The sequence below is a fragment of the Trachemys scripta genome, chromosome 8, assembly GCF_013100865.1.
Source record: "Trachemys scripta elegans isolate TJP31775 chromosome 8, CAS_Tse_1.0, whole genome shotgun sequence".
Taxonomy (NCBI): Eukaryota; Metazoa; Chordata; order Testudines; family Emydidae; genus Trachemys; species Trachemys scripta.
In genome coordinates, this window is record NC_048305.1 from 80,253,399 (window position 1) to 80,325,487 (window position 72,089).

General features: G+C 44.6%; 1 protein-coding gene across 2 annotated transcripts; it reads left to right on the plus strand.

Moving 5' to 3' along the window:
- Positions 1–1,198: 1,198 nt before the first annotated feature.
- LPAR3 (lysophosphatidic acid receptor 3) lies at positions 1,199–39,469 on the plus strand. 2 transcript variants are annotated; one of them, XM_034780036.1, is made up of 3 exons: positions 1,199–1,365; positions 18,636–19,392; positions 37,731–39,469. In XM_034780036.1, exons 2-3 carry the CDS (start codon positions 18,657–18,659, stop codon positions 38,060–38,062), a joined length of 1,068 nt encoding a protein of 355 aa, XP_034635927.1. In that variant the 5' UTR covers positions 1,199–1,365; positions 18,636–18,656; the 3' UTR covers positions 38,063–39,469. The 2 variants fall into 2 exon arrangements, with proteins under 2 accessions (XP_034635927.1, XP_034635928.1); XM_034780037.1 differs by lacking the exon at positions 1,199–1,365 and adding an exon at positions 1,766–1,827.
- Positions 39,470–72,089: the final 32,620 nt, after the last annotated feature.

A 72,089-nucleotide genomic window follows, 5' to 3' on the forward strand; every position in this document is an offset into this window, starting at 1 on the left:
AATGAAGGGAACAATCCTATAGGAGCTGGGGGGCAATGGACTTTTTCATCTCTGCCCTATGTTCTCTGGGTCAGGGCTAAGGCTTACAAATTAGCAGATCACTTTGGAAAACACAGGCTTTTATCCCATTTGTAAAATTAGTTGCTGCTAGGTACCCACCTTAAAGATCTACACAGGACTGTTCTGGAGTGGAAAGTATCTTCTTCCCTCCTCCTAGGTCCGTAGATGGAGACCCATTGTTCAGTATTTCAATGAGAAGTCTTAGGCTGCCTCTACACACTGGAGAGACAAGGTGGGTGAGTATCAGAGGGGTAGCCGTGTTAGTCTGAATCTGTAAAAAGCAACAGAGGGTCCTGTGGCACCTTTGAGACTAATAGAAGTACTGGGAGCATAAGCTTTCGTGGGTAAGAACCTCACTTCTTCAGATGCAAGGTGGGTGAGGTAACGTCTTTTATTGAACCAACTTCTGTTGGCGAAAGAGACAAGCTGTGGTGTTTACACAGGTCTCTTTCTTTACATGCCATTCCTTTGTGGTTCATCTCCCTGCAGTGGGAGACCTCCTTCACTACAGGCTCTTGCTGTCTTGTATTTTCGCAAAAAGTAAATTTCCTCTCATCCTAACTCTGGAGAATAGTGATGGCTTTGAGTTTATGGAGCCCCCCCCCCCCGACCTTACACCTCACAGAGGACAGTGCTAGGAGCTCTGGGTAGGAGAGAGCTAGACCTGTTCCACTTTCCTGCTCTGCTCGATCTGACTCCAGCTGCCCCTGGCAAAGCCTGATGTCCCTCACTACCTTCACCACCCCCCTGCAAGGAAGGCTGGGCTTTGGATACTTGGGCAGGGACTGAAAAGCATCCCAGAAGGTGGCTGTGGGGGTGTCAGGGAACCTGCTGCCGCGGGAGGCCCATTTAACCTAGGGGCGCCAGGCTTGGCTTGGAACACCCTGGTGAGGGGGCATCTGCCCCGTGCAATGCCCTTGGCCACTAGAGAAGGTGCAGCGTTTCCCGCCCTCTCCGAGCTGGGTAGAACGCCCCGCGCTTCCACGGGCCAGGCAGCCCCAGCTCCCTGAGCGCCCCCAGAGAGCCGGCGTGGGCAGCGCCGCGAGGGTTAACTCCCCCGCCTGGGCAGTCAGCCCCGCCGGCGGGGCCGGGCTGCGAGGGGTGAGCGCAGCCAGCTCACGCCCCCGGCCGGAGCCGGGCGCTGCTGCCAAACGCGCCTGGCTCTGCAAAGGCAGGCGGCCCCCGCCCGTCCTGCCCCCGCCCCCTTCGCGGGATGCCCGGGCCGGCAAGGGGCGGGCAGATGCCGGGCTCCCACCAGCGGGGCACGCGGGACGGCGACTGAACCCAGCAGGTGGCCGGCCGGCGGTGAGTAGCGGCGGTGGCAGGAGGTGCCGGGGCCGGGCCGGGCTGTAGGATCCGCTAGCACAGCTGCGGAAAGCCCCCCTGGGCAGGGGCCGCGCGGCGTCCAGCTGGGGCGTTGCCTGGCCGGCGGGCGCTGCTCCGCGGGGACTTGCCGTGGGCAGGCGGGCGGGGGCTGCTCGGGGAGTGGGATGTGCTGTGCACCTCTCCGGGGCAAGTCACAGCGCGCCGTGGAGAAGGGTGTAGGGGGGGGGGGGGAGTCGTGCCCCCAGTGAAGTCACTGGCAAAACACCCATTGGCGTCAGTGGGGCCCCAAATCCCCTGTCACTGGCTGAAACTTTCAAATCCAGGCATGGGGGCTAACCCTCCTCCGGTATTACATTGGGACGGAGCTGTGAACCTAGATCCCCCCGGCACTGCTTTGAAAAGCCCAACCTTCGCCTATTGTGCCTTGGCTGTCAAACACAGGTAGTGGCTGATCTGTCCGCGGAAAATTGACCACCAAAATCTCTCCTGCTGCAAAATGCAGTTTGTTATTAGTTATTGTAGTCAGTTGTGATACCACAGTGATGGGTGCAGTATAAGAACCTGGATAGCTAGAACAAATAGCTCAAGCAATGCAATGGGTAATCAATACCTGCTCTCAGATAGCTTTAATATCTGTGCTCTGATATCTAATCACCTGTAATTCTAGACACATTGTTCTGCAGTGTTTTGCCTATTGTCAAGTTAGATAAGCATTATCTCACTAGGAGGAGCAAGTATTTTGCACCTTACTTCAAACCTATCTTTCTGAAAAGCCTGTCCTGATACTGGCAGCAGGGGTGGCACATTACAAGAGTACCTTTGTGATAAATTTATTAATGCTATGACTATGAAATAAACTACTTAGTGTAAGCACTCGATTAAGCCATATTAGCAAAATGTGTGCTTCCTGTGTTGACCTGTTGTTAAGAATAAATGAATAATTTAAAATGATGATGTGAACTAATGTACTGTGAAATCTATACCACTTACTGGTGAATGGAAGGGCAAGTCACTTATGGGACTCATTGTTTTAAAGACTTATACTCACTAGCATCAGTGTGAAATTGCAGTTCTTTGTTTACAAATTATTGCATGATTTGGCGCAAATAACTGTTGCAACACTCTTACCATCACTGGTGACTGATTAGTTTACACAACGTAACGTAAATATGACCATGTATTTTTCGGTTGTCTATTATGCAAATATTTGAATTTACAGGTATCACATTTCCACAATTCATGCATCAGACTAGTCACTACAATATTATGTTAATTAAAAATGTTATTTTACTCCAAATAAAATGTTTTAGCTGTTTTAGATAAATTGCTTCTTCAGGTTTGGGCTTCATAAAAGAATGTGGCAACTCTCCACAAATGAAAAGTAAATTGAAAAAAAGCAATGACATTAATTTACTATATGTGTTTGTCAAGGGTGTACTTGAGAAAACATTGCTTCTTCATATTTTGTTTTTCCCTGCAATGGAGGGTCAGGCAGGTAGGCATATTTTCCATCCTGCTGGAATGAAAATTTAGAAGAGAACATTGTAAGGGCTGTAATACATTGCTTCTTACACTTGGAACGCTGTTTAATCCAGAATGGCCATTTGTAGCCAGACGTGTAACTTTTGTGCTGTAGCACTGAGAAAACTGGCACGCATTTTGGTTTTTGTCCTCCTTTATGCAGTTCTCAGAAGTATGACAGAAAATACAGCAAAACAAACCCTGTGATATGGTACAAAAATGAGAGTTGGCTAGGTCACCCTCAATGTTTTTTATTTTAATTTCAGTGCAATTTAATCAGGACCATTCGGCAACAATGAGACAGCTGCTGTCAGCATGAAGGGATCTTATTTATTGGTTGTTTTTTTTTCAGTAATGCGAGAAGGGGTGTTGGAATAATTTGTACAGTGGGGGTGCCAAGAGCCACTGAACCAAACTGTAAATGCTGTATCTGATGGAAACCACTTCAAGCTAGGGAGTACAGTAGCACCCCTAGTTCTAGCATCTATGAATGTGAGAGACCTGTGTGTTTAAAAACCAGATTATGCATGCCTGCCCTCTTGATGCTATTGTGAAGTCCAGTCATTTCTGTGTCTTCCCCCCCACCCCCGTGCAAACAATTGTACATTATCAGCTACGCAAATACAGCTTCTGAGTTCGATGGATCAGTGCTGCACAGGACACAAATCAAGACAGTGTTTTCCCTTGCATGGATGTGATGTAGCAGAAGATAGACACAGTAAGACAAAATCTACAGGGAGTTGTTTTGGAAAATGATTTGCATATTTTTATCGTCCTTTTGTTTTTTTGTTTGTCTTTTGGCATGTAAGGAAAAGTTATCTGTTTCTCCCTGAGCTATAGTTATTCTCATAATAAGTCAGATTTATGGTCATATATCTTCTGATTTCAAATGACCTGATTCTGAGCAAAAGCCAGAGCTGAGGAGACATGCATGTTATGTCACCTACAATTATGTACCTACCATAGATCAGAGTCAGCTCCTTGAGGGATGATAAAAAGCAACCCTATCCAAAGAATCATGTTTGTACTGATTACATTTTCTTTTAAGGGAGGCTTTGTTTCTGGCTGGGTTGGGTGTTCATTGTACATTAGTTATGCACAAAACAGTAAATAATTAATTTAAAAAATTAGAATTGTTGATCATCAGTAAGCTGGGCAGAAAGTTCTGAAGGACAGAAGAACAGAATGGTATGTGAGCTCTACAGCTTGAAAGCCAGAGGACAGGTATTTGTAAAACATGCCTGAAAAAATTTAACAAAATATAAAAGCTGTCTGATTGGCTTTTAAATATTTAAAATGCTGTGATTGTTTCCACATTTAAAGGATAGCCTGCCAGCTCCTTTCAAAGCCCCATTTGGGAAGACTTTAAATGAAAGCTTTGCTATGAAGTTTTTATTTTGGACTCCGTATGGAGACTTCCTAAACCATAATTTCAGAAGATCTTAAATTACCAAAGCCTGGAACCTAATCTTGTGGTAACTAGTGAGTTACTGGGTATCTGCCCTTAACAGCTTTCCGTAGTGGATCAGGGCATTGCAAATGACTCTGATAAGGTAGCTTTAAACTAGACAGTAATAAAGTTTAAAGGCTCAAAGAGCCTAAACTTCAGACTAGCTCTGCCCTGGTAACACTATTTTAAATGTGCCTTGCAGCTCTAGACCTTCCATCGTCTGCAACTTCCCATAAAGGAACAGAAGTATCATAAGCACTTTCCACTTGAATCCCAATAATGTTGCTACCCGAATTAATGATTTATATCTATCAGTCTTCTGCACGAATTTCTGTGGGTGGCTGGTAGCATTGCTTTGACAACCCATGCAATTACATATTTAGTTTTAGATCTTTAATCTCTCTTGGGAGAGAATAGGGTATGGAAACCGAATAGTCTTTTCTTAAGGCTCTTTGTTGACTCGCCATATCTTGGGTACAATACAAGGCTGTTTGGTAAATAATAAAACCTCAGATGTTAGGCACCAAAGGCAATAACTCAGGGACAAGTGACTTATGCTGCTCATACATACAAATCCATATGGCATCACAATTTGAACTATTAAAGAAAAAAAGTATCCTTTAAAAAACTGCATTACCCCAGAAATGCATAGGGCTGTCATAGGAATCTAGGGCTCTCTAATTAGAAAATAATTCCAAATTAATATTACATAGGTGAAACATTTTAATGGAAACAGCAATAAAGCTATTCAAAATTGGACATAAAAAGGTTAGCTGCTCATGCAGTAAGAGCTTAAAATATTATCTGGTTACACTTTTTACAGCCCTTTTGTTTTCCAATTTGTGCAAGCTGGGTTTTTTAAAGTAATGCTTTTTAAAAAGTATATTCCCAGTTGCATGAAAAATGGACTGAGTATCACAAAATCCCAACCACAGGGAATTCTAAGGGCATCAACTTAGATGCTAAAAATGATCTTCTGAGATCCTGTGCTTCTCTCTAGATTCTTCCATAAAAAGGTCTTGTCAACTCCCAAGGATAGTAACATAGAAAAGCCGTTATTGTAGCTTCTGAGACATTCCTGGATGAATTTACATGTGTTTTTTTAGTTCCAGATGGATAGGTCATGATTTTTGTAAATTGAAACTTGGGTTTTGAGACTTTCTCTCTCAGTAGTACTTGTAATCTATTGATTGCTTTTTAAATTAACTTGATCTTTTAAAAATAATCAAACAAACCCCAAAGTGTTTACCTCTTTAAATTCCCTGTTATGGTTACACATTAACATTTTTGGCTTCTGCTGCATTACACACCCTTCTTTGTTCTTTTTGAGCTGAATGCATTTCTTGGGTTATTGGTGCAATCATACTGCTGGGTTATTTCATATGCAATTTCAGACGTGTGCAGGTGGAGTTTAGAAAATGCATTAGCTCACACTTAGGTAAATGGATATTGTTTTTATATGTAGATTGAACAGCGTGGTTCCTACCAGTCTTCATTTATCCAAACTTCAAAAAAATTGGTTTTTGAAACCAATCTCAGGAGGAGGGCATTCTATAATGTATTTACAACATTGGAAATTAAAGGAGCCATGGCATCAATTTTCTAACCAGAAAAATAAAGGGCAGCTTGCAGACTGAAAGCACATTATATATTTGTGAAGTAGAAGAGGCAGAAAGCTCCTTTTTCTGGGAATGACTATGCAAGCCAGATCTCTCATTGAGGGAGCACTCCCTAAGGCATAACCTGAAGTTGTGACAATAACAATTTGGACAATGATTGCCTAGGGTAGGGGTCGGCAATGTTCGGCACGCAGCTCGCCAGGGTAAGCACCCTAGCGGGCCGGGACAGTTTATTTACCCGTTGACGCAGCAGGTTCGGCTGATTGAGGCCCCCACTGGCCGCAGTTCGCCGTCCCGGGCCAATGGGGGCGGCGGGAAGTGGCGCGGGCCGAGGGATGTGCTGGCTGCAGCTTCCTGCCACCCCCATTGGCCCGGGATGGCGAACCGCGGCCAGTGGGGGCTGCGATCGGCCGAACCTGCCGCGTCAACAGGTAAATAAACTGGCCTGGCCCGCTAGGGTGCTTACCCTGGCGAGCCGCGTGCCGAACGTTGCCGACCCCTGGCCTAGGGAATCTCTTCAGTAATAATGTTCTGAGCTCCATCTGCATCACCCTGTTAACATTTTTCTCAGTTTTACCTTTACCCACATATGTGGCTGGATATTATTGGTGCTCAGCACTGCTTTGCAAGCTCCAATGACAGCTTAATTAGAAGGACCATGAGGTATGAGAGTTCAGGAGACTTATCCCAGCTATTGGGCCAAAATAGAGAGACAACTAGGTGCCATAAATAATAGTTTCTATTTGTGAAGCACATTTCTTTATTGGATTTCAAAGTGCTTTATATATGTCTCTATTTTATATAGATATCCCCATTTTACTGATGGTGAAACAGAGACACAGAGAGGTTAAGGATTTGATGGAGGACACATAGTGAGTCTGTCACAATTGGGAATAAAACACTGTCTCCCAGCTCCTACTCTGGTGTTCTAACCACTTAACCACACTGAAGCTTTACAACAGCTCTTAAACATACTGGGACAATTTCCCCCCACATATATTCTGGTGATTTTAAATGGGATTAGGCTGGTGTAAATGGAATGAGAATTTGGCTAAATGTGCGTGAGAAGCTGATTTGGGCACTCTGTGTTTATCCAAACTATTATTGTAATGAGATTATCCGGAGTTACATTACATAGGTAAAAGAAAAGGGCTAGAAAACCCTCATGCTTCTGCTCATAAACCAAGGTCCAGCTGATGGGGGTTAGGAAGAAACCTCCTTGAGGGGCTGGTTATTACATGGCTGTGTCCTGTGAGGTTTCTTGCACTTTCCTCCAAAGCATCTGGCATTAGTCTCCATCAGAAACAGGATTCCTTTGCTCTAATCTGGTATAGCAATTCCTGTGTTCCTGTTAGATAATTGAAAGTGCATAGTTCTTTTTTTCATCTTGCTGTATTGCTGTGTTATGGTCCTTCCAATATGGAAAAAAATCCTATTGAGCAACATGTACTACTGCTGAAGGTAATGCTCAATCCGGAAAAAAAAAACACTGAAGGTATTGAGCTCTAGAAATTGGTGGTTTGACCTCAAAATATGATATGCTATAATGATCTTCCTATTGAACGAGGAAATAGGGATGACATAATTTTCAACTCATGACTGCGGTGTAGACCTAGTGCAGGCTTCCTCTTGCCAAAAATTGAGAACATCCTCAAATTAAGAACTGTAGGAAGGAGACCCTTTATTTTGAGAAGGTGTGTGTGTGTGTGTGTGTGTGTGTGTGTGTGTGTGTGTGTGTGTGTGAGAGAGAGAGAGAGAGACTATTCAGAACTAGCATAAGAAGGCAGATTTCTAGGCACATAAACATGACCTTTTGCACTTTTTTTATGTGTTACGGTGGATGGAAAATGCTCCATCCTTCTTGAGATTTTTTTTTTTTTTAAAGAAGCTGTAAAATATCAAATACTCAAAGGGCATAAATGTGCACTAACTTCTTAAAGCATTGTTGTCATGTTAAACCAGCCTTGTCAAAAATTACTTGCAACTAGACAAGCCATAGCCACAACATCTCCCCTCATCAGCCTCTTTTTGGTCTCCCACCACCTAAATATCTTCCAATCTTATCTGGTAACAGTGCTAAGCAAGTAAATTAGAGGTCACATCTACACTAGGTAAAAAGGTGCATTTTAAACAGGTTAACTAACGTGTTTAATATGTATTAAATACTGTGAAGACAAGTACGTTGTTGTTGTTAGCTGGTCAATCAGTGGGGAATCAGCCAGTGGGAGTCAAAGGATTGAGTTTTCTTTGTATTCACCCAGCTCCTGGGCTGGGTGTTCCTTTTCTCTACCCATTCTTCCCAGTTGGCCATCCTACCATGTTATTCAGCATGGAAGGGCAGTTGAGATGTTCCCCCAACTCATCCATTGTTCATTCTCAATTTCCTCTGGTTAACAAGGTTCCCTGCTTTTCAATTCTTCAGCCTCTCCCTCACATTGAGCTCTCTTTCTCCTGATTCCTGCTTGTGATTTTTGTGTGTGCGGGGGGAAGTAATGTGTAGGGAGGACAGAACCAGACTGGCAGTGTTACAGTAGCATGCATATGGCTCCTGTGACCATGGCAATAATAGGCAGAGAGGAAGGGGGGGTAAGAGGAGAAGAGGTATAAAAGCATAAAGGTGTGCTTTGGTGAAAGGGGCAAGGGCAGGCCTTAGTTTGAATTTTCTTTTTTTTTCCTTTGGGTACTCTGGAAAGTGGTAATCTAGCCTATTCCACTAGTTTACAGCCTGGGCGTATGGCACCTTTACTTACAAGCTGTTGAATAAACCACAAAGTGGCGAGTGCTGTGGAGTGACAGTCTGCACCGTGCCCTGGTGAGCTCTGCAAAGTTCCATTCCCCTCACACTCTTCATGCCCGACTTTTCTGGAGGTTTTAACCTGAGTCCAGTCTGGAGCATTGGTCTCCAGCTCTGCTGCATGGCAGTGAATTATTGCATTGATATTTAGTTTAGGGCAGTGTTTATAAAGCGGATGGTGATCAGAAGAGGTGGGGCGGGGCCGTGGGGGAAGGGGTGGAGTGGTGGCGGGGCCTGGGTCTGAGCGGCTTGGGGGTCCATGAAAAAAATTAAATCAAAATGTAGGTTCTCGGGTTGCTAAAGTTTGAGAAACGCTGATCTAGTTTGACCTGCACATCACAGGCCACAGACCATCACCCACCCACTTATGTAATAGGTCCATAACCTCTGGCTGAGTTACTGAAGTCCTCTTGACTATAAAGGCTTCAAGAACAGCGAATCCATCATTTACTGTAGTTCAAATCAACAAGGGACCCGTGCCCCGTGCTGCAGAGGAAGGTGAAAAAGCTCCAGGGTCTCTGCCTATATGACCTGGGGGAAAATTCTTCCCCCACCCCAAATGTGGTGATCAGTTCGGTCCTGACCATATGGGCAAGATCCACCTGCCAGACACCTGGGAAAGAATTCTCTATAGTAACTCAGACTCCTCCCCTCTAATGTCCCATCTCCGTCCGTTAGCAATATTTGTTAATAGCAGTCACAGATGAGCCATAGGCAATTGTAGGCAACCTCATCATACCATCCCTTCCATAAATTTTCCAAACTCCGTCTTGAAACAAGTTCAGTTTTTTTTGTCCCCACTACCCCCCTTGGAAGGATGTTTCAGATTTCGCTCCTCTGATGGTTAGATATCTGTGTCAAATTTCATACCTAAACTTATTGATGACCAGCTTATATTCATTTGTTCTACTTTGAGTGATTCCTCATATCGATTCCAATTAGGTGTGCACGCACTGTATGCACAGTCGTTGGAAAGTTTTTCCTCTAGCAGCACCCGTCGGGTCGGCTGTGGAGCCCTCTGGAGTGGCACCTCCATAGTGTTCTATATATGACCCTGCCAATCCGGTGCCTCCTCAGTTCCTTCTTACCGCCAGTGATGGTCGTTGGAACTTTGGCGTCTTGCTCAGCAAGTTCTTCACGTTTCCCTAGCTCTGTTTACTTTAGTGTTTGTTTCCTTAGTTAGTTTAGTTAGTTATTAGTTAGTGTAGTGTTAATAGTTCATTGTCGGGAGTTGGGGGGGTTCCCTTTCACCCCAACCACACTCTCCCAGGGCATGCCTAAGTCCCAGGGGTTCAAACCCTGCAAGTCCTACTACAAGCCTATGCCAATGGGCGACCCCCATGACGCTTGCTTAAAGTGTCTGAGGGAAACCCATCAGGTGGATAAGTGCAGGATTTGCAAAGGGTTTTGCCCGAGAACAGAAGAGGAGCAGGACTTTAGACTGAAGCAGCTCCTCATGGAGGTGGCACTTAGACCGCAACCAGCATCAGTGCAGCGGGACCCGGCACCAAGTTCATCAGTGCGTAGTGTCCCGGCAGCGGCAGAGACGGCACCGCAGAAACATTCTGGATGAGACCCACGGCACCTCCGCTCTGCAGTGCAGAAGCAATCGGAGGCAACTCGGCACCGGTCCCATTCCCGGGGTCAGAAGCGGCACCGGAAACAAGTGAGGAGTGGTTCCCCAACTTGAGGACCCAATCCCTTGGAACTGGCCAATGGGGCATGTGCCAGGGAAGAGCTCCCAATGCAGAAAACTTCGGAGCCAGCACCATCAACTTTGGTCCCGCAAGGGGGGCAGTTGAGTCTGGTGCAATTGGACTCACCGTGTCAGGTGGTGGAGGAGGTACAACTGCCTTCCACCCCAGACACACTTGAGGCCACAAAAGACCTCGTAGACATGATGGCACCACGGTTCCCTGCCCTTTGCGCCAAGCTCCCGATGCCACAGCATGCGGCACCATCCTGCGGAAAGCCTGCAATGCTCCTCCCCTCATCGCCATTGCGGACAAGATACTGCTTGGACTCGCGGCGCCAATCAGTCTCGCGGCACTGGGTGCACTCATGGTGCCAATGTGACTTGTGGCACTGCTCCAGGTCTCGCCAGCGCTCCTGTTCATGGCGTCGATCACTGTCATGCAGCAGTTCCCGGTCCCGACGGAGTCCGTCTCGGGACTGTTCCAGGTGATCGCGCAGGCCCCACTCGCGGCACCACTCTCCAGCCTTGCGGCACCACTCGCTGGCCCAACAGCACTCAGCACCGCCCTGGCTCTCATGGTCTCGGTCCACGTCTTCAGGCTCGGAGACGGGATCTAAAGTCTTGGAGCTGGCCCGATGCAAGCCAGCAAAGGGCAGACCAGACGGGCGTGTAGCACCATGGCCCACACTATGGCAGGGGCCAGCAGAGTGGCCATTTTGAACTCCTTGGGTGTACCACCAGGCTCAGGGCACCCAGACCAGGGGCTCCCGCTCGGTGGCGTCCGAGGCAAGGGTCCTGGAGGCAGCAGCCAGCCATCCCACCCCGAGGGATGCGGAGGAGCTACCAGCCATACCACCTCCCCCGGAGCCCATCTCCGTTCCTCACCCTGACCCTGGGGTGGCTGACCCTGGATTAGAGGCAGGACAGGAGGTACCGGAGGACCAGGAAGATCAGGAAGGTTCCCCCTCTGGCCTCCTCGTCTTCCTCCCTGGATGAGGCTGTGGCGGGCACCTCCACGCCTCCCCCTATAGATAGCTGTGCTACCAGGAGCTCCTATGGAGGGTGGCACAGACTATGAACCTGCAGGCGAGGAGGTGGTAGAGTCTGAGGATCCTATGGTGGATATCCTGGCACCAGAGGGACCATCTAGGATTGCTTTACCACTCATCAAAACTATCTAGGCAAATGCAAAGACCATTTATCAGACTCCGGCCTCCATCCCTCCCACTGCCAAGGGGTTGGAGAGGAAATATTTCGTCCCCTCTAAAGGGTACGAATATCTATTCACACACCCACAGCCCTGTTCCCTGGTGGTGGCTGCAGTGAATGAGGAGGAGAGGCAGGGGCAGCGAGCCCCAGCACTTGAGTCCAAGGATGCCAAGCGCCTGGATTTATTTGGGCGCAAAGTATACTCCACAGGGGGCTTGCAACTCAGGATTGCCAATCAGCAGGCAATCCTGAGTAGATACAACTTCAACTCCTGGAACTCTATGCTGAAGTTTAATAAATTCATACCATTAGAGTCCAAGGAGGAGTTTGGGGCTATTGTCGAGGAGGGCAAGGCAGTGACATGGACCTCTTTACAGGCCTCACGGGATGCTGTGGACTTGGCGGCGTGCATCTTGTCCTCAGGAATTGCCATGAGGCGTAGCTCATGGCTACAGGCCTCAGGGCTTCTGCCCAAGGTTCAACAAACTATGCAGGACCTGCCTTTCGATGGGGTGGGTCTGTTTGCTGAACAGACTGACTCCAGGCTGCATAGCCTAAAGCAGGGGTCGGCAGCCTTTCAGAAGTGGTTTGCCGAGTCTTCATTTAATCACTCTAATTTAAGGTTTCATGTGCCAGTAATACATTTTAACGTTTTCAGAAGGTCCCTTTCTATAAGTCTATAATATATAACTAAACTATTGTATGTAAAGTAAATAAGGTTTTTAAAATGTTTTAAGAAGCGTCATTTAAAATTAAATTAAAATGCAGAGCTCCCCGAACCGGTGGCCAGGACCCGGGCAGCGTGAGTGCCACAGAAAATCAGCTTGCGTGTGCCGCAGGTTACCTACCCCTGGCCTAAAGGATCCCAGGGCTACAATTAAATCCTTGGATATGCACACCGCAGCAACCCAAAGAAAGCCCTTTAAGCCCCAACAGCAACAGCGGTCATATCCTCCTCGGCCATGGCAGGATCCCTACAGACGCAGGGGCAGGAATGGCAGGTGCAAGCCCTCCCACCCTCAGTCTGGGCACCAGGCCCTGACTTTACTTTCATTGGGCTCAAAGCAGTCATTTTCAAGGTACACCCGAGGATGGAGCACCAGTCTCCATACCGGATCCTTCCCTGTGTTTTCTGAATAATCTATCCCTCTTCTACCGTGCTTGGTCCCAGATAACATCGGACCGCTGGGTCCTTCGCATGGGATATTCTCTCCAAATTTGCTCCTCCCCTCCCTCCTATCCCCCCTTCCCTGTCCCTCTTCAGGGACCCCTCTCACAAGCAACTCCTTATCCAGGGGTGCAATTGCTCCTCGCCACAGGGGCAGCGGATGAGGTTCCTCAGGAGCTAAGGGGAAAGGGATTCTACTCCCGCTATTTCCTAATCCCCAAGGCAAAGGGGGGGTCTCCAACCCATTCTAGACTTGCGAGGACTCAACGAATTCCTGGTGAAATTGAAGTTCCATATAGCCTCCCTGAGCATGATTATCCCTTCCCTGGATCCGGGAGACTGGTATGCCACCCTCGACATGAAAGACACGTACTTTCACATAGCCATTCGCCCCGCGCACTGGCAATTTCGAAGGATCATGGTCAAACACTATCAGTTCACGGTCCTCCCACTCGGTTTGACAACAGCCCCCCTGAGTTTTTCACTAAGGGGATGTCAGTCGTAGTAGCCTTCCTTTGCAAGAGATAGGTATATCCCTATCTCGATGACTGGCTACTCAGGGGGCGCACCAGGGAGCAGGTGGAATCTCCGGTCCGGTTCGTCAGATCTACTTTCGAGAGACTGGCCTCCTCCTCAATGTGAACAAGTCAACCTTGTCTCCGACCCAGAGAACAGAGTTCATCGGAGCAGTGCTGGACTCTGTGCAGGCACAAGCATTTCTGCCGGAGACACGATTCCAAGTCATGTCAAACATCATTCATGGCCTCAGGCGATTCCTGATCACTACTGCAAGGGGTTGCCTACATCTCCTCGGCCACGTGGCAGCCTGCACTGGTCTGGCATGCCCAGCTGAGGCTCAGACCTCTGCAAGCGTGGCTTGCGTCGGCCTATCGCCCGGGACACGACAACCTGGACTTAGTAGTGACGGTACCAGAGCACATACTCGAGTCCCTCCAATGGTGGCTCGACCCTCAGATAGTGTGTGAAGGAGTCCCCTTCAATAGCCCCCAGCCCTTCTTGTCCCTGGTAATAGATGCATCAGCTCTGGATTGGGATGCGCATTTGGGACATCTACAAATGCAGGACCTATGATCTTGGGACAAGCTCTGCCTTCCTATCAACATCAAGTTGCTCAGGGCGGTACATCTAGCATGCCAAGATTTTTGGGCCCGGCTGCAAGGCCAGTGTGTGGTAGTGAGGACAGACAACACCACTGCCATGTTTTACATCAACAAGCAGGGTGGAGCCCGTTCCTCCCCCTGTGTCGAGAAGCCCTCAGGCTCTGTGAGTTCTGCATAGCCCACTCCATTCACCTGCAAGCGTCCCATCTCCCAGGGGCTCAGAACGACTTGGCAGACCACCTCAGCAGATTGTTCCGCAATCACGAGTGGTCCGTCTGTCCGGATGTCATACACTCCATCTTCCAAAGGTGGGGGTTTCCCCAGGTTGACCTGTTTGCCACCTGCAGCAACAGGAAGTGCCCGATGTTCTGCTTCTTTCAGAATCACAGCCCAGGCTCAGTCATGGACGCATTTCTGCTACCCTGGGGAGGCTGCCTGTTGTACACTTTTCCCCCGTTCCCTCTGGCACACAAGGTTCTTCTCAAGGTCCACAGGGACAGAGCGGAGGTAATCCTGGTGGCATCGACAACGCTGGTACACCACTCTCTTGGAACTGTCAGTGGACACCCCGATTGTGTTGCCACTCCACCCCGACCTGCTCACTCAGAACCACGGTCGCCTGTTCCACCCAGACCTCAAGTCTCTCCATCTCACGGCTTGGAAGCTTCATGGTTAAACTCCATGGAACGTCTGTGCTCGGAACCTATAAGGGTGGTCCTACTTTGCAGGAGGAAACCATCCACCAGGGCCACTTATCTAGCTAAGTGGAAGAGGTTCACTTGCTGGTGTGCCCAGGATCACACACCTCCAATCCAGGTGCCTATACCATTCATCCTAGACTACCTTCTGCACCTAAAACAGCAAGGCCTGGGAATGTCATCCATCAAGGCACACCTCACTGCTATCTCAGCCTTCCACCCAGGAGTATTTGCCAACCCCATGGTGGGACATTTTTTTCAAGGGCCTGGAACGCCTCCATCCCCAGATTAGACAGCCAGACCCTGCGTGGAACCTTAACTTGGTCGTTTCCAAACTAATGGGTCCCCCGTTTGAACTGCTAGTTACTTGCTCCCTCCTCTATCTATCATACAAGGTAGCTTTTCTGGTCGCCGTGATCTCAACATGCAGGGTGTCTGAGTTGAAGGCCCTCACCTCTCACTCACCTTACACAGTCTTCCACAAGAATAAGGTGCAACTTAGGCCTCATCCGGCCTATCTTCCTAAGGTCGTGTCACATTTTCACACGAGTCAAGGCATATACCTGCCCGTTTTCTTCCCCAAGCCACATGCCAGTAACTGCGAGCAGAGGCTGCACTCTCTGGATGTTAGGCAGGCACTAGCCTTCTACATCAAATGCACTAAGCCATTCAGAAAGTCGAACCAGCTATTCATAGCGGTGGCAGACCGGATGAGAGGGCTCCTGGTATAATCACAAAGAATATTTTCCTGGATCACGTCCTTCATCTGCACATGCTATGAGTTAGCCAAAATCCCAGCGTCAGCTCTTATGGCACACTCCACACAGGCACAAGTCTTATCGGAGGCATTCCTGCCCCAAGTACCAATCCAAGAAATCTGCAGGGCAACAACTTGGTCCTCGGTGCATACGTTCACCTCTCATTACACCATCATCCAGCATGCCAGAGATGATGCAACTTTCGGCAGAGCAGTGCTCCAATCAGCGATTCCATAATTCTGACCCCACCACCTAGGGTAAGGCTTGGGAGTCACCTAACTGGAATCAATATGAGCAATCTCTTGAAGAAGAGAGAACAGTTGCTCACCTTCTCGTAACTGTTGTTCTTGGAGATGTGTTGCTCATATCCATTCCAATACCCACCTGCCTTCCCCTCTGTCGGAGTAGCCAGCAAGAAGGAACTGAGGAGGCGCAGAGTCAGCAGGGTCATATATAGTGCGCTATGGGGGTGCCACTCCAGGGGGCTCCACAGCCAACCCGACAGGTGCTGCTAGGGGAAAAACTTTCCGACGACTGGGCACGCAGCGCGCGCACACCTAATTGGAATCGATGTGAGCAACATATCTCTAAGAACAACAGTTATGAGAAGATGAGTAACTGTTCTTTCTTAGGCCAACATTGGCCCTTAACTTAAATAACTCCCGTCCCTCCCCAGTATTTATCCCTCTGATGTATTTATAGAGAGCAATCATATCTTCCTTAAGTCTTTGTTTTGTTAGGCTAAGCAAGCAAAGGTCTGTGAGTCTCCTCTCATAAGGGAGGCTCTCCATTCCTCTGTTCATCCTAGTAAGCCTCCTCTGCACCTGTTCCAGTTTGAATTAATCTTTCTTAAATATGGGAGACCAGAATGGCACACAGTATTCCAGATGAGATCTCTCCAGTGCCTTGTATAATGGAAATACCACTTCCCTATCCCTACTGGAAATACCTCACCTGATGCATCCTAAGAGTGCATTAACTTTTTTCATAACTATGAGCATCATGTTGGTGACTCATAGTCATCCTGTGATTGACCAATACACCCAGGTCTTTCTCCTTCTCTGTTGCTTCCAACTGATACATTCCCAGCGTATAGCATAAATTCTTGTTGTTAGACCCTAGGTCGGGGTGGACAAACATTTGGCCTGAGGGCCACATCTGGGTATTTAATTTGTATGGTGGGCCCTGAATGTTCACAAAATTGGGGGTTGGGATGCGGGAGGGTGTGAGGGCTCTGGTTGGAGGTGCGGGCTCTGGGATGGGGCCAGAGATGACGGGTTTGGAGTGCAGGAGGGGGCTGCGGGCTTGGGGTGGAGCAGAGGGGTTTGGAGTATGGGAGGGGGCTCTGGGCTGAGGGGTATGGGCTCCGGACTGGGGGTGCGGATTCCAGGGTGGGGCTGGAAATGAGGGGTTCAGGATGGGTGCAGGAGAGGGCTGAGGGTGGGGGTTGGGATGCAGAGGAGGGGCCCTGGGCTGGGGCACGGGGTTGGGTTGGGGGGGTGAGGGCTCCGGCTGGGGTTGCGGGCTCTGGGATGGGGCTGGGGATGAGGCGTTTTGGGTGCAGAAGGGTGCTCTGGGCTGGGACCGAGGGGTTCAGAGGATGGGAGGGGGATCAGGGCTGGGGCAGGTGGTTGGGGCATGGGAGGAGGTCAGGGGTGTGCAGGCTTCGGGTGTGCTTATCTCAGACAACTCCCAGAAGCAGTGGCATGCCCCTCCTCTGGCTCCTACGCAGAGGTGTGGCCAGGCGGCTCTGTGCACACGCTGCCCCTACAGCTCCCATTGGCCGCGGTTCCTGGCCAACAGGAGCTGCAGAGCTGGCAGTTGGGGCGGGGGCAGCATGTGGAGCTCCCTGGCTGCCCCAACACGTAGGAGCTGGAGGGGGAACACGCTGGCTGCTTCTCGGGAGCTGTGCGGAGCCTTGGCACGTGCAGAGCGGGGCAAGACCCCATAGGCCATAGTTTGCCCACCCCTGCCCTAGGTGCATGACCTTACACTTTGCACTATTAAATTTCATCCCGTTTCCCTTATTCTAGTTTTCAAGGTCATCCAAATCTTATGAAATTCCACTCCTCCTCTGTATTGGCAAGACCTTCTAACTCTGTGTCCTCTGAATTTTACTAGCACACTCCCACTTTTTGTGCCAAGATTATTGAAAGTCAGTACCATCTGATGGCTGTTGAATCTTCTGCATTAAATACGTTGTATCTCAATATAGTTCCTCATGAACACATCACAATAACACTATCCTGGCTGATGTTGATAGTCAACCCAGACAGGTCAAAGTGAGAAGTAATAGGGAGAATGAACTATCCCTCTCGTCATCTTTAGTAGCGATCTGTCCAAAACAGTGTTGACACAGTGTATGAAAGCTCATGCCACTGCTGCTACCTATGCTTCACCTTCCTTGTGGATGAATAGGAGACTTTATTCTACAGGGCTATCAATCCAGAACCCATGGCCAACACTTCACTTTTATTTTCACAAACTCCTCCACCAGTTTTCTATCCTCTGCACCCTTTGGACCTAGTTATTCTAAAATGTAATATAATATATTTTCACTTTTAAATCCATTCATTTAAACTAATTTACTACTGATAGGAGTTATGTGCATGCATTGAGAATATATGCCTTAAATAGTGTATATTTACATATTATATCTATTAACATGCTTCAGAAACAGGAAAATACTTCACAAATAAAAGTTTTATGTTGCTAGGTTAGTAAACTGGAAAAGATGTGGGATTTCTGTGTTTTGCTGTTTTAGCTGGGTATTGGGAGAAATGATGGGCTTGTGGTTCAAACATAGGACTGGGAGTAAGATGATCAGGGTTCTGTTTTTGGCTCTCCACATATTTTCAAGCAAATCACTAAAACTCTGAGCTTCAGCTTCATCATCTGCAAAAGCGTTAACTAGTTAATGTTTAAGTCCCTGATTCAGCAAAGCACTTTAGCACTTGCTTAACTTTAAGTTTCTGCTCAAGTCCCATTTGACATCAAGATCAAGTTAAGCATATGATTAATTTTTTTTAATTGGGCCCTAATCAGAGAGACTATATTAGAGCAGTTTTTCCTTCAGGCAGCATTTCTTTTTGCACTAGTTCTACCTGATGTGAAAATTATTCTCTGGGAACCTTTACACTCAAAGTATTTGCAGCACAGTGCTTCAAGCAAAGACAAGGTATGAAATCTAATTCATGTTTTTTTTCTCCCCCTAGGATGTAAGGCCCTGATCCAGGATGAACGAATGCCACTATGATAAACGTATGGACTTTTTTTATAACATGAGCAACACTGACACAGTAGATGAGTGGTCAGGGACAAACCTTGTTATTGTTTTATGTTTTGGGACCTTCTTCTGCCTGTTTATTTTTATTTCAAATTCACTGGTCATAGCAGCTGTGGTCAAAAACAAAAGATTTCATTTCCCCTTCTACTATCTGCTAGCCAATCTAGCTGCTGCAGACTTTTTTGCTGGCATTGCCTATGTATACTTGATGTTCAACACTGGCCCTGTGTCCAAAACGCTAACTGTTAACCGATGGTTTTTGCGTCAGGGGCTTCTGGACACCAGCCTGACAGCTTCTCTGGCTAATTTATTTGTGATAGCTGTTGAGCGACACATGTCAGTAGTGCGGATGAGGGTTCACAGTAACCTCACAAAGAAAAGAGTCACTTTTTTAATTTTATTGATCTGGGCCATTGCTATTTTTATGGGGGCTGTGCCTACTTTGGGTTGGAACTGCCTTTGCAATATCTCAACCTGTTCTTCCCTGGCTCCTATTTATAGCAGAAGTTATCTGATATTCTGGACTGTCTCCAATCTAGTTGTTTTCTTCATTATGGTGGTGGTTTACCTAAGAATCTACATGTACGTCCAGAGGAAAACTAATGTCTTATCTCCACACACTAGTGGATCCATCAGCCGTAGGAGGACACCAATGAAGCTTATGAAGACAGTCATGACCGTCTTAGGTAAGACAATATTGAAAATTATGTATAAGAATCTACGTGCCTGTCAAAAATAACTTAAAATCTCTTGGATATTGACATGCCAGTGCTTGCTTGCCCACTTAGGCGATAGAAGATGTCACACCATGAAAAATTATGAAGCATAGGGTCAATCAAGTTGTAGACCAAATATCTCCTCATCTGGTAGCTGGTTAGACAGTTTGGTTGTAGGCAGAATGCTACAAAATGTATGTGTGGTTTTTTTTTTCTGTAGTCTTAAAAAAAAAATTCAGAAAGGTCTCTGGAAGGAGGTGGTTTGACAAAATTCATAGCAACGTTACCAGCGCATTTGTCTGGATTAAAATAATAAAAACTGGGAGTTGCAAAGGAGTCTAAGGGAGTTAGGTGCCTAAATCACATTGAATTTGAAAATCCCAGCCAGAGAGTAAGTTTTGTGGGTATTTAACCTGTAGGTGTAGGATTTGACCAATGAAACTCTAAAATTGCTTGAGACCTGCCTATCTCACTGTGCCATATTGCTATAGCTATAGCCCACAGACGTGTTTCAACTGGAACTTCCCTCCATATCAGAGAGAGAGCTGTCAATGTGGGGTGCTCAACCTTGGATTAATTTCCCCACTGTTAATCTGTAAAAGTTTAGTTTTGCTGACTTTCCGGACACACAGGATGGCCCATCTTCTTGCCCAAGCTTTTGGAGAAGGGGAGTTGTGATAAGGTCTCGTGCTGGAGTGTATGTTGAGGGGATGTTTGCTGATTGGTTGTTCCCTTTTTGGGAAAGCTGTTGAGTTTTATGCTGTATTTTAATGATACTGTTAGTCATCTAGAGCCCTGGATGGGCACTTTATTTAGATAATGAAAGTTTGCAACATTGAACAGGGCACCAAATATTACAATACTCCTATTATGGGTGTATTGTTCTATTGTCTGTAACTCTGAAATGGTCTGGAACTCTGAATAAGACGTTACAGACTTCAGCCACGGAGAAGTTGGGGCTGCGGGACTCGGGGGGGGGGGGGGGGGGGCTACTGATCCTAGGGGCTGCCAGGGAGAACCGGAGCTTGGCACTTTAAACCTGCGGGAGAGCGCTGGGGCTTCAGCCCTGCGGCTCCACTCCCAGCTTCTGCCCCATGTGGGGCACCAGGGATTGGGGCTTCAGCCCTGTGGCTCCTCTCCTGGTTTCAACTGGGTGCGGGGCTTGGGGCTTCAGTTACGGAGAGAGCGCTGTGGCTGAAACCAGTGCTCCCCTTATAGCTAAAGCCCCAAGCCACGGCACCCCCCATCGGGCTGAAGCCGGGAACAGAGCCACAGAGCTGAAGCTCTGAGCCCCAGTGCTGCCCCCCAGTCTAAACCCCTGAGCCCTGGTACTCCTGAGGGTCAGAAGACCTGAGCTGTCCTTCTGCCAGGACCCCTGGACCCCTCCCACCCTCTGGCTGCAGCCCGAACCCCCCCATGGCTGAAGCCCTGAGGCAATACAGTATTTGCTTTTTTATTTTTTTGGTGGTTGCACTGCTGTCTGATTTGAGGACTTCTGGTTTCACAGGGTGTCTGGTTAAGGTGATTTTAGCCTCTGCTGCAGGGGCTTTCACCCCCTACATCTGCCTGTCCACCCTCCCACCTGGCCCCACATTTGCCCAGTTCCCACACCAGTTCTTCTCCTGAAGCTTGTGAGGGTCTTCACCACCCCCCTGGGGTGTGATGGGGGTGCTGCACCACCTTCTCCCCCTTCCCAAGCTGGGTGTTGTGGGGAGGGAGGAACAGAGCTGACTGACTCACTGTTCACAGGGAGGGAGGATGGAGCAGGGCTTCCCTGAGCTGCTCATCTCTTTCTGCTTCCCCTTCCCCTCCTGTGAGACTGGTGTCTCCCTTCTTCTATCCCAGAACTCCATTCAGTTCTTGAGCGGTAGGAGAGGAGAACTCTGCATACCTCCAACAGTAGTCCTCATTGGTTGCTCATCCCCAGGCAAGTGGTGAAGGCAGCCAATCAGAGTGGGTTCCTCCCCCTAGGCAGGGTTGAAATTCACAGGAGTGCTGGAGCTGCTGGCATCCTGGCGAGACGACTCCAGCTCTAGCTGGACACATGGAGAAATCAGGAGAGTTGGCGACACTGCATCCACTTGGCCACAAGGGACTGACAGAGGGTGCCGGTATTATCAGCACCCCCCATCCCACCAATGTACCTGGACCCTGTTCCATTTCTGGGGATGAGAAAAAGAGACTCTGCCCATTGGGATCTCTGCCTCTGTAATTTCACTGTTCAGGGGCCAAACAGCTTCAGTGGTGATGGTGCTTTCGCAGTGTAATTAGGAAGTGGTAGGAGAAGCTGCATATGGAGGGAGTGAAGGATTTGGGGGCATTGTAGGGAGCCAGTTGCAGTTCTTGGAGTCAGGGCTGCCCATCCCATTGCAGTCTGAGCTACACAGGTGCTGTACTGAGGTGATCTTGTACCCAGTGGAGGATACAGCTCAGCGCTCCTGCCTCTAATGCAACCCTTTTTCCATTGGGGAAGGAAGATTGCAATTGGTGCAGGCGGTGGAATCACTTTCTGCAGCTTTCCACTGGCTGAGATTGCCAGTTATCTCCTTACACAATGCAAAGTGGCCTTCGCAGAGTGGGGAATCCAGTCTAAGATCTCTAACTCATTTCAAATACTCCACTAACCCCATCAATTTTTAATAACTTTTAGTTCCTACAGAGTGGGGCCAGATTTTATCTAGTGACCCTGAAACAAAAAGCCTCAGAATTTCATTATGAATCCCCTGTATCATCCAGTTTCTGTGTCACTTAATCAACAATTGTTTTTTCTAAAATGATATTGAAAATATCCATTCTGTTTTAATAGCTCAGTCATCTTCTATTCACCAGTAATTAAATCATAACCAGCTGAGAAGAAGCTGTCCGTTAAAGCCAGATAAATTCAAATCAGAAATAAGGCACACATTTTTAACAGTGAGGGTGATTAACCGTTAGAAGAAACTATGGAGGGAAGTGGTAGATTCTTTATCTTCTTGAAGACTTCAGATTCAGACTGGATGCCTCCTGGAAGATATGCTTTAGTCAAATGAAAGTTATGGGGATCAATGCAGGAGTAACTGGAGGAAATTCTGTGGTCTGTATTATATAGGAGGTCAGAGTAGGTGATCTAATGGTCTCTTCTAGACTTAAAAATCTATGAATAACCCTTTCCGTTTCTTTGGGGCTGACTTAGTAAAGACTTTGTCCAGCTCTGATGCCATAAAAGACAGCACAGGAACATTTGGTTTTGAGGCTTGAGGGGCATGGGAGGTGGTTCCATGATTCTGCAGTGGCTGTAGCAGTGCAAAAGCCAGATTTATGTTTTGTTTAACTGGACTCCTCAGTTTTCAAATATAAATCTGCTCCCAGGATTTTAAAAGTTGCAGATACAAGCTTTGCAGTAAGTGCTTAAGAATGCTAAGGAAAACAAGATGACCCTGAGCATCCTGCTTTAGCAACTGGTAGAGATATATCTTATCTGTCCGACAATGACTAGCTTCTTTCATAACCATCCTGCACATATAATGATATTTAGTGCATTTGTCTTGTAGCAGCTATTAAGAAGGAATAGCTTTGTTGTAAAGAAGACAGTTTCTGTCTGTACTATATAATTTTCAGATAGCAATGCTATGGAGGAGGCATGTGTCTCCAGCACAAGAAGTTTACAAACTAAGAACAGTTATCTTTCTTAGGCTGTGCCCAAGGGCATTGTTTACAGAGTCTGGCAGTCTGATTTGCGCTAGAATCTCTGGTCCTAGTGGAAGCACAAGTGGGAGGTTGTAGTGTTAAAGGACCATTTTGTGGTAAATATCATGGATTATGCATATATGGAATTATACCTAAATAACACCTGATTTTCAGATCTACCACTAGTCCTTCAAGGGAATTTCTAGAATACAGTGCTTTTGTCATCTGTGGCAAATATTTTATTGCTCCAAACCTGTTGTTAAAATTAATTCATCCCTTCCTAGTTTAGGTTAATCAGTAATTAATACACTGTTGCCATCCTAATAATGTGTTGATGATTTGTGTTTGAGCTTTGAAAAATCATAACACTGGGCTATAAATGGCGTGGCGACAAAGCTTTCAACCTCTTAATGTTATGCACACACATAGTAACTCTTCAGAGGGAGATCTTTTTCACCAGAAACTACTCAGCATCTGCTCACAGTCACTTTTAATATATTTTCCCCACTTACTCAGATGGGTAACATCAGTTTAAAAAAATACAAGAGGTTTAAATGAACTGAACCACTGGTTTGGAAGGGAGTGGGGAAAACTGCATTGTTGTCTCAGTGACAACAGGTCTAAACTGGTCTGTGCTGCTTTTTTTCCGGCCTGCGAGAGATCGCATGCGACACGAAGGTATTGCGTTTAGCTTTAAACTCCCTGTGTTGCAAGCAGCTGTCTCCTTTTATTGTCATCTCCTTGGCTGGGTAGAAAACTGCATCACTGTAAGCTGCAGATACAAACTGCTGTCCTTTCTAGGGATAGGCATGCAGATGGGGGTATCCAGCCTTTAAGATAAATAGAGGGGAAGAATTTAGATATTTGAGAATGAATGACTGCAAAATAAAGAATCCTCTGATTCCACCCTTATGCCCTGCAGCTCACTTTATCTGTTTAATGTTTAACCAAAAATCAAGCAATATTTATCTATAAAACCATGTCAGATTAGAAAAGAAGTTAAGATTTAAATGTTTAACTTCCCTTGTATCCATCTGAAAATTCCTGAACCATTGTAATCTTTTGTCATCCTTGTAATCCAACTCTTCTCTATACATGTTGGGGTAAAAACCATCAGGAATGCTTCTTCTTTCTTTACACACTGAACTCCTAAAGTAACACCCTAACACTCTGATCCAGCACTAAGAACCACAAGGGTGTAGGGATCACACTGTGCAGCTCACAGTACCTGCAGGAGTCACTTGGCTACTGATTTGTCTTGGCATTTTTAGGCAAATTCACCTGGTAATCATGGCGAAAATGACAAAATAATATTGAGCACTTCTGTGTACAGCACCTTCCATCAAACAACATCAAAGTGCTTAAGGCTTGGTCTACGCTAAACCCCCAAATCAAACTAAGGTACGCAACTTCAGCTACGTGAATAACGTAGCTGAAGTTCGAAGTACCTTAGTTCGAACTTACCTCGGTCCACACGCGGCAGGCAGGCTCCCCCGTCGACTCCGCGGTACTCCTCTCGCCGAGCTGGAGTACCGCAGTCGACGGCGAGCACTTCCGGGTCCAGACAAGACGCGATAAGTCGAACCCAGAAGTTCGATTGCCAGCCGCCGAACTAGCGGCTGGGTATAGACGTACCCTTAGAAACTCTAAGTAAGCTTAACAACACCGGCTTTGTCAGGACGCGCATGGACTAGTGGTTAAAGCAAAGAATAATGTCTTATTGATGTGAAAGTTCATGTTTTTTGAAAGACTCACTCGTTCATTGTTTGACCATTTTTTCCTCTGTTACTTTCCCATGTCTCTTTCACGTTACATGATGTTGGGAGAGATGGTGTGAAATGCTGGATCCAATCCTGCTTCGATGAAAGTCCATGGGACTGTTTTTGAGGGAGCAGCGTGAAGTCTTTTCTCTCTTGTTCTCTGTGGGACGTTTATGAAATGAAGCTCAACTTAGAAAACCCTCCCATTTGGAAGGAGAAAATTGCCATTGCAAGATTCTCAAACATGTGCCAAACATGATCTTGACTAGATGCTTAATTGTGCAGTAGACTGTAAATAAGTGCTGCTTTTAAAAAACACTCCTCATAAGCAATTCTCCAAACCTTTCTGCCCAAGCCATAGTTGCACATTTCATTCTGGGAAGCCACACATAAATAAACACGCACTAAAAAGGCTTGTCATTTATATTAATATTCTCTTGACATCACAAAAACAAAATACATCAGTGTGTGCTTAATCCTGAAATTATGACTCTTAGGTTTTGATGCTTCCTGTCTGCTGTGTAGTACACAGCAAAAAATATAGGGCCAGATTCTTCATAGCTCAGACTGATTGTTTGGTACAAGACTTGGGAGAAGGGGCACAGTTGCCCTCCCACCACCAGTCCTCAGCTGGCATTGGGCAGGGGTCCCGGTACAGATTACTGCCAAAGGAGATCATAATTTGAAGTGGATAGGGGACTGGCCTGGGACTCAGGAGATCTAGGTTCAATAACTGTCTCTACCACATGCTTCCTGTGCGACACTGGGTAAATCACTTCATCTACCCGGTACCTCAATTCCACCTCCATAGTGTTAACAAACCTCGGGGGTTTTATGAGGATAAAAATCCATTAACGGTTGTGAGATGCTCATATACTGTGGTGACAACCTTATAAAATAGGTAGACATGTGCACCCTGTAGGATCAGGCCCAAGGCCTAGAAAAAAGGGACATATAAAATGTGTTTAAATTTCTGTTTTTTGTGTCAGGGTGAATCCCATTGATTGTTTTAGCATCTCACCTTTTCTTTAAAACACACAGCAAATTGTACTGCACAGTGAAACACTCCTTCACATCAGCAATTAACAAATAACTTCATAAGTTAAAATTTTATGGACTCGCTTGGAAATAATTTTTTAGGATGCTTTCAAATGTGCACTCTCTGGAATGGGAAAAGCACCAGCCACTTTGTTTCTAGCCAGGGCCGGCTCCAGCTTTTTTGCTGCCCCAAGCGGCGAAGCAGGGGGGCGGAAGAAAGCCGATCGGCGGCACTTCGGCGGCGGCTCAGTCGTGTCACTTCATTCTTCGGTGGCAATTCGTTGGTGGGTCTTTCGCTCCCTCTCTTCCTTTTCGGCGGCACTTCGGTGGCAGCTCAAAGAGGAAGAGAGGGACCCACCGCCGAAGACCCGGACGTGCCGTGCCTTTCCATTGGCTGCCCCAAGCTTCCTTCGCTGGTGCTTGGAGCCGGCCCTATTTCTAGCACAAAAAAGCATTGGGGTGGGGGAGGGAAGGCAGTGAGTATATGGCCTTAATTTTCTGTAGCTAAGATCACACATAAGATATGGTCCTACTGCTGTCCGTTTGAACTGTAACGATGACACAACGGTGGATCATATTTGTCTGATCCAGCACAGACTATTCCTGAAATTTCAGAAAGACTACACAATAATTGTAAAGAGTCATTCACAGTTTGCTTCACTAATCACTTAAGTAAAACAGATCCTGCTCCCATTGAAATAGAAAGCAACTTGGACATTAACCATTGGGTGCACCATCAGCCCCAACTGATGTCATAGGAAATATACATCAGCATGTTGTAGCGAGCATATCATACTGCATGGTGAAACACCCCTTCAAATCAGCAATTAAAATTTTAGTTCACAACAAATAGCTTTTTAAGCTATCTTGGAAAGAATTTTTTAGGATGCTCTAAAACAGGGGTCGGCAACGTTTGGCACGCGGCTCGCCAGGGTAAGCACCCTGGCGGGCCGGGCCAGTTTATTTACCTGCTGACGCAGCAGGTTCAGCCGATCGCGGCCCCCACTGGCCGCGGTTCGCCGTCCCGGGCCAATGGGGGTGGCGGGAAGCCGCGGCCAGCACATCGCTCGCCCGCGCCGCTTCTCACTGCCCCCATTGGCCCAGGACGGCGAACCGTGGTCAGTGGAGGGCCGCGATCGGCCGAACCTGACGCGTCAGCAGGTAAATAAACTGGCCCGGCCCGCCAGGGTGCTTACCCTGGCGAGCCGCGTGCCAAACGTTGCCGACCCCTGCTCTAAAACATGCAGTCATGACCAGGCAGGCTATTTTTTAAATGTGCTATGCAAAAAGTATTGGAAACTAAATCACTAACTTCTTTCCTGTTTTTTTTTTTCAGGTGCAAAATAATCTACCAAACTAATAGTTTAAATATTGCTATTTTGTACATTGTGGAACCAACATGTCACCGTGCTTAGTGCTGATTTTAGCCCAGGGGAGTTATTTTTAATGCCATGTGATTAAATCCTTGAAGATATTCTGAAATAGAAAGAGTGCCTGACACAGCCTTAACTAGAAGTGGTTCGAGCAAGCACTGTGTATAATAATTACATTATATGTATCATCTCCATAAAACTAATTGTTCTGGCTAAGGCTCTACTGCATGTCTTTGCATTCTTTACAGAGTGTTGCATTACCTCACAAAAACAGATAATTCCTAGCATGCTACGTTTTGTGTTTGCTGGTACAAATTACTTGAACTAGATGGAGTATAATGGCTTGGTCCAGCTCCGCCTGAAGCCAATGGCAGAACTGCCATTGATTTGAGTGTGAGCAGGATCAAAGCTCTAAGTCAAGATTGTTTGGCAAAATAAGGAGAGTGGATTTCTTATTAATTAAGGACTCTTCTGCTGGAGAAACTTCAGGCATATTTGACTTAGATCTAATAAACCCCTCTTAACTTTCATGTTTTCTGATTTCTTTGCTTATTCTGCTTGCCATTTACAAAGCTGCTTGTGTTTTTAAACACTGATTTCCACTCACAGGCCCCCTGCTCTCTTCGACCCCTCAGTGAAACCATAGTGCTGCACGTGTGACATCACAGTGCTGCTAGCTGTGATATCTCAGACACGCTTTCCTGCAGGAAGAAGCATAATAAGCAGCTGTTAGTATCAGCTGGGAGGCTGCGGTGAAATCCTGCTGGTCAGCTCAGCTCTTCTGCATAGAAGAGTACCAGAGAGCAGAAGATATGCAGAGGGAAGATGGCTTGTGGTCATGTTACTCCTGAGGACATTCTGTGCCAAAAAATTAAAAATTCTGTGCACACTACACCTCTACCCCGATATAATGCTGTCCTTGGGAGCCAAAAAATCTTACCGCGTTATAGGTGAAACCGCGTTATATCGAACTTGCTTTGATCCACTGGAGTGCGCAGCCCCAGCCCCTCGGAGCGCTGCTTTACCGCATTATATCCGAATTCATGTTATATTAGGTCGTATTATATCGGGGTAGAGGTGTATTTTTAAATTCTGCAAATTTTATTTGTCAAAATAACACTGCATAATCACACCAGTTTCAATTATTTTGGTAATTTATTTCAAAATACCTGTCAGCAAGTATGTCTGTAACAATATAGACACACAAAAAATGTCCCCCAGGAGTGGAGAGTTAAAGACAACCCAGAGTAAAGAGTTACGACAACCCAGTTCCTGTTTCTCTGCCCTCTCCCCAAGTCCTGCTGGGGGGGCCAGACACCCACAATCTCTCCACCCCCCCCCCCCCGCGCCCCCATGCAGGGCCCCCCCAGCTAATACACCCAACCCCCCCCCCCCCCTTAGCCCAGGGATCCAGAGGAAGAAACAGCCTGATGCTCGGTCCCAAGCTTGCATGGAGTTTCCCATGCACCATCCTCTCCTTCCCTCAGGGTGTGCTGGGAAATGCAGCTGTCAGGAACCCTTTAGCTCCCTCCCTCTCCCCCCAGCAGTATTTTCTATGTGTGAGCTGGGCTCTGCTGGGTCATTTCTGTGGGGGAAAGGAATTCTGCATGCACAATGTTAATTTCTGCAAAATTCTGCATTGCGCAGTGGCGCAGAATTGCCCCGGGAGTAACAATGTCATGTGTGCCATTGGCACTCTGGTCTACCTCTCCTGCCTCGGTCTCAGTTCTCTGCTTCCCCTTCTCTGGGCTGTGGAATAAGGCGGCCTCTGCTGTCCTTTTTGTGTTGAGTTATGTGGGATGGATTCTTTAGTGTAAACTAGAATAGGTTGGGCTTTGAACTGGCTGTGTGGCTGCTGGATCCACAGTAGTCTGAACAGCAGGCCCTTCTCCCTCAAGGCATCAAACTGCCCCCTTCCAAAACCCTCCCACCCGGTTTCCTTCCTGTCCCGTTGCTCCCACTACTCAGCACTCTTTTCCCGCAGCCCCCACTCTGACACTGGCCATCAGCACTTGTCCCTATCCTATGGTGAAAATCCCTCTCCCTGCTTATGGGAAAAGAGCTTCCCTCCACATCCCAGTTCCTGCTCCTCTCCCAGCTCAGTTAGACACCTAATCTGTACTCCTACTTCAGCGCAGGCTGGTGTCCCTCAGCTTGACCAAATCCCACAGGCAGATGGACGTGGGCAGACAGACTTGTCCTTTAAAGACAGGACTGTTGGGCTACATTCACATCTTCCACACAGGCAGACACTCCATGTAGGCAACTCCAGTTCTTTTCTCCAGCGAGCAGTTTCACTCTGCAGCTCAGATCGGTGCCTGGGACCTGGCCAGGAGGGTGATTGCACCCTCTATGTGTAAATCAATAGCAGGACATGGCTCTTGTTTTTCATTTAAGAGGAAACAATATTTTTTCAGGCCTTGTGAAGAGTTTGTATTTTTATGACATTTGATTATAGCTGCTCACTGTTTAATGGTTAATTTAAAGATTCATTTTTCATCTGAGTCACATATTGTACGACTGTTTTCTGTGTGTGTGTGTGTGTTTGGGTTTCATGTGAGAGCCCAGATTTGTAAAGCTTCAAGGCACTAGATTTTTTTTTTTTTTTTTTTTTTTTTTTTTGCAATTGACCCTATCTCTTGTGAAAGAGGAATAATACTGGGTATAATTTGAGTTGACCAGGACTGGCTCCAGCTTTTTTGCCACCCCAAGCGGCAAAAAAAAATAAAATAAAAACCCCAATTGATCTACCGCCGAAGTGCCGCCAAAGAGGAAGACCGTGAGTGAAGGATCCGCCGCCGAATTGCCACAAAAGACAGAAGCGGGCCGATTGAGCTGCCGCCGAAGTGCCGCCGCCGCTGCCCCGGATGTGCCGCCCCAACAACGAACGGAGTGCCTCCTCTTTCTATTGGCCGCCCCAGGCACCTGCTTCCTTCGCTGGTGCCTGGAGCCGGCCCTGGAGGTGACTGAGGCCAGTCTGTTCAGTGGTGATGTACGGTACAGGGAGTTTGATAGGAGCAGCTGACATGATTCCATCTCAGACCTACCGAGCTTTGAAAAGTGCCTGGTTTATGTAGACTGGAAGATGGAAGGTCTGTGAAAAAGGCTTAATCTCGCACTGATTCATTTTGTGGCATTATCCCAGTTAAACATACATATGTTGAAAGGAAAGGGCATGACTGCCATGCAAGTCTATACATGATTTTCAGTTTGTTCAGGCAAATGCACGCAGTGTTCATCCTAGCTTACCAGTATTTCAGCAGAAACATTCATTGCTTTGAGGTTCAGGGTTTTCAATCGAATACATTTAGAATTTAAATTTATAACTTCTACCATTTTAACCAAAAGTGTACATCTGGTTAAGGCAGTTGTTTAAAAAGCTATCACCTTTTCCTTGCCCTAAACATAGGTCCTGAAAGGCCATGCTAGTATATGGAGAGCTTTATGGCAGGGCACAGCAGAAGCATAAAAAATGCAGATCTTCCAGATGTATAGGAATTCAGTCCAACTGAAGTGATGCAATATACAGGAAACTCACTGTAGGCTTAGTGGAAAAACCCCAAATTGACCTGGTAGCACAATTAATGGCACAATATACAGGAAACTCACTGTAGGCTTAGTGGAAAATCCCCAGATTGACCTGGGAGCACAATTAATGGCACATTGTGACCAGGTTTTTGGCCTGGTCTACACTACCGGGGTAAGTCAACCTAAGATATGCTACTCCAGCTATGTGAATAATGTATCTGGAGTCGATATAGGTTAGGTGGACTTACTGCGGTGTCTACGCTCCTCTGCATCGACGGGAGACACTCTCTCGTCAACTTACCTTAATCTTCTAGTTTTGGTGGAGTTCCAGAGTCAATCGGAGAGCTAGATCCACTAAATCGACCCCACTGCATCGATCACAGCAACGTCGATTCCTGGTAAGTGTAGACATGGCCCTAGTCTTGCATATCCTATGTGAGATGCAGAGCTATTCTTCTAACTCACCCTGCCATCCAGACCAGCTGGCTCTCTTAAGTCCTACTAAAAAGTATGAAAAGCTGAAAGTTTCTCTGAGGCATATTAGACCTTGTGATAAATGAAGCGGGGGGTAGCTCCCTTTTATGGACACCCAACCAGCCAGTTAGCTGTAAAATCCCTCTTGGTAGCTGTTCTCTGCTTGCTTTACCTGTAAAGGGTTAAAAGTCCCCCAGGTAAAGAAAAGGAAGTGGGCACCTGACCAAAAGAGCCAATGGGAAGGCTAGAACTTTAAAAAAGGGGGAAAGAAACTTTCCCTTTCTCTGTTGTGCTCTGGGTTGCAGGGACACGGATCAGCAATGCTATAGGCAAAAATGCTGTGTAAGGTTTGCTGTGTAAGTATTTTCCATACCTAGAAGAAATAATTTGTGTAGGGAATGTTTAGTTAGACACTATCAGGTTTATTTCTTATTTTGGCTTGTGGATCTCCTCTTTGTTAACCCCAGATGCTTTTGTTTGCTTGTAACCTTTAAGCTGAACCCCCAAGAAAGCTATTTTGGGTGCTTAATTTTTGTAATTGTTTCTTTTAAGATCAAGCAAAAAGCCTAAGTTCCAGATGTATTTTTTCCCTTTTTGTTTTTAATAAAATTTACCTTTTTTAAGAACAGGATTGGATTTTTGGTGTCCTAAGAGGTTTGTGCATGTTGTTTGATTAGCTGATAGCCACAGCTAATCTCCTTTGTTTTCTTTCTCAGCTCTTCCCCGGAGGGTGGGTGAAAGGGCTCGAGGGTACCCCACAGGGAGGAATTCCCAAGTGCTCCTTCCTGGGTTCAAGGGTTTTTTTTGCATTTGGTGGTGGAAGTGTTTACCAAGGCAAGGTCAGAGAGAAGCTGTAACCTTGGGAGTTTAATACAATCCTGGAGTGACAAGTATTAATTTTTAAAATCCTTGCGGGCCCCCACCTTCTGCACTTGAAGTGACAGAGTGGGGATTCAGCCTTGGCAGACCTAGAGTGAATAACAAGAGATCCTGCAGGGTGAAAATCTTAGGAACAGACAAATTAATAGGGAGCCACGGCTGCAGTTTAAGTACAGTCTGCCTGAAAGTTTCGTTGCATAAGGTAAAAATAGAGGCAGATCCTAGAAAAGAAACAAGTTTGGACCATAACCCATTGTGTGTGCAATGTTAAGGATAGGGTGTGACACTAACCTTGTTTGTACACATGATTAAATGTATTTTGGTGGCAGCGGATCCAAAGTAAGACAATCCCTTGAAAGAGCTGCCCAGTAATTGTAATGGTGTTCCTGACCGTGTACGGCACTACAGCCTTTATTTCATTAGCTGTGTAAGGCTATATCTACACTATGAGCTAGGGGTGTAATTCCGCTTCTTGCATGCACATGGCTATCATCAAGCTAGTACAAGTATAAACAGCAGTGTGGCTACGGTAGTATGGGCAGCAGCAGCAGAGACACCGGCTTAGGCATGCCAAGTACGAACCTGGCCGAAACTGAGGGGTACGTACTTGGCACAGCTGCTGTAGCTACGCTGCTATTTATACTCCTGCTATGAGAGTTAGCACGAATGTGGGCAGGGTAATCACACCCCTAGCTCACAGTTTAGACCTTGCCTAAATGTCTGGAGTTCCAACTTTCCATTGGGGAAGTGAGGGGATGTTGTACATCACACAGATACTAGAGAAATTTCTGTAAAAGGACGTTTTTTTGATGTCCAGTGGTTGCCATTACACTCTTTACAATGTGGTTTGTGCAAGTAGATGTATTTCCTAGAGTTTGTCATATGTTTAGTCTGCAAAAAATTACTAGCTGACACTTTTTAAAAAACACATTTATACACTAATTTGGGGCCTGCTCCTGCTCCCATTGACGTCAGTGGAAGCAGGATGGGGTCCTGCAGTGTGGTAAAGAATAAATAATGTGGTAAACTGCTTCCCCTTTTTTTAACTTGTATGCAGAGATGGTTCGCACGCTGAACTATTTCTTTGCAAGGAGCTGGAGAGTTGGCAATAAAAAGTTGCACTGAGACCCTAGAGGCCCAGAAATATTCAATGACAGTTGATGTCAATGTAGAGTGTGGTCTCTTCCTAATTTGGGCCTATTCTAATGCCCATTGAAGTGAAAGGGGGCTTTCCATTGACATCAGTGGGCTTTGGGTAAGACTCAGTGCAATAAACCTCTATTTATGCAATGTTCTGGTTCTGAACCATAATCCATGCTGCAAAATTGATTACCAGAATTGCTGTTTTGAGCTACAGCTCTGAACACCCTGCTTAGAGATAACCCTCTCACATCAGAATTCACAAATAACTGCTACTGACCGCTAAATCAAAATTAGCCTATAAAATTGGTATTTTAGGACACAAAAATCCAGACTCAAGCTACAGTAGAGTTAAATGCATCTTTTATGAAAGCTCCAGCCTTTAATCTTTCCATTCCATGGTATGGTCTCCAAAAAGGAATATAAATCTGGTGGGTGAATTTTCTTTCTTTACTTTAGGAAGTGGTTTCTAGTGGAAGGACAGTTTAGGAAGTATTTTGCAGTCTCCTAACAACTATTACAACATTTTTACCTCATGCATGGTTTTTCATAAATTGTAACACTTATTAAAGCTTTCGAATTCATGTCTTTGTTCTTCCTGCCTGCCCTTGAGAGGTGCTGAGCAATCTCAGTTTCCCTTAAAAACAATGGGAGCGATGGCTGCTCATCATTTCTGAAATCAGGCCATGGACTTCTTTGTGTAGCTTGTTGGGAGTGTGTGTGTGTGTGTGTGTGTGTGTGTATTGTATGTACAATGCAGTATTTTGATGTTACTGTTAGAATCATAACTCTTGCATTTCCCAGTTCTTTGATATGAACTGTGCACTATGGCCTCAGTGTTGTTTTCACACAGTGTAACGGGATTGGCACCCACCTCTCTCACGAGTGCCCCATTCTGGTTGGGGGTGTGTGCGTTCTTTAGGTCTGGAGACCCCTTTCGGTGGTTCTCAGGTGGGTTTTCAGTGACTCAGCCCTCTGACTCACACACACACACACACACACTCTATCTGCATGTGAACCAGAACAAACCCCTTCTGGGGTATACAGTCCACCACGGTTTATCTCAGTACCCCTCTGGTGGTGTTTCTCTAGCCCTCTCTGAGCTGAGTCTTTAAGTAGTCCTGGCCCTGGTATGGGGCCATATCCCCAGGGCTTCCTCCCTGGAAACACTATCTTCCTGTGGCCCTTTCCGGGCTCACTCCCTTCTCAGTTAGTAGCCAGCCAAGAGCTCCTTCATTGCTCCCCTGGTCTCTGCTAGCAAACAGTCTTTGGCTCAGTTCTAGCAGCCAGCCAGAAGCCTCTTGCTCCCTGCCAGAAGACTGCCTGTGGTCCTCCTGTTCTTCCAGCCAGGCATGCAGTCCTTTCGTGTCCAGCTCCAAGTAGCAACTAACTACTGCTCTGTTCTGCAGCTCTTTTTAGATGGCCCTCCTAGGCCCTGATTGGCTGCTTTTCCGGCAGCAGGGGGTCAGTACCACCATGTTGCACAATGGACACTTGACAAAATTACCGGACTTAGTGAAAGACATTGGTGGGGAGCAGGAGGGGGCTCTGGGGTGAGGCGGGGGTTGGGCTGTGGGAGGTGGTTGGGGCTCTGGGGTGGGGATGCAGGTTATGGGATGGGGCCAGAAATGAGGGGTTCAGGGTGCAGGAGGGGGCTCCAGGCTGGAGCAGGGGGTTGGAGTGTGGGGGTATGTGAGGGCTCCAGCTAGGGGTGCAGGCTCTGAGGTGAGGCTGGGGATGAGGGGTTTGGGGTGTAGGAGGTTGCTCCGGGCTGGGACCAAGGGGTTGGAGGGCGGGAGGGGGATCAGGGCTGGGGCAGGAGGGTGGGATGCAGGCTCCGTCCAGCACTTACCTCAAGCAGCTCCCGGAAGCAGCAGCATGTTTTGGCTCCTATGCAGAAGCGCGGCCAGGCGGTTCTGCGCACTGCCCTGTCCGCCCCCGCAGCTCCCATTGACTGTGTTTCCCGGCCAATGGGCTGGGAGCTCAGGGGTCAGCGCTCAGGGATGGGGGACAGAGGCAGCGTGCAGAGCCGCCTGGCTGCGCTTCCATCAGCAACACAGGGATGGGAAGCCGCTTGTAGGGACGCTCATCTTGGGCGGCTCCCTGTCCCTGCTGTTGCTGGTGGAGGCGCGTGCGGCCAGGCAGCTCTGCAGGCGCGTGCTGCCTCCATCTTCAGGCACCACCCCCCGCAGTTCCCATTGGCTGCAGTTCCCGGCCAATGGGCTGGGAGTCGTGGCATCAGGGCTGGGGGATGGAGGCAGGTTGCCTGCAGAGCCGCCTGGCCGCGCCTCCGCCAGCAACAGCAGGGACAGGGAGCTGCCCGAGGTGAGTGCCCCCACAGACCTCAAATTTTTTACCATGGACAGTTGTGTCCGTGTATGGATACATTGCTGACTCCTGCCCTGCAGCCACTCTAGCTTGCTTGGAGGACCTCTCTACTGCTCCTTTCCTGGGATGCGTGTGGCAGAACCCTGAGGTGTGCCAGAACTCTGAGGCCTCCAGCAGGGGGCCTTTGGGCTTAGTCCACCCCATCACCCACAGTTTGTATCTAGGAAAACTAGCAGTATTATGAAAATGAAGGTGGCTCCTTTTTAATATCAAAGCTGTTGAATGGATACCAAGACCATCCAGAGAGCATTTCAACAGGGATATGCATAAATGCTAAAAGTGTTCTTATTTGTTTGCTGATTTTTAAAGCCCAAAAAAGGGAAACTATATCTTTATACATAAGCAGAGTTTCCTTACTGTGTCATCCACAAAGTGACTTGTGCAGAGTTGTAATTTTCTATTTTTGCAAGTCAGGCAGCAATTGTGGCTTGTGCTAGGTTAGTATTATGGTACACATGGCTGCTTTTCCCTGGGCTTGAAAGCAAAGAATGACAAGCTGGCAGTGTGCATGTTGGGGTGGAGGGAGATCGCTGGTTTGATGCCACAATCGCTCTGAAGATTCTTCTCTTGCACCTTCTCCTGTGGAAGTGTGATTTTTTCCGCCCCCCCCTGCCCCTTCTGACAAGGATAGCAGTAACATGTAGGGATGTAAATAACTCTTACATCTTAATTTCTCTTTCTCTCCCATTTTCATCCTTCCTGGATGTTTCCACTTTTCTTCTTTTCTCCTCCTTTCTGTGTAATGTCTCCCCCCCTGTACTGGCTTTGCATATTTGTGTAGAGGACGGGTGGCCATTGCATTGGGTGTGGGTGTGTGGTTTCTTCACTCCTCTCTGTCCCATCACTTTGGCTGCCAAGGAGATGCCTGGCATGAGCTCTCTGTCATTCACTTCCTTTTGTTGCCTTTTTCTCTTCAATAAAATAACTCTCATCCTCCCCCCTTTTCTCATATAATTTCCCATTCCCTCTCTTGTCCTTCCTCTCTCTCTCTCTTCCCCCCCCCCCCCCCCCCGCCCACGTGGGATCTAGCTGCATTTCTTCCTCTGCTACTCCTGATTTGTCCTCTTTCTGGTGACCTTTGTCTCCTGGCCAGCCCATTTCTCACCTCCCTTTATATCTTCTGGTTTTTTCCCCTTCCCCCGCTTTAGATCTTAATTCCTCCCCTCACAACCCTCATCTCTCCACTCAACCCCCAGGATCCCTTTCTCAAAATCTCCTCCGTAACTTCCTCTTGGCTCAGTTGCTCCCTGGTCCCTCTACCTCAGTGTGCTGAGCCCTGTGAAGAAGAATAGATAGGGAGATGAGGGAGGTACTTGGCATGCACCTCATCCTGCAGGGAAATATGCCCGTAGCCTTGGCACCCATAGACAAGATCATAGAGTGGGCTGTGAAGAGAGAGGAGAGACAGTTCCCAGTATGGAATGGTGTGGCAGGGTACCAAAAAAGTTCTGGGGTTCAATACTGCTTATACCACAGTGAGCACTGCAGCCTGGGGTAGCTGGGCCATTTTGAACCTGCGCATATTTAAAGTACGTGCTTTCCTATTGGATGAAATTAGCAGCATACTTTGCAAACACAATCAGCTGTAGTCTGTCTAACAGGCAGTAGATTTCCTGTCTCTTTGGGGTGTAGCATGACGGTCTCTTTCCCTCCAGCATACAGAGTAGAGATGCGATTAATAGAGGAGTTCCTTCTACCTGCCAAAGCACCAGTTGCATCAACTCAGTTGTATTGTGCCAAAGAATTCTTTGCTCCATTTGTGTCTTCTAGTCAGAGTGGCCAAATTAGTGTTGTAAGGGCCGTTCACTGCCTGTTGTAAAAGGCAATGGACTCTTAGCATCCCAGTTCATGCTCTCTGTAATCTTTCAAATGCTAAGCTCTTACATTTTAAGTGCTTTCCGGGGAAATTAATAGACGTAATTTTTGTTGTTGTTTTTCCCTGTACAATTTTGTGTGTATTGTTCTTAATGAATCTGATGCTCTTGGAGGGGAAAAAATACGTGTGTGCCAAAGCCAGGATTTATTCAAGTCTGAACCCCTTTTTCTTTTTTTCTTTCTCTAGGTGCATTTGTTGTCTGTTGGACCCCTGGGTTGGTGGTTCTGCTGCTTGATGGTCTGAACTGCACTCATTGTGGGGTTCAGCATGTGAAAAGATGGTTCCTTCTCCTGGCCTTGCTCAACTCTGTCATGAATCCAGTCATTTACTCTTACAAAGATGATGAAATGTCCAACACCATGAGACGGATCATGTGCTGCTCTTCTGATGATAAAAACCAGGAGAGACGATCTTCAAGGATTCCTTCAACAGTGCTCAGCAGGAGCACAGATACTACCGGTCAATATATTGAAGACAGCATTATTCAAGGGACTATCAGTGGCAAAGGAAACTCATGAGCTAACCTGGGATATACTTTTCCTAAGAGATATAGGGTAGGAGGGGAGTGGCTTGTAACAGAAGATCATTGAATATGTTCACTCTGTTCCAAAGCCCAAACTCCTCAGTGTTACGTGAAGTCCTTGTAAATAATTACCCAAAGGGAAAATGCATTGTATTGAAGAAAAAAACTTTCTGTGCTTTTTTTTTTTTTTTTTTTTTTTTAAGTACAAGAGATTGTTTTCCCTATAAGAGGAATAAACTTGTTGAGAGAGACTTTCTATGCATGGAAACAAAATACAAACAATATAATGGAACTCTCCTTGCTAGACACCTGCAGGACACTTTTGGGGCTGGTAGGCCAGAAATGTGCCCTGTTTGCTCCCTCTGTTTACAAAATGTATATACCAATTCATACATACCCCTCTCCCCACTTCAGCACAAATAATTCTATACGCCCTTAAAACAAGTTAATGCCAGCAACTTAGCAGTCAAGGGCAAGTCTATAATAGCAATCCATGGTGTGCATGTGCAACTGCCCCCACCATGGGTTGTTGGCAGAGGTAGAACACTACCAAAAGCACAAGCCACTACTACTTGAGTAGCAGGAGTGATTGCACTAGCTGGAAGTAATAAGTCCTTTTCCCACCTTCTGGGCCAATGGGCAAGATCACATGCACATGTGAATTCTGGACATTATTGGGTGGGAAATGTGGCTGAAAATAGATTTCAGTTTCAAATTTTTACAACAAAAATGCCATAAACAAAGCCTGTTTAATATGAATGAATTTATATTTTTGCTGGGTTTTTTTAATAGCCAGGTGTGTTGGAACGATACAAGCCAGAATATGAATGGATCTCTCATACACTGTATAAAAATCAGACTGGACCACATTTAATCCTCTGATTTAGAGCTGAGGATCTTGGGGGAGAGGCCATGAGACTGCAGACAATGAAGACTTAGATTAAAAATAAGAATTTGTTATTAGTGACTAATCAAATTTAATGTGTGGAATAACTTCCATTCTTTGTGTTTTTAAAAGTGGCTGTATTACCTGTGGATTGTGTTTAGATCAGGGACATATTTAAAGTTCTAGGGCAACTATTTCAGAAATGGTCCCTAATTTTTGCATGTCTCAGTGTTTGGGAGCCCAACTTTTGAAGCCCCTTCGGCCTGAGTTTCAGAAGTACTGAGCCCTGCAATTCCTTTTAAGGTCAACGGAGCTGTGGGCGCTCAGCACTACAGAAAGGCAGGCCCAAAGAATCTTAAGCTGATCAATCAAGATCAGAGTGCCTTTAGAGAACAAACTCAATAGCAGATGATGTAATGTTGAAAGATAATGTAACCTATTAATCATAGAACTGGAAGGGACCTTGAGAGGTCATCTAGTCCAGTCCCTTGCACCCAAGATAGGACTAAGTATTATCTAGACCATCCCTGACAGGTGTTTGTCCAACCTGCTCTTAAAAATCCCCAATGATGGAGATTCCACAAACTCCCTAGGCAATTTATTCCAGTGCTTAACAGTTAGGAAGTTTTTCCTAATGTCCAACCTAAACCTCCCTTGCTGCAATTTAAGCCCATTGCTTCTTGTCCTATTGTCAGAGGTTAAGAAGAACAATTTTTCTCCCTCCTCCTTGTAACAGCCTTTTAGGTACTTGAAAATGGTGATCATGTCCCCTCTGTCTTCTCTTCTCCAAACTAAACAAACCCAATTTTTTAAATCTTCCTTCATAGGTCATGTTTTCTAGACCTTTAATCATTTTTGTTGCTCTTTCTCTAGACTTTCTCCAATTTGGCCACATCTTTCCTGAAATGTAGGGCCCAGAACTGGACATAATATTCCAGTTGAGGCCTAATAAGGCTGGAGTAGAGTGGAAAAATTACTTCTCGTGTCTTACTTACAGTACTCCTGCTAATACATCCCAGAATGATGTTTGCTTTTTTTGCAACAGCATTACACTGTTGACTCATATTTATCTTGTGATCCACTATGACCTCCAGATCCCTTTCCGTAGTACTTCTGTGGTCAGGATGTGGTCAGATTCTGCTTTTGATTCCACCCATGCATTGACATCAGTGGGTTGTATTGGTGGAAGTGAGACTAGAATTTGGATCAGAGGATATAGTAACAGTGCTATGTAAGCTATTAAGGATCTTTATGTTAAATAAGGACCAGATTCCAAAAACCCTGTGTAGTATGAGCAGTTCTTAGTCACTTAGGTAGTCCTATTACTGGGTTGTAGGTGTGGCCCCTAACATTTCAAAGTAAATATTGTATTTATATAATTCGCTAAAAAGGTTTACACTTGTATTTTTGCCATTGTAATGAAAGCTTTTGTGCAAAGACTACTTCTGTGGTTTGGTAGTTGTGAAGGTTTAAAAAGTTTTTGTTTGTTTGTTTGTTTGTTTTTAAGAGGTGATGGCACTATAAAGACATGAGATGCAAATATTAACGCCTATAGACTTACTTTTTACACATGGTTTATAATACTAGGCTGAAGCTCATACACAAAGCTACCCAAAAATAAAATGCTTCTTTAAAATAAAGTATGCATTTTGTTTCATGTTTGGTTAGCTTTCCTACTACAGCAAAAATGAATACTCTGATATTTTATATTCCTCTAGGTCCTTCAGAGTGAAGAGTAGTCAAAGCTTGACATAAGAGTGGAAAATGGAAATTAATTCCTGCCCCTGAATAACCACAAGGAATATTTGTTTTATTTCAGTAGAATTATCATATTTATTAACAGAAGTGTCTACAATCATAGCTGGGTCACCCCTAAAAAGGATTCAATTTAAATACCAGAAAATCCCTGTGTGTTGATCAGGGCCATATTTAAAGCTCTAGGCTAGGATTTTCAAAAATAGTCTAACTTTGGGTGACTCACTTCTTGCAAAGCCAACTTTTGAAGCATCTTGAGGAAAAATCCATCTAAGGGACTAAAATAGCCTTGCAGAGTTTCCTCTCTCTTCCATTGGGAACATGGGAGTTGGTGCTCAAAACCTCCATATTTGGACACTTTTTTAGGTAAGCAGGACTAGATTGCAAGCTCTTTGGGGAAGGAGCTGTCTTGTTTTATATTTGTACAGCATCTAGCAAAATGCACTCCCAAGAAGGATCACGCTCTGAGAGCTATCATAATGCAAATAATAAATAATACCCGTAGTGGAAGGAGTCCAAAGGTGGTATTTCCACTCTCCCAACCAAGAAAAAAGTGGCTTGAAAACTGTAATATCAACAGTCCTCTCAATTATATGGTGTACCCTCCATTTTACCATTACATTTCCCAGACAGAGCTGCTGTTATTCTGTTACTCTTCTTTACTTTAAAAAATATTTACATTAGATTCCCTGGGACAGTAAACTAACATTATACAAACCTTCTAGTCCCATTTGAAGACTTGTCCTCTATACCTTTTTGCTTTTCTTCTTTCTGGGCTTCACCATACTCCAAGCTCTGAGGTTATTCCATATTCATGGAATCATAGAAATGTAGGGTTAGAAGGTGACCTTGAGAGGTCATCAAGTCCATCCGCCTGCACCGAAGCAGGACTAAGTAAACCACCTAGACTATCGCTGACAGGTGTGTCCAACTCTAACCTATTCTTAAAAACCTCCAATGTTGGAGATTCCGCAACCTCCTTTGGAAGCCTGTTCCAGAGCTTAACTAACTTTATAGTTAGAAAGCTTTTCCTAGTATGTGACCTAAATCTCTCTTGTTGCAGATTAATCTGATTACTTCATGTCCTGCCTTCAGAGGATGTGGCAAACAACTAAATAACTCCTCGTTATGACAGCCCTTAAGATATTTGAAGACTATTATTAGGCCAGCCCCACAGTTGTCTATTCTCAAGCCTAAACAGGCCAAGTTTTTTTTTAACCTGTTTTATATGTTAGGTTTTCTAAACTTTTTATCATTTTTGTTGCTCTCCAGTTGGGCGCTCTCCACTTTGTCTACATTTTTCCTGAAGTGTGGTGCCCAGAATTGGATACAGTGCTCCAGCTGAGGCCTCACCACTGCTGAGTAGAGTGAGACAATTATCTCCCATGTCTTACATATGACTGACATTCCCCTGGTGTTATCTGGACCAGTGATCTGCCAGGTCACTCCAACCCTCGACTCTGGGAGCCAGCCTTACCCTGCTCTGCTGTGAAAACCCCTACTCCCGGGTTGTTCATGCACAGCCTCTAGCATGTGAGTTGCTCCCAGCTATGTCAGTGAGCACTTTTGTCCAGCTGCTGCTTGGATTGTGCAACTGAATGACACTAGCCAATATCTCCGGTCCCAGACACAACCCTAGGAACCTCCGTCGAGCAGTGTCCAGTTATACCTGCTGGATGCTGCAAGCTTATGAGAGTTTGTCAATTTAACAAAGAAATTGATATGTACCAGGCTTGTTATCCCAAGGGGAGCCTCTGACATGGTTCAAACCAAATGCACTGCTTCAGTAGAATGAACACACAGATTTATTAACTACAAAGATAGATTTTAAGTGATTATAAGTTAAAGCACAACAAGTCAGATTTGGTCAAATGAAATAAAAGGAAAATACATTCTAAGCTGATCTTAACACTTTCAGTGCCCTTATAAACTTAGATGCTTCTCACCATAGGCTGGCTGGTTGCCCATCAGCCAGGCTCTCCCCTTTGATCAGCACTTCAGTTCCTTGATGCTGGTGTCTGTAGATGGAGGTGGGAGAGAGTGGAAGAGCATGGCAAACATCTCTCCCTTTTATCATGTTCTTTCTTCCTTCTTGGCTTTCCCCCCACCATGCCTTCAGGGTCAGGAGAGCATTACCTCATTGTAGTCCCAAACTAACCAAGAGAAGGGGGGTGACTCACTCCAGAGTCCAACAGATCCTTTGTTGCTGCCTAGGCCAATGTCTTTTGTTCCTGTGAGGCTGGGCTGGGTGTAGGCACACCTGATGAGGTGTGAACTGCCCCTCTGTTCCTGGAGAGTTTTACCTGGGCTTGTTTTAAGCCGTGAGGACACATTTTCAGCCTCATAACTATATACATGAAATTACAACCTATAACATTACCATAACAACAATGCTCAGTGCATCATGAGCCTTCTGAAGACATCCAACATGACAAACTTTGCATTGGATACCACACAATCATATTATAAGGATGAACATGGGGGTGCAGGGTGGTCCCTCAAGATACAGAGTGTCACAATGACACTCCTGTTACACCCCAGAATGTTAGCCTTTTTCACAGCTGCATTACATTGGTGAGAGACAAGGTGGGTGAGGTGTAATATCTTTTAATTTACCAAATTCTGTTTGAGAGAGAGAGGCTTTTGAGCTAGACAGAGGAAGAACTCTGCATTACATTGTTGACTCATATTCAATGTGTGATCCACTATAATCCCCAGATCCTTTTCAGCAGTACTACCACCTAGACAGTTAGTCCCTATTTTGTAGTTATGTATTTGAGTTTTCCTTCCTAAGTAATATATTTTGCACTTGAAATTCAATAAAACATCTTGTTGATTTCAGACCAAGTCTCTAAGTTGTCATGATTCTGTCTTCCAAAGTGCTAGCAACCTCTCCCATCTTGGTGTCATCCACAGATGTTATAAGGATACTCTCCACTCCATTGTACAAATCATTAACGAAACTATTTAATAGTACTGGACCCAGGAAAGAGCCCCTTGGTATCCCAGGAGATATACACTCCCAGTTTGATGGCAAACCATTGATAACTATTAACATTTACTTTCAAAATGAAACAAACAGTAGTGTTTCTGGTACACTAAGATGCTGACCTCTGGTGGAGAGGATATTTCTGAGCATTTCAGATGAGAATTGATCTGAAGTCTGATTTTATCTTTTTTTTTTTATGTAAGGTTGAAATGCAAGAAAAACAATTCAGAGAAGTCAGGGATCAAATACTAATTTATTGGTATTCCTTGTGGGTTCCTCCCTACAAATTGTAAAGTGTTTTCTACATGCTAATATTTAACATTGAGGTTGTTCATTCAGAAGCTGTCTTATTCCATTTAGCGCCACAAATACTGCAGCAGGTCAGTAAAATTTGCCCCAAGGACCATGTATTAAAGCAGTCTCTGTATTCAAGTAAGAGGAACCTTTGGAATGATAAGTTCTGCAAATGTTTTCTCACGGGGTCCTAGCACCATTAAGTATGTGCCCCGAAATGTGTGTGCCAGCAGTGTTCTACCTCCTTACAGGGTGAAATTCACGCTTTTGGGAAGGCCCTTGGATGAACCTCCATGCCATGGAAGCCCCATGATTCACATTCATGCGGGTTGGGGAAGGCACAGGCAGAGTGACAATGCACAGGTGGCCCTCTACATTTCCTGTGCATCAGGAGGGCCAATCTGGGAAACTACTGGAGGAGCAGCTATAAGATCCCATGTATGCAGACCTAGTGGCTAGAAGAAGGAGCAGAATGCTATATGAAATTTCTCACTCAATATTTATTTGTCATTAGATGTCGGCTATAAAAGATAGAGGCTATGTAGCAAGAGATAGGATAGGCCAGTGGATAGGGGACAAATTTGGGAGACCTAGGTTTGATTCCCTGCTTTGCCACCGACTTCCTGTGTGATCTTGGCAAGTCAGTCTCAGTTTTCTTTCTTTCTTTCTCCCACAGATGTGTTGTCAGGAAAAAATAAGTTGAGGAAGCCACTGCTATTCCAGCCTATGACTGGCCATGGAAGGATTGGCACTGTAGCTCTGCAGCCTGCTTGAGGGCGGGAGCTGTATATTCTGTATATTCTGCTAGTTCCCATATAAAGTCTATATGGCCACGATTTTCACCGATGTCTTTTAAAAAATCCAGGATTATGATGACCTCTGAAGAACAATGGGCTGTTGTTATTTTAAGTGCTAGATCTTGCATAAGCAAGTAGAGTAATTGATGTTCCTAGTAACTTTGTGTCTTTTCCCCTCCCTAATAGGATGTGTATTGTTGGTGTGACCTGGGTTAACACTGACTAGGCCTGCTTGCCAATAGAGCAGCCAGATGAATCCAACCTTAGTGCTTTTACTTACCACTACCTTGTGCTCTTGCCTTAGTGTGTCTGTATCCCACACACTCAACTGTGTATGAGCTGTGATTTGAAATGCAGACTGTTCAACTATGTGTACTAACATAGTGCCTTTACTTATTTGATATATGTATATAAAACATTATGGGTTTCATCCTACTACCACAGCCTATCAGGAATACTGCTTACTACCATGAAGGGTCCATGGCTTCAATCAGACTATTCATGGTAGTGTTTGCTGAACTGGGCCCTAAGGTTAAAAAGTTAAAATCACCAAAAGACCTGAATTGCAGCTGTTAATTCATTTACTACCTTGAGGATTTATATGCTCCCTACATTACCATAATAGCTGAGCACCTCACACATTTTTAATTGTCAGGATCCCATTTGTTTTTTTGGTTTTTTTAAACAGATGGGAGAACTGAGGCACATGGCTACTCTGCCTTTTCCAAGGTCACACAAGAAGTCTTTGGCAAGCAGAGAAGTGAATCCAGGTCTCCCAAACCCCAGACAAGTGCCCTAGCCACTAGGCCATCCTGCCTCCTGTTAACTAGGCTGTATGTTTTATAGACTACACTACAAGGCAGTAAAATATCAAGATAACTGTTCTATATAAAAGAGAAGTAAAAATATGATCTATGTGTAGTGAGGCCAAATTAATATTGTTGGATGATCCTTATTTGTATTGCCTGATTTTTTTAAATTTTGAACAGATTTAACTTAGAATTAATATTGTTTTTAGCATTTTTTGTTGTTGAGATTCTTTCACTGGGAAGCTGAGATTCTGGATCACAATATTGTGGTGAGGGTGGAATAGATGGGGTCCTGTTTGCGTTACTAAAATCTAGAGAGGAATTTTTGCTTCCCTCAAACTAAAAGAAGAGTTATTGCTTTCTGTGAGTTGGAAAAATTCATGCAAATGGTTTGCTTTCTGGGATTTTTGTAAAATAAAAGCCCTGAAAATGTTAGGAAACCTTGCAATGAAAATACATGTCTCCCTCAGAAAAAATAATTCCTGAAACAGGAAACTGGGCCAAGCTGGGTTTTCCCTTCTCCCCCCCCCCCCCCCGGATCTTTTTGGAAGACTAATGTGAATACACCTCTACCGCGATATAATGCGACCCGATATAACATGAATTTGGATATAACGCGGTAAAGCAGTGCTTCGGGGGGGGGGGAGTGGGGGACTGCGCACTCCGGTGGATCAAAGCAAGTTCGATATAATGTGGTTTCACCTATAACACGGTAAGATTTTTTGGCTCCCGAGGACAGCGTTATATTGAGGTAGAGGTGTACTATTATACTTTGATCCATTTTTCAAATCATCCTGCTTATCTTTGAAATAATAGTTGGTTCCTTGGCTTCTTTTTTTTTTTTAAATAATTCTTTACAATATAGAGATTTTTTCCACTACATCAGGTGAAATATTATCTTCTATTTTTAAAAAAACGTATTCGCACTTTCCAGTTCCCAATCTCCCGCCCACTCCCTTTAATTGTGTCCTGTACTTCTCTATATATTTCAGTACATTCTTTTGTAGTGTATCTTATATCAAAGCTGATTTTATGTACTGGCATAAATGAATACCAAGACCCAACATCTGATATATTTACCTGAGAAGAATGTGTAGGAACTTGCTTCTTTGAATTAACTTTCTACCACCAACTTCCACATTTGTGCATTTTCTCCTGCTCTCCCTCATGACCTGATAGGAAAATCATCACATATAATACACATACTCAACAAAATAAACTCATGGTAATTTGTTATTGCCATCGTCTGTTGTTGCTACTCATTATCTTTTATGTCTAATTTAACTTATAATCTCCGTTGAGGATCTGGGCCTTGGTCTTATATTGCTGCAAAGGTTCTCTACACATCTATGGGACTAGCTAAATAATCATCACGTCTTCCCTGAAATAGCCCTTTGTTTAACTGTGTTTGCCTTTTCTGTAACATTTATATTCATATATGTATATTAATCAAAATGTATAAGGGAGATCAACCATCATGCTTTGGGGCATAAAACAGGTACTGATTGCTTGGGGTTAAGAAACATGGGCTTATTATTCTATAATTGTCCATTACAGGGTTTATTTCACCTACAAGTATCTTGTACTGGTAAATGTAAGAAACAGGATATTGGACGAGGTAGCTGACTGGTCTGATCAAATATAGTAATTCTTACGTTGTATTTTTACCGCTTAAAATTAAGTCTCTTAGCTGGTGGCCAGACTCATTAAGATTCTCCAAAATATTATAAACTCTTACAGTAATGTGAAGCTCGTTTTTCCTCCAACTTCTGGTTATATTTGTAAAAAAATATTATTGATTGTAGGCTTTAGTCAGCTTTGTCCCTTGACAAGCCTCTGCAACCGTGGTACATTCATTTGAATGGATGGCATCAGAATATACAGGAATGGAAGGGACTGACCGCCATTAATGAATGCTGAGTGATTCTATTCAAATTATGATTAACACATCAGTTGTTATGAATGTTAATTTGCAATGCACTCTGTGATGTTAGCTCATCATTATTCCACACGATACAAATGAATTAATTTAATCACAAATATTCAGCTTTTGTCCTCAGTAGGGTAAAGGGCACATAGGCCTTCATCTTGTGAATGCTTAAGACACTTAATTTTATTCTTGTGAATAGTCCCATTGACTTCAATAAGCCTACTCATGTCAATAAACGTACATGGGTGTAAGGGTTTGTAAGGTCAGGACTTTGGGAATCAGCTAGTTTCAGAATGTTTCAGATGGACATGGAAACCCTACTTTAAATAGTTGACTAACTCAGGACACAGAGAAGCAATCATTTAGAGTCCAGTTTTGCTCCCACTGAAATCTGTCTCAGAACCCTTGCATTGACTTTAGTAGGAGCAGGATTGGGCCCATAAATAGAAACTCACAAGGTTGGGTAATGCCCAAATTTTGACCTACTTTGCTTTGTTTTTCCCTCTCTTTATAATCTTGTTGTACAATCCAGGTAATTCTTTGTGTTTTGTTTTGCTCTTCAAAACACAGTTTAAACTTTGCTTTTCTTTAAACAAAAAAATGCCAGCAGTACAGGTCTTTACAGCAACCCTACAATTTTACAAACCACAAAGGGAAATGAAAATGGGTAAGCAAACATTTCAGTCTCAGGCTTTCCAAAGGTAGGAATAATTACAATAATAGTGGGCAGTGGCGTTGGACAATTTGTATAGCGGGGGTGCTGAAAGCCAGTGAACAAAACCATAAACCCTGTAAGTGATGGAAAGCACTTCAAGCCAGGGCGTGCTGCCATACTTCTAGCACCCATAAGAGCAGGGGATTTTTTTTAGTTAAAAAAATAGGAAAAATACCTTGACAATATTCTTTTCAAACTATAGGCCCCCGATCCTGCAAATTGATCTGTGCAGTCAAACTGTAGGTCCAGGGTCTCAGAATGTTCAAAAAAGGTTTCAGGTTTAGCCTATATAAATAATTTATGATGGGTGTTTTTTTCGTTTTTTGGTTTGGTTTTTTAAGTGCTACCAAAGTAGGCAAGGACTTCATGGAAAAGGAGAGAAAACTGTCTCCAAGCTTGGTTCATCTTCGATCCCTGTACTCTAACTCTTTCCCTCTGCATCTGGCCTGAATGGAGAGGAAAAGAGAAATACCAGTGTCTTAGTAACATCCATGTTCGTCTCACATTATTGCAAATAGAATTTAAAAAGAATCCAACAGGTTGAGCTTTATACTTCAGTTACTTCTGTTTGCTTTGATATGAACATCATCATCATCATCATATTATTATTATTATTTATTTGGTGGTGCTTAATATTATTTGGTGGTGCTTAAAAGGGCATTAGGTTCTTTACAGAACAAGCTATCTAGTAGCTACTAGATGGCAAGTGTCAGAACTCATGATCTAAGTTAAGCCCTGCTACGATGATTGAGTGTAACCAAAAAATCAAAGGGGAAAGCATAGGTTAAGCAGGACAAGGGTTATGAAAATAAACTCATGTGGTGGCTTGTAGGTATATGCACACCTTGGGGGGGTTGTGTATGTGTTCCTAGGAACTCGTGTGTGTGCGCGCACATGCCTGTTAACTCACTTGTAGGTGAAGTCACGTAGCAGAAGGGATTTGAATGAGCAGAGGGCGGTGATTTGGCTAAGATGAACAACCCTTACAAAGATATAATGAATCATAGAACAGGTTTTAGATTCATTGTATTACTTTTGTTACCAGCACATTCTGACTATATTTGCCTTTCAAGCACATTTTGCTATTAAGTTTATTGTATGAATGATGGCTTGATTTTTAAACCCACTTAATTTTAATGAGAATTGGGCATTCAAACCTCTTGGTCGTGGACGCTTTCAGCTGCTGGGCTTAGAAACAGTAGTGCCACTTCAATTAAATGCAGGTTCTGTAATAAAAATGCTTGGATACTATAGTGATGGGCGCTATAGAAATCTCTAAGACAGATAGCTAGATAAATATATTAAGATGAACATCTATCTAACATGCTTCTGTGGTCCCCCATTATTGCAGTATCTGAGTGCCTCAATCTGCACAATGCCCCTGTGAGGCAGTGCTTAATTTGTAATGAAAGAGGTGCCGGGGCTCAAGCAATATTTTTTACTTTCATAACTGATACGGCAAGCCCAGAGGTGTCAGGGCTGTGAACTGCAAAGCCTAGAAGTTCTGGGGCTCAGCTCTGGCAAGCCTTGGCAAGCCCTGGAACAAATTAAGCCCTGCTGTGAGGTAGGGAAATAGTGATCTCTCAATTTTTTTTAATCTGATGGGGGAAGTGAGTAAGACAGACTATGTGACTCAGCCAAGGCCACACAGGAAGTCTGTGGCAGAACAGGAAATTGAACCTCAATCTCCAGTACGCTAACCACTGGACCATGTTCCCTCCTGTCAACTTGCACTTCATATTCTACCATGAAAGCAATTTTCAGCAAACAAGACAAGTGTAGCAAAAAGGTTTGGGGAAGAAGAAGATGTCACAGAAGAAACAACACTGTGTGTTCTATGTGAACAGTCAGTCATTCTCCTCAGCATTCATGGTGAGTATTACTATGATTTGCTAGAATAATTTTGTGTGGGCTGCTGTCCATTGATTTGGTACAATTGGCAGCAGTAGTCTGAATCAGGAATTGCCCTGAAGGCCTGTTGATTCATTAGTTTCACAAAGAAGATTGAATGAGCTGTTATTTTAAAAGGCAGACAAGATCCAGCATGCATTTGTATCAACATGCTAAAAAATGACACAAGCAATGCTAATTCAATAAGTGATTCAGGTTATGTGATCTTTGCATTTGGCTGGAAGAAAACACTTTTCTTGTGATTTGTTCTCTTATTAATATTGAACAGTAAACTCAAAAAACACCCTGCAAGAAGAGGTGGTATAAGTGGACACAGGACAGGGGTGTGCATTTGTCTGTCAACTCCGGTTAACCTGAAGAGGGCGAGGTGAAACGATATAGCAAAATGGTGTAATCTCAAACACATTATGTGTGAGATGCCAGTGAAATCTCAGGAAACTTGCCAGCCTAAAAAACTGCAAGATCTGACCTAGAATCTAGAGCAATTGAATGTACCTGCTCAACTATGTGTTAATTTATCATATTGCAATACAAAGACTAAATTACCAAGGCTATTAGATAAGGCTGGGCTATATGTCCACTCCAAATTTCTTTCCATACTACGTACTATAGATATTGGCCAATCTTTATTTATCTGATTCTTTTAAATGCTTTTGCTGTGGTTAGTCATCAACACACAGTATTTCTAAAAGTGTATATTTTGGCTATATTATGCATTATTTAAGCACCCAGATCTTCAGTTTTGGGTACTCATGGAATACAGCAGCAGGCAAGTTACTGGTATTGTGGTATGTTGTTTTCCTACCTACTGCTGTAAACCTTATCTTACTAACTTCTTTCAGGTTGTCACGTGGGGTGATGCAGATTTCATGAGGTGCAAATGATTATCCTCAGCATCAAAGGTATTTTAAATTCAATTTCTGTCACACATGCCTTGTTACTTGAAAACTTCAAGGATTTTTCAACAGGCAATTGAGAACAGGGCCGGCTCCAGGCACCAGCTGAGTAAGCTGGTGCTTGGAGCGGCAGATTGTTGGAGGCGGCATTCTGCCCAATCCTAGGGCGGAAGGCCCCCTTTTTTTTTTTTTTTTTTTTTGTTCTTGTTCCGCTCCTGCCGCCCTTTGGAGGAGCGGCAGCACGGAGAACCAGAGCACCCTGCAGGGCAATCCTCTTCCTTCCCTCCCCACCACCGGAGCGGAGCCCTCCCGGCATGCAGCAGGAGGCGGCAGGGGGAGGGGCCGCGTGGCAGCACCCCTGGTGTAGCCCTGGCTGCCCCCTTCTCTCTCTCTCCCGCCCGCTCCCTCCCTCTCCCCAGCCGGTCCCCCTGCACCCGCGCTCCAGCCGCGCTGCAGGTTTATTTTTTTTTTTTTGCTTTGCCTTTCTGGCCGCCCCGTTTTTTTTTTTTTTTGGTTTTTTTTGCTTGGGACGGCCAAAAAGCCAGAGCTGGCCCTGATTGAGAAAAATGCTTTCGAGAGGGATATATTTCAATTGTTTTGCCATGTGACAGGAATGCTAGCAGGGCTTCTGCAGGAAAATGTTTCATCTGATGGAATGATTAGGTCCCAGTAAACGAGTTGGAAGAGATCTTTTTCATTTCATCATGAGTGTGCACTCATACTGTGAATAAGTACCTAGCAAATAGGAAGGGCAGTGGAATGGCTTAGGGGGCTAGTAAGGAACTTGGAAGATGCAGCTTCAATTCCATGATCAACCCCAGCCTTCCTGCATGACCTAGGGCAAGTCACTTTCTGTGAACCGCCCTTCTCCACTGTAAAATGAATAGAGAGAATAGCACTTCCTATCTTACAGGGGGGTTGTGAGGCTAAATCCATTACAGCAGTGCTCAGATACTGCATTGATGGGGACCATGTATATATCATAGATAGAAGAATCCTTAAATTCAGGTCTGTTGTGAAAAGTGATGCTAAAAATTGGCATTGTGAAGGTCTCAGGTGGGGGGATTAGATTGCAATGGTGCTCTATCATTATTCACATGTAATTTCTAACTGTCCTGCAGAGGGCTCCAACAAATTTTGCACCAACTCCCCTGTTATCTATCTATGGCAGACTGAAAATTCAGCAGCAGCTTCATTTGCATCTCAAAATGTAGGGTTTAAAATGTTAAAAGAAATAATGCAATCAGTGAAGTAGCCCCTGTGCTGTTTATTTATAAAAATTAAATTTATTTTGCACTGTCTATTTTCAATGTGCTTCAGATTTTTGTACTGACAATATCTAAGTGCATTGTAGAAGTTGTCAAGGTAAAGTCGTGGCTGTTAGTAACCGGAGAAGTTAGATTGACACAACTGTGCTTATGTCAGTCCAATTTGATTTAAAGACCAGGACTGCAACTTACGAAATGTTAATTGTGAATATTGTATTACATTCAGCTATACTGGCTGATTAATACATTTTTCCATTCACTAAATACTATGGTTCCCGCAACAAATAACGTCACTGACTGATAGCAGTAGCAGCTGTGAAATGAGTCCAACTTAGTCTGATTATAGAAAACATTCAAAGTTATAAAACCTGATACCAATAAAGATAAGGAAAGTTTTTGTTACAATAAAACTTTCTTTGGATACAAGCAGAAGAATGCTGCTGCTCATGCCAGCTGTGTATTTTTACTGCTGGAGAATAAGGAAACAGTACGCACTTCTGTATTTGTAAATTCAATTATTTTCTCATTCCTCATATAAACAGTAGCATAGCTCTTGTTTAGGCACAAAACCCAAATATATATATATTCCCTGTGTAAATCTGGCCTGAGATTTTTGTCCAAATCTCAGCAAATGCGTCACCTATGAAGAGCCTGTTTCATAAGGAATAAAAAGTACAGATTGTGCCAAATCCATCCTTGATGTAACTCCATTGACTTCAGTAGAATTACACCCGGGACAAATATAACCCAGTCTTCGTACATTTTATAAAAATAGCAGATAAGTTATTTTTATATAATGTCATAATCTTATATTCATAAATGGTTATTTCTGGTTTCTTAGATTCTGTGAACAATGTATATGTTATAAAAACTTTCAGAACTTTGGTAAAACTTTATATCTTTTCAAAAATTAAATGGTAAATATAACTAATGAACCAGGAAATGCTCACAGCATTGTTTGTAGTAATTTTATGGCAAAAACTATCATTTCTTAATTATACTACTAATAATACACATTGAAATGAGAAAATTAATTAAAACCCTGTTTATACTAATTGGGTCATTATGAAAACTTTCTTGGGGCTGGATGTTTGTTTAATAAAGATAGTTATTTAATGAATTGTATTTCACTAGTGATCATCTTAGAGATACAGTGCACAGATGTACCGTGCATTTCTAAGGAGTATATTATTGATATAACTTCACTAACTCCATCCAGCTCAGCTCTCTAGTTTCCAGCTGATTGCACAGGCTTGGGCACATACTATCTTTTAAACCAGGGGTCGGTAACCTTTCAGAAGTGGTGTGCCGAGTCTTCATTTATTCACTCTAATTTAAGGTTTCGCGTGTAATACATTTTAACGTTTTTAGAAGGTCTCTTTCTATAAGTCTATAATACATAACTAAACTATTGTATGTAAAGTAAATAAGTTTTTAAAATGTTTAAGAAGCTTCATTTAAAATTAAATTAAAATGCAGAGACCACCCCCCCCAGACCAGTGGCCAGGACCCGGGCAGTGTGAGTGCCGCTGAAAGTCAGCTCATGTGCCGCCTTTGGCACGCATGCCATCGGTTGCCTACCCCTGCTTTAAACCCATTACGAAAATTATTGGAGAGAGGAATTTACCTAAATTCAACCCTGGCAGAGCTGATGCAACTCCATTGCCTTCAGTTATGCTGGGTTTGCTTTCATCAGGGCTATATTTGATCTACATTGAGCTCAGGAGATGAGATAACTGTAGATTGGGTCCTAAAGGACTATACTGAGGGCAGCTCCCCAGCTGGTGTAAATTGTCATACCTTCTATGTCTACACTGCAGACCTGACAGTGACACAGCTGTACCGCTGCAAAGTCTCCCATGTAGCCACTCTATGCTTGCGGGAGAGAGCTCTCCTGTTGGCATAATTAAACCACCCCTAATGAGCAGGGCCGGCTCCAGGCACCAGCCTGGCAAGCAGGTGCTTGGGGCGGCCACTCTGGAGAGGGGCGGCACGTCCAGCTATTCGGCGGCAATTTGGCGGACAGTCCCTCACTCCTGCTCGGAGCGAAGAACCTCCTGCCGAATTGCCGCCGCAGATCGCGATCACGGCTTTTTTTTTTGGCTGCTTGGGGTGGCCAAAACCCTGGAGCCGGCCCTGCTAATGAGCGGCAGTAGCTGTGTCTGTGGAAAAGCATCTCCAGACGAAATAGCGCTGTCCACACCAGCGCTTTTGTCGGTCAGATGTGTGTTTTTTCACACCCTGACTGACAAAAGTTTTACCAACAAAAGCGCTGGTGTGGACATAGCCTAATAGAAGTCAATGGAGCTATGACAATTTATACCTGCTGAGGAGATGTCCCTGAATATTTGACTTCTACTTTATTGCTTTTATTCTAAGTTTCTGTTCACTGCTTTTGGTCTCTTGGAAAGCACTTGTCCTTGGGGTTATGCCTTCCTAAATTTGCAATTTATGACAGTACTGTATATCTAAAAATGTGAGGGAAATTGCACACTAAAATATTACAACTCTGGAGAAACTTATTCTGACTATAAGCTGATGCTAATAGTTTAAGTACGGTGATTGTTTCATAATAACAATTATAACTGCCCCTAATATAATTATTTTATCCCAAAGGATTCCAAATCAATTTACAAATTACAGGTCTAATTTTCAAAATGGCTTTCTAACTTGCTGGCACAAATTTTGTGGGGCACATTTTTGTGCCTGAAAAAGCAGCATTTTTAGGTGCAAATGAGATAGTTACATGTGCAGTTGCCAGACTTAGTTGGGAATAGGACTGAAGGTGAAAGCAGTGTGCTTATTTGAGCCTCAACAGAGACCTCTACAGTCAATTAGAGATGGATGAGGGTGAGATTTAGGTGACCAGACAGCAAGTGTGAAAAATCGAGACAGAGGGTGAGGGGTAATAGGCACCTCTATAAGACAAAGCCCTGAATATCAGAACTGCCCCTATAAAATTGGGACATCTGGTCACCCTAGTGAGATCTGAAGGTAGCCCACCCACTCCAGTATCCCTCAGCTAGAAAGCAAGCAGTTACAACATTGTGGGGCTTGAAGGTAGCTGTGGAAACCTATAGGCTCCAGGAGGGCTGCAGAGGCCATCTGCCTCTCTAGCTTGAATAAACAAGTACAGAATAAAATTGCAATTGTTAGGGGTTGGGTTTTTTTGCGGATGTTAATGTCGACCTCAAATGGTACAAAACTTTTAATTCTCAATGGCATTGAAGGCAGGTCAAAGGATCATAGAAATTAATAGCAATGGTTAATTTCTTGCCTGTTGGAAAACAAAATGTAGAGCACTTGAGGAGGTGAGAACTGTGAGGGAGCAGAGAAGTATGTGCTCACTCAGGGGAGGCCAGTGGGACTTGCCTTCCTTTGCCAATAATGCTAACACAGAATGTTCTCTTTACAGTACACTGAGTACATTATGGTTCCCACAGCCCCACTTCACTGAGCATCTTTCAGACTGAGCCGCTGCTTTTTCTAAGGCCAGGAGCCATCATTGTTTATTCAGATACCCAGTGCAGGCCCAGCACTGAGGTTGTATGATGCCCCCTGCTGCTCTTTCATGCACATTGCAATGTTTGAGATGGCATCTTTCCTATGTAGAATCAATCAATCACCTTTGAGTTTTCACAAGATGGGCAGATCTTTGTCCATCTTTATAGGCCCCTTTTCACTGCACCTCTCCTCTTTGGGAGCTGCCAAAGGAAGGGGCAACAGAAACCTTTAATGTGGGAGGTGTGGTTGTTGATAGGCTTTCACAAACCAGTCTAAAACCTTGTGATCTGGCGAAGCAGCTTGGCCCTGCAAACAACACAAAAGATGATAAATTACAGGTCACAGCATTTATTCTACTAATTTAAAAATGATTAAACTTGTTTGGGCAGCCAGTTGCAGGTTTGTGCCACATTTGCGTTCATGACGATAGTTAATGAACCACTGATGGTCCCAAAGAGAACTTGAAAAACATTCAGTTTAAAAATGGTTTGGCCTGTTTGTCTCACATGTTCTTTTCTTCTTTTCCTAGTGACATTTACATGGAAACAGGATTTCGGTTCTACTCTGCCATGCTTCTGTACACCAGTGTAACCGAGGACAAACATTGCCTCTGCCAGCCTAGAGTTCTAAGGGAAACTCTGCAAAGGAAACCTAAGGGAGTTTTCATCCCTTCCTAGGTCCCCTCCCGCAGCTGCTTCCACAGGAGGGGGCGGTTTTCTCAGTAACTAACATCTCTGGACAGTAGCTGTCGAACGAGGCTCATTTGACATTGTACAAACATTTATAAAGAAGCTAATTCAAACAATCTCTGATGTGCAGCAGCCATAAACTGGCTGTATATCTTCTTCATGGCCAAGCTGCCTCATGGGCCATCTCTCCCTCTGTGTGCGAGTGGGCACATACCACTTCTAAGTACTGTTGATGAGCAACTCTTCTGCACTTCAGCTCAGAAAAGTCAAGTGTGGTCCCCTTCTTAGTTTATAGGAAAAAAACAGAAACCTTTTCGAAATTTTCTTGGCCTCTCGGGTATTTACACTGCGCAGTGTTAGTCTGGCTTGTTAGCACTCCATCAGTATCTTTTCTAAGCCACTGACTGGTCACCATGTTATCTTGCTTAGAAAAACTGCTGGTATTGGCTATGGAGCCCTGATAATTTGTGATCCCTGTCTGTGAACAGAAAATATTCCTGTTTTGCCTTATAGAGAGATGATTTCCTGAGGCCTGGTGCATTTATGAACTTTGTTTAATCTTGCAGATTCATTTGTTTAATACAGAAAAGTGCTCTTAGATGACTGAATTATATCATCCAAGGGACTGATACCTACTCTTCTGTATGACGAGGATGATCTGACTTATTATTTAAGTCTGGAAATTCAGAGTTGAGAGCGTGAAAGTTGTACCTTCCTATCTTTCTGTTCTTTTAAAGCAATGAAGACCTCTTTGGATTTGGGTCTTAATTCACAATTTGTTACTGCAGAATAGGTTTTCTTCTATCATCACTGCCTGAAAAATTTTCCCAGGAGCTAATAGTTTGAGGACTAAGCCTGCAATGGCCAGGGCAGAAAATACTTAGGCTGGCATGCTGGTCTACAAAGCCAGTCCCTACAAAAGGAGTAAAACTGCTGTGTGCTGTTGATTGGGGCTATATTTAATTGTAACACTCTGCCAAACAACTTCCTGCTGAATGTACTTTTAAAATGCAGCTTACTACCTGTCTCTTGCTTTTGTCAGACTTTCTTTCTCTTCCTGGCTTCACTCAGTCTCCAAGATTATGGTGTATCTTTTCCTGCACTGTTTTCGGTGTCTCTTGTTCCTTCTTTCTTTTTCACTCTACCTCTTCTATGCTCTCCCTAAGGTGTGCTTTCTGCCTCTTCTCCTATATTTTTCTATCCTTCCTTCTCCCATTCCTTCCTATGAAATCGCTCTCCTTCTCAGTCCTCTACTTCTCTTTTTAAACTAATCCTCTCAATTTCTCCATCCCACATCCAGCCATTCATTGCTCACTGTGACGGGATCCCCCAGAGTGCAGCCTGGGACTGTGCCCCCTGAACTCTCTCCCAATGCCTTGCTAGTGACCAGCGGCAAGCCCCTCCAGGCACTGTGATCACTCAGCACAACCGCATGTGGAGCCCCCACACCCACCTGCATTGCATGAATGCTCTCAGAGCCAGTCATGAATCACACAAAGAAAGACACCAGCCGAATCCCCTCCCACTCCCAGCACAGTACCCCAGGAATATACCGTCTTGCACTGCTCAAGATGGCCAGTGCAAATTTATTAATTGGTTCACCACTTCAACAATGGAAAGTGGATATACACCAACCTTTGTCAAACCTGAGCAGATTTGCCCCACACATCATACAAACTCACTGGTAAAGATAAACAATAGAACAAATTTATGGACTATAAAAGGTAGATTTTAAGTGATATTAAGTGATAGGCAAAAAGTCAGTTAGTTACCAAAAGAAATAAAATATAAGCACGCAGTCTAAACTCTCAACCCTATTAGACTGGGCAGCAACTAGATTAAGCAGTTTTTCTCACCCCACTGGATATTGCAGTCCTTAATATACAGATTTGTTCCTTAAACCTGGGCCAATCTCCTTGTCTTGTCTTCTTCTCCGTGTCTTGGTTGCTTGCAGCATAGGTGGGGGCAGGAGAAAGGCCCAGTATATGTCCACTCTGTCTTATACCCTCAGTCCATGTGCTTGGGGAGCACAAGTCCAGGCATATCTGGGGGCATTGCTGAGTGACTCAGCAAGGTTGAGCAATTCCCCTGGTGTGGCCTCATGCAGGTGAGTCATTGCATTGTAGTTCCCTTGTTGGACAATGGCTGTTGATGGGTTGTTTGATACCCCACCCGAGTGTTGGTTACTTTCCTTGCTGTTGCCTCTGGGGAGCTAATATCTGGCTGATTCCCCAACTTACAGCATGTTCTAGTGACCACCATACAACACAATTCTCATAACTAGAGAAATGACTTTCAGCAGATCATAACCTTTCCCCTGATGCCTTACAAGGCATGCTTTATATGTAAGATCATGATTATATGAAAATGAGGAATATGGGGGTTACAGTACGCTCCCCCAAGGTATAGAATGTCACACTCACCATCTCCTTCAGAGAAGGAGCCAGCAGCAACCTACCCTTCTGTTTCTTGAACAGCCCCTTGGCCTGCTGTCTTGTCCAAATGCTCCACTCGTGGCTGGCTAGTGGTTAAATGGGTTGTTCAAACTCAGTTTACCATTAATAGTGAACATCACTGAGAGTGAAGTTGGGACAACAGAATGATCACATACAAAGTTGCTTATTGAAAAATGTTCGCAGTCTATGTAACAATTTGCAGTGTAATAAAAAGGAAATTTTCCATTAGGGGGAGTGCTTGCTACAGGATCACTTCAAAGCCAGGAAGGAGATGTGCATGTATCAGGGGCATAACTTAGTTGTTCTCAAAGTTAGGCCCAGATTTTCAAGGATGGATCCCTCACCATCATCATGTTTTGCTTTTTGTTGGTCATATCTATTCATATGTAGCGTGTTGTCATTTTTATTTCCTGATTGTATGTGTAGTTTTATATTTACCATAATAAAGCAATTTAACCCACTCTTAAAGAGAAATAGCAATGCCACCAGTAATTTACGTTACTTGGGACATTTCTGAATTCCTTGAACTATTGCTGCAGATGCCTGCATGGTGAATCAAAGTTCTCCCCATCATCACCCAGCTTCTCCTTTTCTTTCATTCTTCAGGCCCTAATGGGAGCAAAAGAAGCTGGTAGTGATGTCATTGGCTCTTAGAGCCACAATTCTTGGTTTCTGTGCCCAGCTTTGCCACTGACGTGGTCGCCTTGAGCAAGTCACTCAGCTTCAGTTTCCTTTTCTGCAAAATAGAGATTTTAATACCCGCCCCTCATGAGTTAAGGGCTAAATTAACTATTTTTTGTGCAGTGGATTGAGATCCTTTGATGGAGGGTACTGTAGAACTGCAAAGTATTAAATATAAATATTTGTGATTAGCAACAGGAGCAAGGATAATTCTGGAAAAACACATGAAAGTGTCATGGATTTATGCTGCATTTTACAGTTTGGCCTGGTGTGACAGTATCCCTTTTCAATAGTTCTAACAGCAACTGCAAAATTGCAGCAAATAGCCCTTAACACAGCGATCATGACAAACCATTAAAATATTCGGTGGTAATCGACTATCAAGTGTCATGGCAGCAGCTGACATTTTAATAAAAGAACAAGTCACCAGCAATATGTTCCACATGACTTTTTCCAAAATAAAAAGCTTTATGGAAATGAGCTCATGCAATTACAGGAATGAAATGTGGAAATAATTGATTTATTGTTGGTTTATTCAAATTTTTGAAAAAACATCTATAAATGCCCATACAGTCAGGGCCGGCTCCAGGCACCAGACCACAAAGCTTGTGCTTGGGGCGGCACCTGGAGGGGGGCGGCGTGGCGCTCCGGCTCCAGCCGCCGGGGAGAGCGGAGCCACAGTAGGCTCGCCGCCCTCCCCCCGGCGCTCTGGCCCCCGGAGAGAGCGGAGCCCCAGCCGGGCATGCCGCCCTCCTGCCGGCACTCTGGCTGCCGGGGAGAGCGGAGCCCCGGCCGGGCTCTCCGCCCTCCCCCCGGCGCTCTGGTCACCGGGGAGAGTGGAGCTCCGACTGGGCTCTCCGCCCTCCTCCCGGGGCTCTGGACGCTGGGGAGAGCGGAGCCCCTGCCAGGCTCTCCGCCCTCCTCCCGGGGGCTCCGGCTGCAAGCGGAGCCGCAGCAGGCTTGCTGCCCTCCGCCCCCCGGTGCTCCGGCCGGTTGGGGAGAGCGGCCCGAGGCCTGGCTTGGCGCCCTTCCCTGCCGCGCTGGGGGGGCGGCGGGAGGCTTTTTTGCCTGGGGCGGCAAAAAAGCAGAGCCGGCCTTGCATACAGTGCTCTGGGCCCAGGGCCGACTCCAGGCACCAGCCCACCAAGCTTGTGCTTGGGGCGGCACCTGGAGGGGGGTGGCGCGGCATGGTGCTCCGGCTCCAGCCGCCGGGGAGAGCGGAGCCGCAGTAGGCTCGCCGCCCTCCCCGCGGCGCTCTGGCCGCCGGGGAGAGCAGAGCCCCGGTCGGGCACTCCGCCCTCCCCCCGGGGTTCTGGCTGCCGGGGAGAGTGGAGCCCCGGCCGGGCACTCCGCCCTCCCCCCGGTGCTCTGGCTGCCGGGGAGAGCGGAGCCCCGGCTGGGCACTCTGCCCTCCCCCCGGCGCTCTGGCCGCCGGGAAGAGCGGAGCCCCGGCCGGGCTTTCTGCCCTCCTCCCGGGGCTCTGGCCACCAGCGGAGCCACGGCGGGCTCGCCGCCCTCCCACCCCAGTGCTCCGGCCGGTCGGGGAGAGCGGCCCGAGGCCAGGCTCGGCACGCTCCCCTGCCGCACTGTGGGACGGCAAAAAAGCCTGGGACGGCAAAAAAGCCAGAGCTGGCCCTGTCTGGGCCTCTAGCCCATAAATTAAAAATCACATCAGAAACATAAGAGACTGCCCATAAATATACCTATCTCAGCCAACACCCTCCTCAAGAGCCTTTATGGAGAAGGTTAATAATATAGAGCAAAAATACGGTTAATGATCATCAAACCTCTTATCTCTATATATCTGAATTTGCTTATCTCCAGTCCCTCCTTGTCAGTAATGCAATAACAAGTGGCTCATTTTATAAGCCTCTTACCTCTAAGGTTCACAAAGTTACCAATGCAAGTCCTGGCTAAGAGATCTGGGAATATTTATGATACCAGGAGCAAATCTAGCATAAAAGTAGGGGCAGAATCCTTACATCAGAAGTACATGGTTCATCCCTCCAAGGCTGGAGAACTAATGGAATAACCTGTTGCTTGTTTCCCACCCCTTCTTGATGTGTGGTGTGGGGTAGGGAGAAATGACAGAAAAAGTCACAGAGGGGAAGGGTGGTTATGCAGGATATTCCTCCTCCTCCATAGCCACCATTGTTCCTGCTGTAGAAAATCATGTGGCTTGGCCCTGAAGGCATAACCAGGAAAGAGAGGAATCACTTTGTGCATAAAAAAACAAGGATCCAGTGCTTAGCACAATAGGGTCCTGGTCCGTGATTGGGGCGACTAGGTGCTATGAGAATACAATGTAAAATAATAAATAACTCAGCACAGAAGAGCACTAACTACCCTTCTTCACTCTGACTCCCACGGGAAGGGCCAGAAATTGCAACCTGACTGGTTGTCAGGCTCCTTTTTTGAGGGATTGCCTGGCAAGTGAGCAGAGGCTGCAGCTTTTCACATCTGGCAAAGGATTCCTAAGAAATTCTGGCTTTAGCTATGCAGATCCCGATTCTGTGCTAATTTCCGTGACCTTGACTCAGAACCTCTCCCCATGAGTCTATTGGTTGAGGGATTCAAATGCAACCCTGTTAAAGAACTTGGGGCTATTTTGGTCCCCTTTGTGCATTTTTGTACAGGTCAGGGACATTAGAGTTGGAAAAGAGGTATTAAGTCATCTAGTCTTTTACCTTCCCCTAATGCAGAAGTGTTCCCAGCAGTATATTCCTGAGCACTTTGTCCAGCCTAGTTTTAAATGACTCTGTCAATGCAGTTTTCCCTACTTCTCCTGGGAGACTTGGTTCATTAGGCCCATTAGCGCTATTAAGGATTCCACACAGCACAGTTTGAAAAACATTAGTCCAAAGAGCAGTTATCTCACAGCTGATCCAGCTTCTATGTTACCTACCAATTCCACCGGGAGAGACAGTCTAGTGAAAAATGAATCAGAGAAAAAGTAGATGATGATGCTCCCGGAGGAGCTTTCATGTGCTCTTTGGTAGTAAAAATGTATATGCCAAAAAGGCTGCATACTTTGAAAATCATTTCCCTAAATACGTTTTCAAGTGTTTATTTTATGCAGGAAACTTTTACCAGTTAAAGCAGAAGTCAAAGACACTGTTTTGTGTAAAATCAACTTTTTGGTGTCGTTTGCATTCAATTTATTGACTTCAAAAAGAGCAGAATTAGGCCCTTTATTTATAAAGGGTCAAATTGTGACTGGTCCAGGGAAAGAAGAATAGAGCTCCTATCACATGGCCCATGCATGAGTCCATTGCAGTTACAGTCCCCGTACTGGGTGAGTGGCAGAATGTGCACCCTAGGTTCATGGAGGGAGCAAATATAGAAAAGAAAAAGGGGGAAGAGCTAGATGGGGGCTCTGTCTGACCACTGCATTGCCAGACCAGAGGGGAGCATGTTTCCCCTTCCTAAGACTCCTTATTGCTGAGTGGGAGGTTGCAAAGGGTTGTGGTTTTTTTGCATTACTTGTACAAGAAGAAAGAATGGTCAGAATATTTTATATTGTGGGCAAAGTGCGTTTTAATTCAGGGCCTCTTAACTCAGCCAAAGCTGAAAGGATTTTGCTTAGTGTTTCAAAACCAACAAAATCTTCATTCTCAAGCAAAGATAAAGCATGTAAAATACAGCCCAACAAATGAAAAATGTTGGAAAGTTACAAGCATGTAAAACGGGGGGTTGTGGGTGAGACCCTGAACCACGGAGGTTAATGGTAGCCAGACCGGGCCAATAATTTCAAATTGTTTTGAAACCCTAACTACATGACTTGCTAATAGAGGTTTCTATAATAATATTTAGTCATTTATATCTTTGATATGCTATCCAAATTGTAACTAAAGGTCTAATTCTGCTCATGGGCGCCAGGTTTGTATGATTTTTGGTGGTGTCCAGAATGGGTCCAAGCAGAGCCGTCCCATCCATAGGACAGACCGGGACAACTAGCCCGGGCCCCGCGCTTTGGGGGGCCCCACGCTTCAGGGGGACGCAGGGTCCAGGGCAGCCGGGAGGGTTAGTGGGGGGCCTGGCACTGGCAGCAGCAAGTGACCTGGTGTCGCTCAAGGGAGGGGGCGGGGACTTAGGGATAGCGGTGGAATTGGGGCAGGAAGAGGCGGGGTGGGGGCGGAGCAGGGGTGGGAAGAGGCAGGGGCTTGGGGAAAGGTGTGGAGTTGGGGGGAGAAGGAGCCAGAAGAGGCAGGGCGGGGTGGAGCAGGGCGGGCTGGGGCTGGGTCGCTCACTGATGCCTGCCGCTAACCCCCTAGGCTGCCCTGGACCCCGCATCCCCCTGACGCATGGGGCCCCCCAAAGCACAGGGTGGTTGCTCCAGTCCATCCGATGGACAGGACGGCTCTGAAAATATAAGCCCAAACATTGTGGAGCCGGGACCACATTCCTGAATATTGGTGGAGCACGGGCATCATGGGCCCATATAACTCGCCGCCTATGATTTTCTGCTAACACTGCCAGGCACAGTGCTTACTACTTACTAGGATCAATGGAACTATTGGTTAATTATCAGCTAGTATTAAATCTTCTATTTCTGTGTAAGGTTATAAAGTGGCAAGATGAATAACATGATTAGAAGTGTCCCAGATACACCAAAACACCATCACCATTGGTTTCCCGGTTTGCAGTCTCAGCAGAGAGGCCAGTGATTGAATAGCCCTGGAAACCAAACAGCCATCTCATCTCTAGAGGGGCTACCTCCAGGATGGATTTGAGGTGATATGGGGAAGCTTGCACTTCTACAGTCCAGACTGCATCTGTTCTGTAGTGACAAAGAGGAATTCAGCCTTTAGTGGGGCAACTTTCAGTAGCACTAAAAGAACCAAAATGTGTTACATAAACTCTGTATTTCTAGCAAATCCCCCTGGCACCCAGCAGAATATTTCCTCTTGCATGTGTGTGCTGTATATACAAATGAGTCACTTTGTGGGCAGTGTCACTTTATTAGAGTATCGTTTGCTGTAGTAATCCCCTGCTATGACATGTTTGGCTTTTTGTGTTGAAGTTAACATTATAATTGCTTCATTTCTTAAAAAAGTTTGTCTTTTAAAATTGTGTGGGTTAGGAGTTTGTGTCTTAGGGGTTTTTTTTAGGGTTTGATCATGGTTTTATTTTTAATTATTAAAGCCCACATTTTCAAAAGAGTTCACTAATTTTGAGCACCTCCATTTTTGGGTGCCCAACTTAAGATACTAATGGCCTGATGTTCAGAGGTGCTGGGAACCACAGTTGTCAACTTCAGCTGGAATTCTGGGTGCTCATCACCTTTGAAAGTCAGGCCTGAGGTGTCTCAAACTAGGCATCCAGGAAATGAAGGGACTCAAAATTACAGACCACTTTTGAAAACGTGGGCTTGTTTCTCTAGCTCTGTTTCCAACTGACTGTTGATTCTGATGCTGTCTCTGAAGGCAAGCACATTATATAACTGATCATTTATAAGTAATGAACAAGAGATTAAAAAGAAACTAGTGATTTTTGGGCCCTTCCATTTTTCAGTGGACAACCTGACATCTTAAAGGGGGCCTGATTTTCAGAAACTGAAAAGCCTCTGCCCTCTGAAATACAGCCCCTTTAAGATGTCCCAAAAATTGAGGCACTCCAAATCACCAATCATTTTGAAACTTTTGGCTCGAATGCTGCCCTGGAAACACATGGAGTATGGTAGAGACAGGAATAGAACCTAGCTCTAAGAACCCACTCTCTACAAAACTGCTCCTTTTAAAGTGTCCGAAGTTGGATACCCAAAAATTAGGGTACCAAAAATCATTCACTTTTGAAAATCCTGGCTATTGGTTCCATAATATGACTATATAATGTACATATTTATAAGATGGGTAGATATTGATTTTTATATTTTAATTTAAAAAACCTTCTGAAACATGTGACGTTTGTATATTTTTCTTACAAAAAACATTAAAAAATAGAATCAATGACAAATATATCTCCCTGCTCAACCCACTAGCTAATGGCCTATTCACCTTTAATAGCCTATTTACCACCCTTTTTAGGAAAGCCTGGTAAAACATGTAACTTTTCCATCTTAAAGTGAACATTGACAAACCTGGGCTGTGTCAGACCAAGGACGGAGGTGAGTTCTAGCTGAGGGTATAATAAGAACTGTCACTGATGGACTATGTGGTTTCTCTTTATAACTGCACATGCTGGGATTTGCTGGCTAATAAAACCTTCTGAAAAGTTGCCTTATGAAATAGGTTTTTTTAAAGGCATACTCATTATTAGGGTATTTTCCTTCACAGTTTGTTCAGAATTAAAAACATTGCAGGTGAGACTGGCTTCTAAAAATCTCTGGGTTCCTTTTGTTAAAATTCCATTGGCAAGGCTCAGTCATATGAACTGAATGTTACAAGTGTTCTGACAACTTTGTCAAAGGCTGCATTTCCTGCTGCCATGGAAATGGACAGGAGATCAGGGAAAGCTGGGTAATGGGTTTTAAAACCAAGTATATTAAAAAAAAAATCAGCTGCTTTAGATAAAAATAGATGTCCAGTACTGTTATGTTCCCTGTGATATTACTTTGTAACCATGGGTTCTCCTCGGTCTTTGTACTCTCTATCTAATCTAATCATTTATAGTGAACTCATCACCTGGCATTGCTGTGGAGGATGGTTCCTTCTTATGTAGCTCCTGTAATGCTAAAGACAGAGAATCACTGGTTTGGTGGTTTTGATATCTAAGAAGGCACATGGACACAACTGATCATTTCCTTTATTTAAACTGACATTCATAAAGGAATCTAGTACTGCAGGCATTTTCTTTTAGCCAGGGATTTACAGACAGCTTTCCCCAAATTTAATGCCATTCTAGGTTTGGCTGGTGGCTCATGTCCAATATATAGCTAGCAAGTTAATTATATTCTTCATCAGTGCCCCTTAATTATGCTGTATTTAGACTTCGTTTGGCTGAGTCCTAGATTTCCAGGTTTGCAGATGCTTGACTACAGCACCATAGTAACATCTTACTAATCAAATCATCAGAATTGTGCTGGTGAGGCAAATTATGTTCTGCAGATAAACCAGACTGTGAGAATTAATTAATGTTTTAAAAAATAAAGCACTTGGTTGTGTTCATGGGATGAGATGCAGGGATGCAGATAAGCACGAATAATAAGTACTAATTGGAAGCTATCCGCTTCTCTACCATCTCTTTGTAAAAACATCATCTATATTGACCTGTGATTTCTGGATAATAGTGCTCATATGCATTTCCTAACAGTTTATTAAATTTGGAATATCTAGAAAGGCTGTCCACTACATTACTTGCCCCTTCCCCAATATCAGCAAAAGTGCACTGTAAGCAAAATGAATTAGATTTTTGCACTTAATCTCAGGTGTTGGGCAACAATATTGTACATATGACACTGTTTTCTGATTGCTGTAACATCTTAGGGCCTGATCCTGAAAACACATGCATATGAGTAATAAGTGGCTCCACTTATATTGACAGAATTACTCATATATACAAGTGCTGGTCCTGAAACAGTGTTTGGAAACGTTTTAATGTGACTGATGCTGTAAAATTGCAATGTGTAGATAACTGTTCACCTTAATTCACAGACCATGCCACCCCCTGAGTGCTTTACACTATGCTCATTTTTAATTGCCTTTCAGCAGTTTGATTTGCAGCTAAATGAGTCCTCCAGTCTATTTCCTTAAACAAGTCTTTTATGAGTTCTGTCATTTTAAACATCTCCCCCTCAGCCTGACTCATCTCCTTATGCAGCCTTATAGTGTTATTTAGAATTGTTTCTACGTACATTCAACAGACAAATGATTCCTGCTACATTTGTTTAAAAAATCTTTTTTTTTTTAACCTTTAGCATTTACAGAGAACAAGCTGAAACCGGCTTAGTACATTCAGATGGGGCCGTGGGAAGAAAGATGGTTACTGCTCTTCTTGCTGAAGTCATTAGATATGCAGCTAAATTCAATAGCTTATAGCGTTCCTCCAGGCTGCAGTTGTGAGACTTTACTCTGATTATACTGTCTCTTTCAGGTAGGTTATACAGGTACAGCATTGTGCTGTTTTCCTCTAATGCCTACTTTGCCATGCTTCGATGCCAAGTGTTAGATTACTGATGTGTAAGCAATTTCTGTATATCTTGCTGATTCCTACTAGATGTTTCCTATGGTTTTGCACACAAGTGTTTCAGGATTATAAAGCAGAAAGCTGAGGTGCTACAAATTTTCATTTGGAGAATGGAGTTCAAATTCTCATTTACATCAGTAACTCTTGATGTAACAAATAAAGCCCCACTCATTCCAGGTCCCTTTTCACAAGCAGCATAAACCACCACACACTTTTAGTCTCTGCTCAGGGCCGGCTCTAGGTTTTTTGCCGTCCTAAGCAAAAAATTTGCCACCCCAAGCTCCGAGAGTGCAACTGCCCAAACAAAGACAAACAAACAAAAAAAAGAATGCCGCCCCTGGAACTGTGCCACCTCAAGCACGTGCTTGCTTTGCTGGTGCCTAGAACTGGTCCTGCTCTGGTCAAGAGAGGTTCAGAACTGGAATATAAAGGGACCATTGTAGGTCAAGAATGAAATTCATTAGCAGAGATATGGTAGATACCACACCAACCTGCACTCTGAATGGTTTGAAACCATTTCATGAGTTTACAGATTCAGGGCCAAATTGAAGTCAGTGCTAAAACTGCCATTGACTTCAACAAGATAAGGATTTGGCACTTAGAGGAAACAATATTAATAATAATAATATGCTATAAATACTTTGTTATGAATGTGAAATATAAATAACACATGTACCGTGTATACTCGTTCATAAGCTAAATATTTCTGGTAAAAAGGTGACGCATCAAAGAGCGGGGGTCGGCTTATAAACGGGTCTACACCAAAATTTGATGATTTTAAACTCTATGGAATCATTGAATTGGATATCTAATACATTGTCTATCTAATACATTGAATATCTAATACATTTTGTTTACCTGGAGCGTCTGCAGGCATGGAGCCCCTCAGCTCCCTGTGGCTGCAGTTTGCCGTTCCCAGCCAATGGGAGCTGAGGGAAGTGGTGATTTTTCACACTTGCTGTCTGGTCACCCTACCTTCTGATATACACACAAAATGACTGGGGAAACAGCATCTTAGAGGGTAGAAAAGCTCTAATGATCTTCACGAAACCTGAAGAAATCTTTCCACCCACTAGAATGCCTGTTCGGGTTATCTACAAAAATTTGACTTATCCAAATATTTAAAAGTAGAGGCCCAAAGATCTAACTCACACAGATTTGAGTTCAAGGTTTAAAAACATTTCTCATTCACTAATCCTCTTGGTTGACTGGCAGATGTGTAATTAATGTGAAGAAATGCAATTTAAAACTATTTTTATTCCATGCCCTTACTTACCAGATAAATCTTTAAAACATTAAGTTCATAGGGAGTGTCTGAGTGGAAGTTAGTTCATGTCCCTTCCTGCTAAATCTATGTAGTATCTGTTTTTCCTGAAATTTCTCTTACCTCCTATAGAACTGAGACTGTTACAGCTGCCTTTTTCTCTATCAAACCAAAGTTGAAATCTAATAAATATAGTAGAGGATAGAAACAAATGATCAATTTGTATGGGTTGCTAGGGTAAGTACACCTGTTCTGATTTCTTTTACATTGGTTTCAGTTCTCCAGTTCAGCAATGGTGACTAGCAAAAGCAAAGGGGCAGGTGCAGCAGGCAATCAGTGTCATTCTTCTCTTATTGAGGACTAGCAGTTGCCACAATAGTTTATCGATGTACATAGGGAGCTAAAATCATCAATCTGTTTGTGAATACAAACTCTAATTGCAGACTTTAAGGGCAAGACTGACATTTTTGTGGTCAATCACAGCTTAACATTAAAGATCAAATCTGCTTTTTTTAAAAAAAAAATTACATTTTGATTAGGTATGAACTGTGGGTTCAGTATACGCTGCATATTGAGGAATCACAAAGCAACCCACTTCAATTGCATGTTAAAGGTTTCCAAGGAGTAACAGCAATCAAAACAGTAGTTTCATCCATTTACAAGCCAGCGAACAGTTCTTCAGCACAGCTACCTGCAGACTAATCAATCATAGGTGCAAATTACAATGCTAATTGCAACCATGTAGAACATTTTGACTATTTCCATGCACTTCTAGCTAGCAGGAACACAACAGGGATCTTAGACCAGGGGTTCTCAAACTGGGGGTCGGGACCCCTCAGTGGGTCACAAGATTATTACACGGGGAGTCGCGAGCTGTCAGCATCCATCCCAAACCCCGCTTCACCTCCAGCATTTATAATGGTGTTAAATATTTTAAAAAGTGTTTTTAATTTATAAGGGGGGTCGTACTGAGAGGCTTGTTGTGTGAAAGGGGTCCCCACTACAAAAGTTTGAGAACCACTGTCTTAGATCATCCCGATTTATGCCAGGGATGACTCTGCACTCGCTGAAATCTAATTAATTAATCTGAAATAGACTCAAAGATAATTAACCCTTTAGATGCTGGATTAACATACCGCTGTACAAGGTATATATCTAAAATGAAAGGAAAATGACTCATTCCATAGCATAGCATGTGTTTTACGCTTTTATCTCAGGATCTCAAAGGCATTTCCAAGCATTAATTAATTTAATCTCACAAAAGCCTGGCCTGAGCTGCCAAACAACTGGACGTTTGCCTGGTGGACCAGTCCCCACAGTGACCACTTCGTTCCCTCCACCAAGCTTGCACATGAACTGCACTGGCAGCATCTCTCTTCCTCTTCCTTAGGTAAGGCTAATGTGTGTAGTAGGCCTCACATCATACCTGGCTTTTGATACAAGATTCAGGCATTTGAGAGATTTCTAGGAGTCGGACAACTGCCTCCAAAATCTTGGAGTTGAACTGAAATCATTCAGTTGAACTGCAACCTGGGGCTGCAGGTGATGAAACTGCAAGAGATGCAAGCATAAAAGTGACCTTGAATAGATTAGAGAAGAAATAGAGAAAAGAATCCTGTTTCGGCAGGCTGCAGGGAAAATAGTTCTGGTAGGATTTTGCATGGATTGGCTTCCTGAGTGTTTCATTCTGACTCACACTGTAAAGTGCTCTTCTATTGTAAAGTGCTCTTCTATTTATATGCATTTTACAGATAGGCAGATGACTTTCAGCCAATCTCAAGAAGGACACCCCAAAAAAGAGGCAACCCGTATCAGACACTAGAAAAGTTGGGCTGAGGTTTTGTGCAACAGTTTTTGCTGTAATTAATAAAAAGCACCAAAGCAGCTACATGATACCCAGCAATGCTAGATGCCTTGTTTAGGAAATAAACTGGCTCACAACACATGAAATTTTCAAGGGGAAATCTATTTTTTTTCTGAAGCAGAATTAAACAAGGAAAGGTCAGAAATAATGTGGGTGACTGCCATCTTTCCTATGAGAAGAAACCAGAATCAAATGTAATATCCTGTAAATTGCTTGGGAATTAATGTTTTGAATTATGGTAACTGACCACTGGATGCCACTATTGTTCTACTGAAATAGGTTGCCAGGTGTCGTCTTTTTCTGGTTTGTTTGCAAGGATCTCCTCAAAGGCAGAAGTATGAATAGAGAAGAATAGAGATCTTCACTATAAAATATGACCTAAATCTGGAATTGTTTATGTTTTGCTTTACTTGAGTATTTGATGTTTTCCATCACAAGAAAGCCCTCTCACCAGGTATCAGAGCACAGCGGGGAGCTGGGGGAGGCACTCTCCCTTCAAAGGCCCTGTGAAGATGACCCATGCTTTTGGCTAAAAAGCACTTGTTGTGTCTCCCCCTTCATCCAACCAAAGCCAATGCTGAGTAGGGCTTGTCCACAAAAATGTGAGGTGCTGTCTATAGTATTCTCAGGGCCTGCTGGACCTGTGTGAAGGACCATAAACTGTATTCCAATCCAGCTCCTTCCCTACCTTGGACCAAACTCCTCCTACCTCCACTTATCCACAATATTCCCCCCATCTTCTATTTGTGACTCCACCCCTCCAGCATGTGGCAATCCCATCTCACCTGCCTTTCAAGCTTCATCACCTCTAATGAGGCCTCTGCACAAATGAGAAAGCTAATACGGTAGGTGGTCAAATCTCAACTTACTTTCTAATTTGGGAATTGGGGATTTTTTTCTTCTTTTTTTTTGGTAAATTGCTTTGTGTCCCTGTGAAATCTGCTGGGAAAACCATGGAAATATATATTTCTATTTATTTCGCGTCTGACGAAGTGGGTATTCACCCACGAAAGCTTATGCTCCAATACGTCTGTTAGTCTATAAGGTGCCACAGGACTCTTTGTCGCTTTTTACAGATCCAGACTAACACGGCTACCCCTCTGATACTTCTATGTTATGATTAATATTCTGATAGGGAAATGTGAGGTAATATCTTGCATTCCTGAAAGCAGGCTAGTAAAAACAGCTGG

Excerpts from the sequence above, each read along its gene's own strand:
- LPAR3 (XM_034780036.1), top strand. The coding sequence starts at position 18,657 with ATGAACGAATGCCACTATGATAAACGTATGGACTTTTTTTATAACATG. Across the intron at positions 19,393-37,730 it reads GACAGTCATGACCGTCTTAG|GTGCATTTGTTGTCTGTTGG; the intron begins GTAAGACAATAT and ends TTCTTTCTCTAG.